This window comes from Populus alba, chromosome 1, assembly GCF_005239225.2.
Source record: "Populus alba chromosome 1, ASM523922v2, whole genome shotgun sequence".
NCBI classification, from domain to species: Eukaryota; Viridiplantae; Streptophyta; class Magnoliopsida; order Malpighiales; family Salicaceae; genus Populus; species Populus alba.
The window spans coordinates 32,760,027-32,831,409 of record NC_133284.1 but is presented as its reverse complement, the minus strand read 5'-3'; the positions used below and the strand labels follow the sequence as shown (position 1 = coordinate 32,831,409).

Sequence of the window (71,383 nt, the reverse complement as noted above, 5' to 3'; positions counted from 1 at the left end):
GGATAAAAAAAATAAACTCAAATCAAACCGGGTCATTAGACCGAGATTATCCTATTGAAAGGTATATTTGAAAAAATAACAAGTTAGAAATTTTATTTTCAAAAAAATTTAAAATCTAAACAATACGGATCAAACCTGAAATAAAAATTAAATGAAATAAAATAATTAAGAACTAGATTGAAAAAAATAAAATAAAATAAGAAAATAATAATAAAATAGTAATTAAAAGAATAAATATCTATATTAGATTAAAAAACTAAATAAAATAAGAAATTAAGAGAAAACAAATTGAAAAACATATATAAAAAAGAAAATAGCAATCAACACCAAAAATCCCCGCAGGTGTCTCCTGAATGACACAGGAATTGTCATGCGACAACACGCGTACACCAGCAATTTTTTAATAATATCTGATCTATTTAAAATGAATAATAAACTCTTGGAACAACCTAAAAAAACATAAGTAAAAACCAAAAACACCCTTGAAACCATGAGTATATTTTTTTGATTTTAATGGAAATATTGGAACTTCACTGCTAAAAAAAAATTACAAAAAAAGCCCTATTGTGCAAGTTTAATGGTTATTTTCTTAAAAGGTTATAACTGTAATTTTACCATGAAAATAATAATAAAAGACAAAAAAGATCATAGGTTGTGAAAAAATAAAAATGTAGTGACTAATTTGTTCCTAACCAATCTTATAAGACCCAATTGTTTCACAATTAAAAATAGCGTGTATTTTTAAAAAGTAACACAAAGCAAGTAACCTATCTAGTATATTTTTAAAACCCGACTTTAGTCTAGCGGGTTGATCTGGAATCTGAGGTTAGAACCAGGTCGGGTTTAAAAAAAAATAAAAAAAGTCAAAGACTTGAGTGGCCTGGTAAAACCCGATAAAAAACTTAGTTGCAATTAGTTAATTATTTATTATTTTAACTAAAAAATGTCATTATAATTTATAATTTTTTTTTAAATAAACCTGGATAACCTGATAAAAATCCAGTGAACAAGAAAAATTCCGTGACCTAGGTACTTAGCTGCGTCAACTATCAGACCGAGGTTAAATACTTTTCTATCTAATATAAATCTAGAAAGAATAGAATCACCCGAGTAGTAAAAATGTAAAAAGTACAAGGACGAAAATGCTAGTAATCCCATGCCAATAACTCATAGAGATATGGAGTATTTTGACTTCACAATTGGCCATCAAATCTAAGAGATAAACATGGGAACCCAATCTACAGGAGGCTGTACGACGCTACGTCTACGTCCTAGATGAAGAGGAGAATGGGCTAAAGCAAATTCTGCTACCTAGACGAGCGATCATGACTTGTTTACAAGCGCATCCATCACCTCGCAGGGGAAAAGAAGTACGGCCGTCATGTCAACGAGCTCCAAAACTCAGGATATGGCCATCATAGCGCCACTTGGGCGTCTCAGGTTTTTTCTTCAGCTATGGCCCTCCCCACCCCCCACATTTCCTGCCTCACCCAAAATAATACAATCCCACATAGAATCTCCCTTCTTACCTCAGTCTTTTTCCTTTTTCAACGATTATTATGAAGTACTTCGTTGAAGAGTTTCAGAGACCACGAATCATTGTAAACCTTTTCCCCCTTCTAATCTTCCTATTTCGATAGATCAGATCCGTTTTAATATATCAAAAATAAATCTTTTCTAATTACATTTTATATTCAAGGTGCCACGAGAAGACTACAGTAACACAAGAACAAAATCCATAAACAGGATAAATTTTGCATAATGATTGTTCTTTCTAGCAACATGATAGCATAATTTTCATTCTCTGGCCTGAAACTCCCACCCTGGATTGGAGGTGGTTGATGGGTCGTCCTGGCAGCGCCCTGTGAGCTCTGTGTGCTGTGTCAGCCTAACACCAACATGTTTAGCGTAAAAAAAATATTGTCTGGACAAATAATTGCTCCCACCTTATCACACCTGTCAGCAACCATTTGTTTATTTGCTTTCTGCGTTCAATCTCCAACTTTTTCCCCACACTAGGAGATAGGTAAAGCATGTTTTTCAAAATAGCAAAATTAAAATAATTCTCATTCCAGTATAGAAATAGTAATTGTGCTTGTGATATATACGAAATATAAAAGTCATATATGTGTTACATGCACAACCTTAATTATTTTAAAGATAGTTTTTTTTTTTCCTTGTTTCTTTATTTCCTTGTTTTTCTCAACATCGCTATCAACTAAAGCAAGTTGATTTCTCTCTCTTAAAAGTTGGTTCTTTCTTTTGCCATCCATCCACTACAACCACTAATTTCTCCATATCATTATTGTTGTTGACACCACCCACAATCACCCTATTTAACCAATTTAAGGTATATTTACCTTTCCCTCAGTTAATTTATTATTTTACTTTGTTAATTTGTGAAATTTTTTAGGATAAGAGTTTTAGGGTTTAAGTTATAGATTTTGTTGATTTTTTTTAATTGAACTATAATTTGAGATTAATTAGATATAAAATTAGTTAAGTAGGTGTTGAAATTTTTTAGGATAAGGGTTTTAGGGTTTATGTTATAGATTTTGTTGATTTTTTTTAATTGAACTATATTTTAAGATTAATTATATATAAAATTAGTTAAGTAGGTGTATGTATTGTCTTATTTAGTATAAAAAATTGATGAATTATGTTGTGTTGATTATGTTAGTGTTAAAATTTAGTTTATAAGTTTTGTTAATTTTGGATTTTTTTAATGTACTTGAATAATTTGCAATATTGACATATTAATATTGTGTTTTGTTGTAATTTTCATAGAACATATAGTGAGAATTTTATGTAATTATGGTGATAAAATCATGATAGTTGTTGTAACCCATTTTTGGGTCCCCACACAAAAATAAAAAAATAAAAAATAAATATAATAATAACAAATAATAATAATAATAAAATAAATAATAATAATAATAAATAAATAAATAGCCCGAAGAAATTAGAAAAATAATAGGAGGCGGGAGCGCTCAGGAAATGGTCAGAAGATTTGATTAAGGAGAATAATAAAAAAAAAATATGCAAAGATTAAAAATTTGACAGTATGATGAGAGCCATGTTGGAAAAGAAAATTCAATTTGAAGAGAAAAGTCCAAAATTGGATGTTTATGGACTAAATTGGATTTTATTGCGAGTTTAATTGAATTTATAGAGGGTTTGATTGCAAGAAACATTGATTTTTAAGTCAATTTGGGCTTTAATTAGAAGAAATTAAAGTTCTAGGGTCAAATTATATTTTTTAAGAGTTGATTTGGTCAAATCAAGGGCTTAATTGCATAAATATTGAAGTTTAATAGCCAATTAGGGACTTAATTGAGAATATCTGAAACTAGGGACCAAATTGGAGAAGGCGCGTAAGTATAGGGGCTACAATTAATAAAATTAGGGGCTAAATTGAAGAAATTAGAAGTTTATTAATCAATTGAGGGTCAAATTGCATAAATTATAGACCAAGGACTGAAGTGGAAAAGGCGGCCAACTATAAGGGTGGAGATTGAAGTTTTCGGGGATGCAATTGAAATAAATAGAAGATAATGGAGGGCTGATTTGAAAATTGGCGCGTTCTGGGCGCCTGGTTTTATTTAAATGAAACGACGCGTTTTTTAAAAAACAACGCCGTTTCATGTTTAAAAAAAAAAAAAAAAAGAGGACCGGAACGGTGTCGTTTTGAACGACACTGCTCCTCTTTCTTCTTCCCCTGGACGTGCATGCAAGGGTAGGCTATTTTTTCTTCTTTCTTCATTTAACTCCACACGCCACGCCCTGCCACCTCTCGAAACCCCAAGCATTCTCATGATGATGAACCGAGGGAGTCGCGCCTGCCAGCCACGCCCACTGCACAACCAACCCGGTGCTGTGGCAGACCAACAAAGTCCCGCTCCCCATACGCTGCCATAGGGTGGCAATAGGGACGACCCCGCTCCCTTGCCCCCTATAAATACCCCCCTCCAACGCCAGCACGCGAAGGGGAAAAAAAAGAGGAGAAAGAAAGAAAAAAAAGAAAAAAAAAAGAGAGAGAAACAGAGAGAGAGAGAGAGCAGAAAGACAAAAAAAAAAAAGGAAAAGGGAAAGGAAACCGGGGAAAACACACCGAGAGAGACAGTGAGAAGTAAAAGAAAGGGGACCGTGAGAATTAAGGAAAAACAAACATTGACACTGTAAGCATTCGGGTTTGAAAAGCCATACCTAAGCGGAACCGAAGGGAAAGGAAACGCAGCAGAAGAAGAGGAGGAAAACGCAGGGGAAGGGAAGAACAAAAGCCGTTACGCCCGAAGCAGTAACATCACCGTTTAGGAGCCGCCGACCGTGAGCCACAACACCGCCACCGGCCTCCACCGCAGCACCGCCAGCAACTCAGCAAGACCAGCAACGCACCACCTCCTCCACGCCAGGTGACCTTTCTCCCCCTTTAATTGTTTGTATTTTTTGCTGCTGTTTCCCTGCATGCAGAACGAACAGCGTTATGCATGTAGGAGGGGAGGGGGGAAATAATTCCCCCCCGGTCAGTTAGGTGCTGGGCTGGCCCAGTGTTATGGTTTTTTCCTTTCTCTGGGCCAGACAGGTTCTGGCCTAGAAAATTTGTGTTTGGGCCAGAATGGTTCTGGCCCAGCCCTGTTGTCTGGGCTGGGTCTGGCCCGGACTAAAAAGGAAGGTTTGTTGGGCCAAGACCGGCCCAACTCTTTTGGGGGTGAACCCGGCCCAGTTAGTTGGGCCGGCCCAGCCCACCTAATATTTTATTATTTATATATATATATTCTGAAAAATCCTTGAAAAATATTGTTGATTTTCCTGCATATTTTTATCAAAATTGCCTAATATTGGTTTGTATTTTTATACTATAAAGATACAAATCCAGTATCAAAATACCTGGTTTTCGTCAAAAACATCAAAAAATTTTAAAAATAAAAAATGTTTTGCTTTCAAAAAATTCTGAAAAAAATCCTTGAAAAGTATTGTTGATTTTCCTGCATATTTTTATCACAATGACTTAATATTGGTTTGTATTTTTACACTGTAAAGATACAAATCCAGTATTAAAATACCCGGTTTTCGTCAAGACATCAAAAAAATGTTTTTGTTTTAATGCATACGGCCCAGTCTCTCTAAAATAAAGAAAAATCATTGCATCATATTTTCATACAACAAAGGAAATTTTGAAAAAATTATATGTACTAGCATGCATTTTGGCTTTAACAACCAGTTTGTTAGAACCACGAGAACTAGGCCAATATTTCAAAAATTCTAAAAAATCTTTTAGTTTTCTTTTAGTATTTGGGATTACGAATTTATACGTAAAACGTATTCCTAATATTAAAAATAAAGTTTTTGTAAAGATGTTAGAACGGTTAGGATTTTACCCGAAAAGATGAAGACCTCCTTACCGAGGAGGATTTTTCTTGAACCATGGACAGACCAACAACTAGAAATACGATAACACCTTAGCTTTTTTTATCAGACAATCAAACAATGCAGCTTACCTTAGGTAAGGCATATTTGGGGTGCTAATACCTTCCCTTTATGCAACCAGTCCCCGTACCCAATCTCTGAGACCAGTTAGGGTTCCTAGTGACCAAAATACTAGGTGGCGACTCCCATTCCATTTTTCACTAATAAAAGACAATAATTTATTGTCTCCCCATATTTGCCAAATAGATGTGGAATATTACATCTTAGATTTTAAAGTGGGACATATATAGAATTTTTGCCGCGACACCGCACACGTGCGACAGAATGGCGACTCCACTGGGGACCTTGTAGACTAAGCTTTGTTTTTGTCTGATCTGTTTGTGTTTTCGTGTGTTTATTGTTAATATGTCTTTCCTTTTGTTATTCACGTATCTGCTTTTTATTTATATTTTACACATATTATTCATGCATTGTATAAAACAGTCTCATGCATCACCTACTTTGATTTTGAAAGCACACACAAGCTTTCAGTTAAGTGGGGAATTAGCGATTTGCCCTAAGACTATTGGTCAGGGTTCAGATGCGTGAAACACCCAACTCATATCTGAGTGCCTGCTTGGCAATAGTGGGCATATGTGCCTTAACTGTTCCTTGCAACGCCCCCATATTGTCTTTACGAAGAACGTCACTGGGCAGATATGAGACCCTTCAAGACCAGATAGAAAACCTACCCACTCTCACTTAATGAATAGAGCTTGTCCTTAGGCTATGTATCTTACTTTCATTTGCATCATGATTAATAATGTTAAATTCATCAATCCAGGTTTTGAGCTGAAATCATGACTAAGTACCTTTCTTTCCAAGAATTTAGGCAAGAATCTGAGTTGGCTCAGATAGCTGAAGAAAAATGTCCAAGAATCGATGCTAGTGGGTTACCTTGCATTACCAAGATAAATCACATGGTAAATGACTTGGGGAAGTTATTGTTTATCATGGAATATGTTGATGAGACTCTTTTTGAAAGGAGATATGGGAGAATTGCACAATTAATGAGGTTTCCCGTACAAGCAACATCGATTAAAGCCTTTCTGAATTTTTAGGATCCTAGTTATCGGTGTTTTACCTTCGGGAACATCGATATGACACCGACCTTGGAGGAATATGAGAGGATTCTAGATTTTCCAAGCAACAGCCACAGAATCTACCACAGGCGAAGATTTGAGGACACAGCTTCGGGGGTAGTCAGTTTATTAGGCCTAGGAAAGATCAGCCAATGTAGAGTCGCCGATGGGGGTTTTAAATGGAAGGTCATTGAACCCCGAATGAAGAAAAATGCTGAAGAAGGCAAGTTGGGAGATGAACGATATAAGTTGGTGGCCTTCACCATCTTTGGACTAGTATTATTCCCTTCTGAAATCGGTGTCATCAATTTAGAAGCAGCAAGTGTTTTCATAGAATACGAGCATGACCATATCAATCCCTCTTCAGCTATTTTGGGAGAAACCATGTTATCACTCAATCACTACAGAACGCATGGAAAAGGAGCTATGAGATGTTGCATCTCTATGTTGTACTTATGGATAATCAGTCATATCGAAACACCAAGGGACATTTTTAACAACTTTTGGTGGTTTGACCTGCGACCGTTAAAGGTTACCATTGATGAGACTTGGAAGAACTGGGATGAAAAAGCATGGATAAATAAATATGCAGCATTGCCAAGGAGCAACTTCAAGTGGAAAGCGTCGTGGATGAACAACGCCATCTGCACAATGAGCTGTGGAAGCAAGATATGGGTTCCTTTGATTGGTGTAACCGGTTACATTAGTTATGCACCCGCCCTTGTAACAAGGCAGTTAGGCGGAATGCAGCACACACCCAGAACCCTGGGTTTAGCTGACTTCATCGGTTTATTTAAGCACCAACCATTCCTCGAAGAGATGGAGCTTATCTGACAAGATTGGGAAAGACCCCTGAAGGTGAAAAGGGAAGAAGGGAGCAATTTTGAAACATCTTTCAGCCAGAATTATGCAGTTTGGAGGAATGAAGAGCTTTCTGAAGTGAGGGGTTTCTAAACACAAAAACGGTCAGAATCAGCGATAGAGCAACAAAAAAGAAAAAGGATGGATGATGAGGAAGATTTAAGAAAGCAGCTAGAGCAATGTAGAATTGATCTCAATAAAAGTAAGGGGCAGCAACAACTATTAGAAAATCAGTTAGAGGAAGAAAATACAATGAGGGTTTACTTGAACCAGCGGTTGGAAAAACAGGATAAGCAGTTAATGTCTTTAAAGGAATGGCAGAAAAGGGTCGAGGTAGCTGAAGAAATAACAACGGGGGTCCAGGCTGAGTTAAGGAATCAGATAACCGAATATGATGAGCTGGTTAAGAAGAATGGGCTCACAGAAAAGGAGTTGGCTAAGGCTAAGAGATCAACAAAAGGCAAGATGAATGTTGATAAGGAGGTGATGGATTCTTTGAAGAAAGGAAGGAACATTCTTTTAAAGAAAGTAGAAGTTGAAAAAGAGAAGAATCGGCTAGCCCAACTCGACATAGAAGAAGGAAGGAGGGTCAGAGCTCAATATATGGTGCAACTGGAGGAAGAGAGAAGTGCAAGAAAGGCCGTTGAGTCTGATACGAGGGATTACCAGAAAAGAGCTGAGTCTTCGAAAGGAAGGATGATGGCTTTACAATCGGAGATCGAGATACGAGAAGAAGAGTTGAGGGAGTTGAGAAGCCATTACTTCGAGATGGAAGAGGAGCTGAGTAAGGCTAAGCAAGAGCGTCAGGAATGCCAAGACTATATGGACAGGTTTGCAGTTCAAATTAACTCTAAAATAGCCGAGCTGAATATCGAAAATGAAGAACTGCAGAGGATAAAAGATAAGCTAGCACGGTTAGAGGATATGGTTCGAGTGTTGGAAAGAAGTAATGAAGCCTTAGGAGCTAGTAACGAAGCGATAATCACAGATAACACCGTATTCCATGACAGGATAAGACATATGACAAAACAGGTTGAGCAAGTAGCCCGTTATGCGAAAAGGTTGCAACAGCAAGCCACCCAAGTTGGAAATGATGCTTCAAAGTATCGAGAATACATGGGGGCCATGGCCTCTTTTATTGGGGATTTAGCTAATAGGGGAAATGCTTTTTAGGGGTAGCAATGTATTAGACCCTCTTTTCCATTATCATTTTGTATGAGCAACTTTTTATTTATAAGAAGGCTACGACCTATTTCTCTTCTTAAGGTGTTTTGGTAAGCTACTATGATAAGAACTTGGTAAACCCTCCTTTACAGTAATTGGGTCGACTCAGAAATCTTGCCTAAAGGATTACGAAAGTCATGAATCAGCTCTAAAAAATACACATTACATGTGCATCGCATATTCATCATGCATTTAGTTTTTAATTTATCATATGCATGCTAGATCGTGAAACATAGGTCCCACATCCATAGTCCACCAAACCCGGTCCAGATCAAGGATGGAGAACGAAGAAAGAGCTCACTTAAAGTCACACTACCAGACCGAGTTAGAATCCGTAAAAAATGAAGTTGCTCGGCTGACCGACCTACTCGAGCAACTTCTAAGAGCTAAGAACGGGGAGGGAACGTCAACACAACCACCTGAAGGAGCGCCAACAGCTCACATCCCTCAAACATCTCAAAACCAGGGGGCAAACTCGGTCAATGAACAACATTTTGTGCCTATTACCCCTATCCAACCAACTCATGCTCCTATCACTATTGACTTAACAGCGGAGGGAATCCCGGATAATAGGTCTCCCAATTTGATGGACCAGGACAAGCTGTTTGCCTTGGAAGAAAGATTAAGGGCAGTTGAGGGTAATGACTGGTTTGACCCTATGTGAGCGGCTGAAGTATGTCTGGTACCAAACATCGTGGTGCCAAAAGATTTTAGGATACCGGAGTTCATTAAGTAAACTGGTTTGGAATGCCCAAACACTCACCTTCGATCCTACTGTAATAAAATGGCGGAAGTAATCCGCGATGATAAATTGCTAACCTATTTCTTTCAGGATAGCCTCGTAGGGTCCGCTTTGAGCTGGTATATGAGGTTAGATAGTGCCAGGATCAGGAGCTGGAGAGACTTGGTGGAGGCTTTCCTTAAGCAGTACAAGTTTAACATGGAAATCGCTCCTGATCGAACAAGTCTAATGTCGATGGAGAAAAGGAGCCAAGAGTCAGTAAGGGCTTATGCGCAAAGGTGGAGGGATGAGGCAATGCATGTCCAACCCCCTTTGATAGTAACAGAGATGGTGAGCTTGTTTGCCAATACCTTTAAGGCACCTTATTATGAGCATCTAATGGGTAGCTCCTCTCAGCATTTCTACGATGCGGTACGCATAGCTGAAAGGATAGAGCAAGGGATTAAAGCTGGGCGTTTAGCGAAGCCGTTGGAGAAGAAGGGTTTTATTGGAAGAAAGAGAGAAGGTGGTATTAACAACTTGGAAGGTGGATATAAGAGCAAGAGAGTAGATTCCCATAATCCACAAGTACCTACCCCCTAATTCTCCCACATGAACTTTAGCCAACCTTTTCCCCCTAATTGAACAAATAACCAGTCGAACAACCAAAGCCACCACCAAAGACCCCATACAAGATACACTTCAGAACAACTGCCGTCGTTACCCATGCCTTTGAAGGACATGTATGCCAAACTGTTGAGCATTGGACACATAGCTCCTATCCCTGCACTACCACTACAACCACCATTCCCAATTTGGTACAAGCCCGAGTTGACTTGTGAGTACCATGCTGGTAATCCCGGGCACGAGATTGAAACCTGTTACGCTTTCAAGAAGAGGTTGTTGGAGCTTATTAAGATAGGATGGGTATCCTTTGAAGACAAGCCCAATGTTAATTCAAACCCGTTGCCTAAACATGCCCCAAGTAGTAGTGGGGTAGGCATGATAGAAGTTGGAAATCAATGCAAGGCGTTGAAGGTGTCTATGAAAAAGTTGTACGACATGTTAGTACGATCAGGATTTCTAGAGGCAAATGTGGAAAGCCATTTGGAGGGATGTAACTACCGTGAGTTCCATGGAAGAGATGGACACCATATTGAGGATTGCATCGAGTTTTGTGAAAAGATTGCAAAAATGCTGAGAATGGGAGAATTGAGGATTGAACCCATGGAGAGTAGGGTTGAGGTGGGTATGATGGAAGGTCAAGATGAGATGACAGGAGTATGTAGGGTCCAAAAATCAGTTAATGGGCCACCAAGGCTAATCCTGGTTAAACCTTCCTTCACAAAAGGGAATCACATTGCCATGCCTTATAATTATGGTTACGCCTCCAACGTTCAAGCTCCTCTTCCCTGGTTCCAGACCGAGATAAGTGGTTTGACCAGGAGTGGTCGTTGCTTTACGCCTGAGGAGTTGAGAAAGGCAAAGGGCAAAGAAGTGGTAGATCTGGACAAAGCACTCGAAGTTAATAAGCCGGTAACGGAAGAAGAGTCAAATGAATTCTTGAAGTTGATCAAGCATAGTGAATATTGCATAGTAGATCAACTAAAAAGGACTCCAGCTAGGATCTCCCTCATGTCCTTGAAACTCAGCTCTGAGCCGCATCGAAATGCCTTGCAAAAGGTATTGAATGAGGCGTATGTACCCCAAGACATTGAACATAAAACCATGAAGCATCTGGTGGGGAGGATCCACGCAACTAATTATCTGTACTTCACGGCTGATGAGCTTGATGCTGAAGGTACCGGACATAACAAGCCGTTGTACATTACAGTTAGGTGCAAGGACTGCCTCATAGGAAAGGTACTCATCGATAATGGCTCGGCCCTTAACGTGTTGCCAAAGCACATTCTGAAGGAAATGCCGATTGTTGAATCCCATATGAAGCCGAGTATTATGATGGCCAGAGCATATGATGGCTCACCTAGACCAATAATTGGGACTTTAGAAGTAGAGTTATATGTGGGACCACAAATGTTCCTAGTGACACTTCAGGTTATGGATATCAACCCTTCCTATAGTATGTTGTTGGGAAGGCCTTGGATTCATGCAGCGAGGCAGTAGCTTCGTCATTGCACCAATGCCTGAAGTATATCATGAATGGGATGTTGGTAACTGTCAAGGCCAAGGAGACAGTATCCATGATAAAGAATGTGGTTGTACCTTTTATTGAAGCAGATGATTGCAAGGATAACAATATCCATGCTTTTGAGATTGTGAACACTAACTGGGTGCCGGAAAACACGGTACTAAGAAGGCCAAGGATCTCAGAAGCAGCAAGGATGGCAACTCAATGCTTCTTGGAGCACGGGATCCCGTTTCAGTATAACCCTATCACCGGGATACCAGAAGGGGTTAATCTGGCAAAGATGAAAAGTGTTGATCAAAGATTTGGGCTAGGGTATAAACCTAACAAAGAGGATCATCGGTGGGCTGCTAGTCAGAGAAGGGAAAGAAGAATAGCCAGAATTAAAGGAAGAGAGTCTGAAGAAGAAAAGCTAGAAATCCCTCCCTTTAGCGTGTCATTCCCAAAAGCTGCCTACGTAATGCAACATGATAAAGGAGCTGAAAGCCTGGGTCAAGAGATGGAAAATATGAGCATAAACACCTTGGAGGAAAACAAGGTGGACGGAAATGACATGAAGACAGTAGTGGGAAAGGAAGGTAAAGCACTGCCACAACTGACGATCCACACACTAGAAGAAATCTTCGCCAAGACCTTTGTGCGCAAATTGGCTAAGGATGAAAAGTTTCAGAACTGGGTGACCCAAGAAGTGCCAGTAGTTTTCAAAATGTAAACCTTCTTTGTTTGCCTCAACATGCTTTTGTCATTGCTTAGGTTTGCTTTTATTTCCTTTAGTTGATAATCAAGGCTCATGATGTCAGCTAGATTTTGTGTTTGTCTTTGAGCCCACCTTTTCTTTAAATAAATGATGAGATCATGCACTTTTCAAAAATTGTCGTTTTTATGCATTTACACCAAACACTTCCCGCTTTCAGGAATCCTGAAAGCGGATCTCCTACAACATCACATACATTTAGCATCAAGAATAAATGGCCAAACTTGAACGAGCATGTGATAGCTATGGAAGAAGAAGAATGGGATGAAAGCAATATCAGTGAATTCACCAGGCTAGTAGAACAACAGGAACAGACTTGGAAGCCTGCCGCCGAGGAACTCGAAACCATCATTGTGGGCAGTGATCAGCTCAAGAAGGAGTTGAAAATAGGTACCTTAATTACTTCTGAACAAAGGACAAAAATGATCGCTCTATTACAATAATATTCAAATGTCTTTGCTTGGTCCTATGAAGATATGCCCGGTTTGGATATGAATATTGTGGTACACAAGATATCATTGGAAGAAGGTTGTAAGCCAGTTAAGCAAAAGCTAAGGAGGGCCCACCCGGATGTCTAGATCATGGTCAAGGCAGAACTCGAGAAGCAATGGGATGCTGGCTTTTTAGAAGTCGTTAGATATCCACAATGGGTATCTAACATTGTTGTGGTGCCTAAGAAGGAGGGGAAGATTAGAGTTTGTGTGGATTTTCGGAATTTGAATAGAGCTAGCCCTAAGGATGACTTTCCTCTACCACACATAGATGTTTTAGTGGACAACGCTGCTCGAAGTTCCATTTATTTCTTTATGGATGGTTTTTCAGGATACAACTAGATAAAAATAGCTCTAGAAGATAAGGCGAAAACAACTTTTGTCACACCTTGGGGGACCTACTGCTATAAGGTCATGCCATTTGGTTTGAAGAATGCAGGAGCAACATATCAAAGAGCAATGGTGACGCTATTCCACGACATGATGCACAAGGAAATTGAGGTGTATGTAGATGATATGATTGTCAAGTCTAAAAAGGGACAAGATCATGTTGAAGTTTTGAGGAAGTTATTTGAGAGGTTGAGGAAGTATGAACTAAGGCTTAATCCTGCAAAATGTTCATTCAGAGTTAAATCGGGCAAGCTGTTAGGATTTGTGGTAAATGATAGAGGAATAGAGGTGGATCCAGATAAAATAAGGGTCATTCAAGCTATGTCATCCCCTAAGACGAAGAAAGAAGTAAGAGGATTCTTGGGAAGGTTAAACTACATTGCTCGGTTTATAGCTCAGCTAACAATAACATGTGGACCTATATTCCGACTATTAAGGAAAAAGAATCCTGGAACTTGGAATGAGGAGTGTGAGGAGGCATTCAATAAAATCAAACATTATTTGCAAAATCCACCATTACTGGTTCCTCCGGTATCAGGAAAACCTCTAGTACTATATCTAACAGTAACTGAATCAACCATGGGATGTGTATTAGGTCAGCATGATGAAACCGGAAGGAAGGAAAGAGCTATTTATTACTTAAGTAAGAAATTCACAGAATGTGAGTCTAGATACACTAAGATAGAAAGGCTCTGTTGTGCTCTGGTGTGGGCGGCAAAGAGGTTGCGACATTATATGTTATACTATACGACTTGGTTGATTTCAAAAGTGGATCCTCTGAGGTATATTTGTAACAAGCCCTTTCTCTCAAGTCGAATTGCAAGGTGGTAGGTTTTACTGGCAGAATATGACATAGTGTATATGACGAGGAAAGCCGTAAAAGGGAGTGCAATCGCGGACCATCTGGCCGATAATGCTGTTGAAGATTACGAACCTTTGGATTTTGATTTCCCCGATGAAGATATATTGTCAATAGAAAAAGAAGAAGAGAAGACAGATTGGTGGACCATGTTTTTTGACAGGGCAGTAAATGTATATGGTAACGGGGCCGGTGCGATAATAATCTCTCCTAATAAGAAACAGTATCCAGTTTCGGTTAAACTGCATTTCGAATGCACCAACAATACAGCTGAGTATGAAGCTTGTATCCTCGGTTTAGAAGCGGCATTAGAGCTGAGGATAAAGAAGATAGCTGTATATGGAGATTCAATGTTGATTATCTGCCAGGTTAAAGGGGAATGGCAGACCAAAGAGGAAAATTTGAGGCCATACCAAGAATACATATCCACGTTAGCAAAGGAATTTGAAGAAATTAGATTCACCCATCTAGGAAGAGAGGGGAACCATTTTGCGGATGCTTTGGCCACGTTAGCTACTATGACTACCAATGATCTCAAGTGTAAGGTACAACCGATACACATTGACATTAGAAATGAACCAGCTCATTGTTGCTTAGTTGAAGGAGAGATAGACGGACAACCTTGGTATTATGATATCAAGAATCTTGTGCAAAATCATGAATATCCGTTGGGAGCTTCTAAAACGGATAAGAAAACCTTGAGAAGGTTGGCTATAGACTTCTATTTAGATGGAGAGATTTTATATAAAAGGTCATTTGATGGAACCCTGCTAAGGTGTTTGAATGAGGCAGATGCTAGAAAGGCATTACGAGAGGTCCATGAGGGGATTTGCTCGACCCATGCTAGCGGGCATATGATAGCAAGGAAAATTCAAAGGGCTGGTTATTTTTGGATGACACTGGAGAAAGACTGTATCGATTATGTTAGGAAGTGTCACAAGTGTCAAGTTTACAGTGATAAGGTCAATACACCTCCAGCTCCTCTGTTTAATCTAATATCTCCATGGCCATTTGCAATGTGGGGAATTGACGTGATCGGTCCTGTTAACCCAAAAGCTAGCAATGGTCATAGATTCATCCTCATAGCTATTGATTACTTCACAATATGGGTGGAAGCTAATTCATATGCCCACGTAACACAGAAGGTAGTGAAGAAGTTTGTAGAAAAGGATTTGATTTGCTGATATGGTCCTCTGGAAAAGATAGTGACAGATAATGCACAGAATTTCTTTATCTCATCACTCACTAAAAGATTTATCATCGGTGGAATGAATTTCTTTATATAAAACCCAGACTAGGATCGCAGGATGTTTCATGAAATTTTTTACGTGGTTGAAATTGGACGGAAGCCCACAGTTTTGAAAACCAAGCTAAAGCATTTGACAAAAGCATGACAAAGAAGGCAATAACAAGTCTTGCATTTAAAAAAAAAAAAAATAGCTACTCGTAAAAAGTCAAAGACTTCTTCTTAAAGATATGATAGGTAAAAAAAAAAAAAGAGGCAACACGAGAAATGAATATAGCATACGACTTCAAAAGCAAGTTCATGGCAAGAGGGAGCTTCATGAAATAGAAGAAGATGATGGGACCTATGTTTCAAAACCAGGTACAAATGCATGCATGGCATCTAATAGTAAATTATTGCATGTATGTTTTTTTTGGATCGTTATAGGAGGAGTCCTTAGGGTAATCCAACAAGATTGTGGACAAAGAGAAAATCATTGAATTGATGATAGCAAAGAATCACGGTTTTGATTCTGGAACAACGAGAAGAACCTATTAGGAAATTATGAAAACAAAAAAAAAAAAAAAAAAGAAGAAGAAGAAGAAGAAGAAGAGGAGGAGGAGGAGGAGAAAATGAAGGTTTCAGACCCTGCCATCAATTAGAACGACATCGATATCAGCTTTGGTAATAAGGAATTGCCAGATGGGATTCCAGGTTGATCGATTTACAAAATAGATTTTTTGGTTTTTGATCAAAGGAGGTCGCCAGAAGGGACCTCATTTTGTAGCTTTGGTTGAAAGAAATCGCCAGATGGGATTCCAAGTTGATTGAGCTATAATTATAGGTTTTTGGTTAAAGGAGATCGCCAGAAGGGATCTCGTATTTCTATATTGAGGAGGTCGCCAGAAGGGACCTCATATTTTATTTTGGTTAAAGGGAATCACCAGATGGGATTCCAAGTTGAGTAAGCTACAATTATAGATTTTGGTTTAAGGAAGTCGCCAGAAGGGATCTTAGGTTAACCCAACCGTAATACCGATGTTAGATTTGGCTAAGAGAAATCGCCAGATGGGATTTCAAATTGGTCAAACTACAAATACAGATTTGTAGAGATCGCCAGTAGGGATCTCGGATGGTATTCCATGTTAATTAAACCGAAGTTAGATGACTAAGTTTTTATCATAGTTTTTGGGCTGAGGAGGATTGTTGTAAAGATAAAGTTTCAGATCGATCAAGCTTCGACAAGATCAGTTTCGGAAGTTCAGTTTTGGTTTATCTTTATAAAACTTACTGCGCAAAACCCCTGCTCCGTAAGTATTATAAAGAGGGGGCATCTGTTGTAACTTATTTTTGGGTCCCCACACAAAAATAAAAAAATAAAAAAATATAATAATAACAAAAAATAATAATAATAAATAAAATAATCATAATAATAATAAATAAATAAATAAATAGCCAGACGAAATTAGAAAAATAATAGGAGGCGAGAGCGCTCAGGAAATGGTCAGAAGATTTGATTCAGGAGAATAAAAAAAAAAAATACAAAGATTAAAAATTTGACAGTATGATGAGAGCCCTGTTGGAAAAGAAAATTCAATTTGAAGAGAAAAGTCCAAAATTGGATGTTTATGGACTTAATTGGATTTTATTGCGAGTTTAATTGAATTTATAGAGCGTTTGATTGCAAGAAAAATTGATTTTTAAGTCAATTTGGGCTTTAATTGGAAGAAATTAAAGTTCTAGGGTCAAATTATATTTTTTAAGAGTTGATTTGGTCAAATCAACGGCTTAATTGCATAAATATTGAAGTTTAATGGCCAATTAGGGACTTAATTGAGAATATCTGAAACCAGGGACCAAATTGGAGAAGGCGCGTAAGTATAGGGGTTGCAATTAATAAAATTTGGGGCTAAATTGAAGAAATTAGAAGTTTATTGATCAATTGAGGGTCAAATTGCATAAATCATAGACCAAGGACTGAAGTGGAAAAGGCGGCCAACTATAAGGGTGGAGATTGAAGTTTTCGAGGATGCAATTGAAATAAATAGAAGATAATGGAGAGCTGATTTGAAAATTGGCGCGTTCTGGGCGCCTGGTTTTATTTAAATGAAACGGCGTGTTTTTTCAAAAACGACGCCGTTTCATGTTTTTTTTTTTTTAAAAAAAAGAGGACCGGAACGGTGTTGTTTTGAACGACACTGGTCCTCTTTCTTCTTCCCCTGGACGTGCATGCAGGGGAAGGCTATTTTTTCTTCTTTCTTCATTTAACTCCACACGCCACGCCCTGCCACCTCCCGAAACCCCACGCATTCTCATGATGATGAACCGAGGGAGTCGCGCCTCCAGTCGCGCCCACTCCCCAACCAACCCGGTGCTGTGGCAGGCCAGCAAAGTCCCGCTCCCCATACGCTGCCATAGGGTGGCAATAGGGACGCCCCCGCTCCCTTGCCCCCTATAAATACCCCCTCTAACGCTAGCACGCGAAGGGGGAAAAAAAAGAGGAGAAAGAAAGAAAAAAAAAGAGAGAAACAGAGAGAGAGAGAGCAGAAAGACAAAAAAAAAAAGGAAAAGGAAAAGGGAAAGGAAACCGGGGAAAACACACCGAGAGAGACAGTGAGAAGTAAAGGAAAGGGGACCGTGAGAATTAAGGAAAAACAAACATTGACACTGTAAGCATTCGGGTTTGAAAAGCCATACCTAAGCGGAATCGAAGGGAAAGGAAACGCAACAGAAGAAAAGGAGGAAAAGGCAGGGGAAGGGAAGAACAACAGCCGTTTCGCCCAAAGCAGTAACATCACCGTTTGGGAGCCGCCGACCTTGAGCCACAACACCGCCACCGGCCTCCACCGCAGCACCGCCAGCAACGCAGCAAGACCAGCAACGCACCACCTCCTCCGCGCCAGGTGACCTTTCTCCCCCCTTTAATTGTTTGTATTTTTTGATGTTGTTTCCTTGCATGCAGAACGAACAACGTTATGCATGTAGGAGGGGAGGGGGGAAATAATTCCCCCCCCGGTCAGTTAGGTGCTAGGCCAGCCTGATGTTGGCCCAGCGTTATGGTTTTTTCCTTTCTCTGGGCCAGACAGGTTCTGGCCTAGAAAATTTGTGTTTGGGCCAGAATGGTTCTGGCCCAGCCCTGCTGTCTGGGCCGGGTCTGGCCCGGACTAAAAAGGAAGGTTTGTTGGGCCAAGACCGGCCCAACTCTTTTGGGGGTGAACCCGGCCCAGCCCACCTAATATTTTATTATTTATTATATTGTTTTATATATATATATATATATATATATATATATATATATATATATATATATATATTCTAAAAAATCCTTGAAAAATATTGTTGATTTTCCTGCATATTTTTATCAAAATTGCCTAATATTGGTTTGTATTTTTATACTGTAAAGATACAAATACAGTATTAAAATACCCGGTTTTTCATCAAAAACATCAAAAATTTTAAAAAATAAAAAATGTTTTGCTTTCAAAAAATTCTGAAAAAAATTCTTGAAAAGTATTGTTGATTTTCCTGCATATTTTTATCAAAATGACTTAATATTGGTTTGTATTTTTATATCGTAAAGATACAAATCCAGTATTAAAATACCCGATTTTCGTCAAGACATCAAAAAAATATTTTTGTTTTAATGCATACGGCTCAGTCTCTCTAAAATAAAGAAAAATCATTGCATCATATTTTCATACAACAAAGGAAATTTAAAAAAAATTATATGTACTAGCATGTATTTTGGCTTTAACAACCAGTTTGTTAGAACCACGAGAACTAGGCCAATATTTCAAAAATTCTAAAAAATCTTTTAGTTTTCTTTTAGTATTTGGGATTACGAATTTATACGTAAAACGTATTCCTAATATTAAAAATAAAGTTTTTGTAAAGATGTTAGAACGATTAGGATTTTATCCAATAAGATAAAGACCTCCTTACCGGGGAGGATTTTTCTTGAACCATGGACATACCAACAACTAGAAATACGATAACACCTTAGCTTTTTTATCAGACAATCAAACAATGCAGCTTACCTTAGGTAAGGCGTATTTGAGGTGCTAATACCTTCCCTTTACTTAACCAGTCCCCGTATCCAATCTCTGAGACCAGTTAGGGTTCCTAGTGACCAAAATACTAGGTGGCGACTCCCATTCCATTTTTCACTAATAAAAGACAATAATTTATTGTCTCCCTATATTTGCCAAATAGATGTGGAATATTACATTTTAGATTTTAAAGTGGGACATATATAGAATTTTCACCGCGATACCGCACACGTGCGATAATAGTGATAATATTTACCATAGAGAAAGTATCGAGTTATGTAACTTGAGATTAGACAATTCATTTGCTAAATTTAAAAATCTAGTGTGCTGAGAAATTAAATGGAATTTGGCTGAATTTGATGGTGATATTATTTGGAGGATGTTGGACGAGGTCATCCGAATTGTTATGTCGGTGTGACCATTACTGATGACATGAGTTTTAATAGAATGGTTGGGTTAATCACCACAAATAAGTTGCAATGTTAAAGCTCTACTTGATTATAACATCTAAAGTAGAAAACTCTTTGAGTTTATAGTTAACACAAATTTTAGTCAAAAGACCTCAAAATCATCACATGCAACAGGTTCATTTAGGACAATTGATGATGTAATGAACCTAACATCGGGTTAAGAAATGATGCATATAGAATCTTGATTGAGTATTGTAACAATTCTATATTGTTATGATGAACTTGAATCGAATGATGAGAAACATGATTGTCATGTCGATGATGTAGTTTAAGAAGATGAGCAAGGTGAACTAATAAATCAAACAATGAGACCCTTTGTTCCTGAATTTGAAGATGCTGGTGGGTCTGCTCATACGATGAGCTTTGATTGGGCTTTGAGTTGTAAGAATTCAAGCTTAAATATCGAGTTGGAGGCTGGACAAACATTTACTAGTTTTTATTGTGAATATGAAGTTATGTTCATGGGAGCATCTTCACATCGGTCATCTTGATATTTGGAGAAACCAGATGCTCAACATGGTTACAGGAAGATGACTCTCAATTGGAGTTAGATAATAATAATAAAAATGAACACATTATTAAATTTAAGATTTCTATATAAAAATTTTTTGCCTAACTCAACTATTTAACATATTAGTTGGGTTGGGGAGACGTCTGGCATTTTACATAAAATCCTGTCCATGTTCAAGAGTTCTATTTGTGACATGCCAGATGATTTTGACACACTTGATGACCTACATGTTGTTAACCATCAACATATAGAGAAAGATGATTGATCGATGATTCATTTATAATATGTCAATCTATAACATGTGGAGAGAGATAACATATTTACAAAATGGTATTCACCTATTGAGTTGGATCTCTACATGTCTTGGTGTATGAACATAACAAAATGATTCACAACACCATTATAGGAGCATGCTACAAGACATCCATGTGACACTCTATGCTAGCCAACATATAATCCAGATAATTATGGGTCTTGTGCATTAAGACATAATAAATTGGTATGCGTGTATTAATTATTTTTTAACATGGAATAAAATTCTTATTTATATCTTATAAATGATAATATAATCTTTTCTAATGTATTAGGTGAATTTTTTAATATGCGAGGGTCAAAGCACTACGATCACAAATTGTGATGCTATCAACGATGCTATGCGCGATGCTTTCAATACCTGCTTCTCATCATGTTGTTTTTCACTTGAAGAGGTTGAAGAGGCTCAGTGTTTGGACAATGCAATGGAAGAGGATGAAATTGTTTATCATGCATAATAAAAACATGCTCGTGGCTTTGATGGTGCAGGCCCATTGACTGGTTAATTTGTTAAATATTTAACTATGTAATTTAATTAATTTGATATTATTTATTGTAATTATAAATTCATCAGCTATGAAAATGAGGTGATAATGCTGGCTTGGGCTATATGTGTTGTTTTTGTGATTCTCTGAAATTGTGTTTTTGCTGGGGCAAGAAGCTGAAATGATTGAGACTGGCAGTCGTGTAGTATTTTAATGGGTCATGCATTAATTATATTAGTGACTAGTTGTGACGAATACATACATGTGCGACCTACATGTTATGCATTTAGTACACGGGGCAATTTCCGCTACTAATTTTATATTTTCACATTACATTCTTCTTTGCAGCAAAATCACCCCTTCAACAAAACCATGTCATTTCTTTGAGAATTGAGGTCACTTTTATGGTATCAGTACACCTAGATCTCGCTGAAATTTGCATCCATATCAGTATTTGGACACTATAAAGCGTGTATTAATACTATCTTTTGTGCTTATATATATATATATTATATATATATATATATATATATATATAGAGAGAGAGAGAGAGAGAGAGAGAGAGAGAGAGTAGAAATTCCTAGCTTAAAAAAGGAACTTTAAGCCAAGCTTGATTCCATACTGGCTGTCCAGTAAAGGTGACATGATGGTAATGGTGTGATTATAGCATATAATAATTCTCTTTCCGAAGATGTGATAGTAAATGACAATTAAAGGGGAGTTAGGTAGGGAGGCCAATCCCAAGAGATAGAATTAAGAAAGGAGAAATCTAGAGAAGGTGGGTGAGAGCTCCCCAAGGGTCAAAGTGAAGGTGGATGAGCATTGGTCAAATCACGTATCTCCGCATGAAAAACATAAAATAATATATATATATTCTATGAAATAGAGAAGAATAAGATTTCTTGGTAAAGGGGTCCACAACCCGACAATTTCTTCCCATTTGCTTCCCACTTGTCCTAACGCCAGAGTCGGACCAGGTTTCTCTTGGCCCCAATTTCCCTGCTTCATTTTTTTTTCCCTTTTTGGTACAACGCTGCCTGACTTCTTATTTTTGGTGGGTGATTTACACATCTTGGACCTTAGGTCCATCAAATTCAACACCACTTTATAATTACTACACGAAAACCATTCTCAAAAAGGCAAAAGAAAATCACAGATAGATCACCAAGGCTTGTAGCCCAACGATGATAAGGAGTTTTCTTATTTCTGCATCTTAGGTTCAAACCTCAGCGTGTATGCCTGTCATTTCCACGGTGTCTTATATGTTCACTGGGTTTGCAGGATATTTAGTGAGTCGTGAGATTAGTCGTGGTACACGTAAGTTGGCCCGGAAATCCATGTAAATAAATAAATAAAAAATCACAGATAGAGCATGAGCAGACCTGTTTTTCAGCTTCACATACTCTTGCAAACCTCTCATACGAAAATGACCTCTCTTCTCGTGCTTTCATTTTTACTCATCCTGTTAACTACATTAATATAATTAAGGTTTTACTCATAATGCAAGACTTTGGGGCTTCCTTATAAGAAAAAAAAATACTGTTTTTCTTTAGATATAGATCAAAAGAAACGAGTAAATCTGAGTAAAATTGCTTTGCTATCTTCATAAAAACCATCAACTCTTCTATAATATCCAGCAATGAAACTCTTCTCCAGTGACCGGACATATGATACCTGGACTATTCAGTACGTGAAGCTGAGAACGACTAGACATAGCCAGTTATGGTATTTACATTTTACTCCCGTATGAAGCCACAAATACATTTATAAGTAAGATCCAAATGTGGAAAAGAGGGAGCCCTCTTTAAAGCCACATGCTTCCTCCATGATACATTGCAATCCATGTTGGGCAACATAGTTGAATCGTGATGTTACATTTCTTACCATGTTTATGTCTGTAGTAGATTTCACAGGTTTTTTCCCACATTAGCACAATAGACAAATTTATTTCACAAACTAGAATTGTTAGGAAAATAAATTCTTAATCTAGCACAGAAAATAATAGTCATGCATATAACACATGTGTTGCATATAGGTAGCGCGTGTAGCAAATGCATGTTTTTACGCATGTACTACATATCTATACTTAGACTAGGAATTATTTTCTGAAATGTACTTGTTTGAAAAATATGTTTGCACTAGAGTGGAAAAAAATCTAGGAAAAACTCTAGATTTCACTCCATATTTGATGGGGTGGCACGTGGCAGCTAGCTGCATCTCCTTATATCAGCAGCCTCGATCGAATAAAAGAATACTTTTATGTTAACTTTCTTTGTTGTCCATCTGACCATCTTTTCAATTTAGGCATCATCTTTGTTAGGTGCTACCCTTCCTATGAGTTGCTATCCTTCCTAGCTATAGCGCTTGATAATGACAACTATATATCGTACGTCTAGCCATATTTATCTTCACATGCAAGGTCATGTGAAAAGAGCCAGCTTTGTTTTAAGGAGACACTGCGATATTGGCTCTTCTTTTTATCCATTAACGTTGGATGATATTCTGGACTTTTCAGTAGTGACACGTCCTCAGGGGTTAACAATTGAATGTGCTCGCCCACTTGCCAATCTTTGTAACATTTTCTTTTCAGATTGTATTATAAAAATACTAAAAAAAAAAACTCTTTCATTGTTTCTTAGCAGATTTAGCTGCACTACAAATCCCCAGGGATTAACACTGGATGTGCAAGCCCACTTGCACACCTTTGCCACATTTTGTTTTCAGATTCTATTTACTTCTGTCAGAAAAGAGTTTAGAAAAAAGTGATCAAACAAACTCCGTTGAAGAAGTTGAAAGAGAAGTTCAACAGCAGATTATTGAGACCCTACAGTTGGGTATATACGTTGAATGCTTGATTTGATACGGCTATCATTGAGCTCGAACATCTAATGATATCCTTCTTCAACGATATCTTGTTCTACTTCGGGTATTTAACGATCATAACTTAATCAGTTCTTGCTCTTTTAGGGACACTGATTCACGAAATATTGCAATTACAAGAGTTGTTTCCATCAGGGAAAAGGAAGATGACAAGAGAAGGGGTTCAAGTTTTAATTTATCTGGGTGTGAGAGGGTGGTGGGTTGTGCTATTAAAGCAATGAGAAAATTTGCTCAACTTCTGCAGATGGGTCATTGGCTTGTTTGGTCTGGGCTACCATTTGTATATATCTTAGTTTCATGAGCTTCTGCTGCCATCTAAGGCTTTTATGGATACATGGACCGAGCCTATGACCGGAGGTGAGAATGATCGGTAAAGTTGGGTTAGGCTTGATAAAGCTGGTCAAATGGCTAAACTTGGCGTTCTAACCTCCAAAACGCTCAAAGTTGAAAAATGTTATTCCAAGGGCTCCGCTGATTTTCATCCATGTTCACTGGATTGTTGTTTTTGGACCATGCTGTGCTACAGTTTGCCCATACCTCATCGTGCACTTCAAACAGTGGTCTCTTATTCTTATATATACACAGGAGAGGGACCGATCCGAGTTCTGACACAGTCTTGTTATTAATATTTGTAGGAGAAAAGTAAAAATGATAACATGGTAAGCATGGTTAAAAATAAATTTTATTCATGTTACATTACTTTTTAAAAGAGAAAGTTACTATAGACCCGTACGTATGTAGATTTATAATACTCCGAACATATATTTATACTAGTATAGAATAATTTAAAAATTTTTTAAAAATAAATATATTTTTAATAGTTATATGCATATAAGTATCTAGAAAAATTAAAAGTTACTTTGAATTAAAACTTTAAAATAAAAAATTAAACTTTGATATCAAAATTGAATCTATAAAAACTAAAGAGATCTATAAAGCGATAGAGATGAGGGGTCAAAACAAATTTTCAAATGAAATTCAAAGCCATCACTTATTTTACTTGATATTTTTAATTTAATCCTCTTATTTTGAATCCAACCTTTTATTAAAAAAAAATATATGTAATTGGGTTCTAATTTGAATACAAAAAGCTCAATTGTGAAAAAAGTGTCAAAACTAAAATGAAAATATAAAAAAAATCATTCTTTCAATTTATTCAAAAAATACCAACGTGGTTTTTCCACACTGCATAGTTTCTTTTAATTTAATGTTTAACTTAATTGGGGTTTTCCCACCACGGCATTCATGGTGCCAGTTTACTCGACTGTTATGTCTTTGTCAATAAATCAGTGGTAGAAGAAGATTTCGTTACATGCAGTGTGCGTTCTAAACTTAAAAGCCCATTCTGCTCAAATTGAGCTCATAGCAAGAGATGGAGGGCGTCTATTGCTTTTCGGAGCCAAAATGGGCTAAAATGAAGTTGTTTTCAAGTACATCTCTCCCACACACGTGTGAACTGGGCCGGATTTAACGAATGCAGATGGTGCGAGTCAATTATTTGAGTTTGTTAGAGAATATATAAATAATTCTTTGAGATCTTGACAAGCAAGATGTGCACTTGAGATCGCTGGCAATGATCTACCATTAATCATGCCGTAAAGAGACAAGCTCACCTGATGCGACATGTATGGTTGAAGAGACTACTTTTTTGAAAGATATCAATGTCTTCTTTTTAATTAGCAGCTTCTATGTGATTGGTTTACTAAATCACCAGTTTGGTTGGCCCCTTGATTTTATTTTTTAATCTGGGATAATCACTATGCCACTGATTTACATCATTCTCTATTTTCCTCTATTTTGATGTTTTAATATTCCTTTATAGTTTGTCTTATGGAAGCCACTTCTTTCAACTTTCTTCTAAATAGCTACATTAATTTTTGGTGAAATTGATGCTTAGCCTCCATGCATCAGGTGTGGTGTTGTTATTGCATGAGATTTCCAAGTGATGGTTAATTGTGAGCATCTGATTTTGTCATTACAGCCTGTTATTTATGTCACAAGTCTAGCTGCAGTTGAAGTGCTCCGAGCTCGTGATGGAGGCCAGCAGATAATTGACTATGTTGATGTCATATATGGTCTCAACTTGGGAGAATATACTGCTTTGAGCCTTCAGGTGAGCATTTAACTCAAGAAAACAATTGTTGTATTTGAAAACTGAAGCAACACCATGTAATTTTCTCGCAATTGAATTGAACTGATATTGTGTTGATCAGCTTGCACAAATTAATGTCTGAGCTCCTTACCCCCTCGCTCAGGCTCATATTCTTATTTATTCCTCGGTGAGCCAAGCATGGCTATTATGGAGAGATGCAAACCAAAACAGTGTTTCTTCTAAGATCTTGTTGACTACCTCATTCGGTGGGTTAAATGTGCTGAACAACTTGCAAATTGGAATAATCCAGTTGCATTCAATTCTGATTGATGACTACCACAGTTGGGTGTTTATTTGCTTGTTGTCATGCTCCCATCATATTTAATGTTTTAGTTGGTGTATGCTTTTGTGTTTTTAGAATTATAAATTTTAATCCCTGAAGACAGATGATTCCTATCTTTCTTTTGTGTTACTTTTCTTTGTATTCATGTCCTTTTTCTCTAGATTCAATCTTATTATAGCTTTGAAGATGGACTCAAGCTGGTCAAACTAAAGGGTGAAGCCATGAGGTGAACATTCATAGCTGGCCATGAGATGGCTTTGCTCTATGCACCTCAAATTGAGTGCTTCATGACATCTTCTAGTAATAATGTTTTCAATGAAACTGCCTCCAGGAAGCTGCCGATACTACTAAAAGTGCCATGGTCAGTGTCATAGGACTGGACTCTGACAAAGTTCAACAGTTGTGTGATGCAGCCAATCAAGATGTTGACGAGGATAATAAAGTTCAGATTGCGAATTACCTGTGTCCTATAAGGTTCCTTCAGATCTGTGTCTTTTAATATTGTTGCAATACTTTGTGTATTTATTCATTTAATGTGTACTAACTTCGATGCTGATGCATTTTGGTAGGGTAATTATGTTGTATATGGAGGTGTTATGGGAGTGGAAGCAGTAGAGGCTAAAGCAAAGTCATTCAAAGCTCGAATGACAGTAATTTATTTCCTTATTTTATTTTTTCATATGGCCATCTTGCTTCTGCCAATGACCATAGCTCCCACTTTTCTCAGGTGCGTCTAGTAGTTGTTGGTGCTTTCCATACAAGTTTCATGGAACCAGCTGTTTCAAGATTGGAATCTGCATTGGCAGCCATTGAAATTAGACAACCAAGAATACCAGTTATATCCAATATTGATGCACAATCACATGCAGATCCTGCCACAATTAAGAAGATCTTGGCACGCCAAGTAAGCTACACGCAATTTGCTTCTCTATGATAAAGCAAGGGAAACCATAATTTGATCCTATAAATTCGAACTTGCAGGTGACTTCTCATGTTCAATGGGAAACAACAGTGAAGACTCTCCTAGCCAAAGGGCTGAAGAAGAGTTACGAATTAGGACCTGGAAAGGTACAAATTTATCATTGCCTCATAAATTACAGAACCAGAGCCATATAGCAGCAGTAACTCATTATAATCATACTCTTGGAGCTTCTTATCTTGCTGAGTTTATTCGAGTCATTTTATCAGGTTATTGCTGGCATTGTCAAGAGAATGGACAAGAAAGCAGAAATGGAGAATATAGGCGCCTGAGGCACTGAGAAGGAAGCCAGAGGTGTCCCTCTAGGGGTTCTGATCAACACATGATAAACCATCAAGAAGGTCACTGCGTGTTCCTATCAAGAATCCATGTTTTAGGACATGAATCATGCAGGAGACATACCTCATGCAGGGGAAGGACGTGCCATAAGCAAAGAAGAATGTGCCATATACAGGGGAAGTAGAGAAAACACCAGTTGCTTGGGGATTTGCTGGCATAGTTTCATTAGAAGGCTTGGTCCATGGTTGTTAGCTATTATTTTGTTAACTGTAGCCATTTGAATTCCTTGTTTTAAGTAGTTGAGGTCGTAAGTTTAGGAGAAGTTGTTTCTTCTTTATTAAACCTTTTCATTATGCAATAAAAAGATTATTCAGAGAGTCAATTATCGTGGTTCATCTTCACCCTGAGAGGAACTTTATCTATTTAGCAATTGTAATAGCTTTGACTGGGACCTATCATTGGAATCAGAGCTCTATCTTACACTGGCAACCAACAAAGAAATAATTGAAAATTTAAAAGTTGGGCTTAGAGGACTTTAAGATAGTATGAGTTAGATGGAACTCGGTCTTAATGACAAGTTACATCATATGGAGGAAGTCATCAATAAGCTTTTTATGGCCTTGCTCTCAACTAAAGACTCTAACAGTAACACCAAGACTGTAGTGGTCCTTCTCGCCATAATAGGGAAGAGTTTACAGAGTTTGCAGAAGGAGGAAGACAAATGTTCTCATCCAAGTTAATAAAGCTTGAATTTCCAAGATACTCTGGTGATGATCCAACTGAATGGTTCAACTGAGTGGAACAATTTTTCGAATACCAAGGCACCATAGCAGCACAAAAAGTGTCCTTGGCATCATTTCACCTCGCAGGTGAAGCTAATCAATGGTGGCAATGGCTACGTCGTGCTTACATCGAGGAAGGGAGAGAAGTGACATGGGAGGTTTTCGAGGAAGAACTTTGGGCTCATTTCGGACCTGTTGATTGTGAAGATTTTGATGAAGCATTATCAAGGGTTACAAGGTTGGTTCTTTACGAGATCACCAAAAAGAGTTTGACAAGTTGGGAAATCGGGTGCAAGGTTGGACACAGAAGGCACTGCTGGGAACTTTTAAGGGAGGCCTTAAATTAGAAATTGCTGAAGGAATCTGGTTGTTCAAACCACAGTCCTTAAAGGAAGCTTTTAGCCTTGCATGAATGCGTGATGACAAGATCACTTGACAACGAAAATTCACACAGACACCACAATTCATTCGTTCGCAACTTGACTTTACAGCATAAACAAAAGCCACACCAACCTCATGAATGAAAAGACTCACTTAGGAAGAAATGCAATGGAGGCAAGCTCAAGACCTTTTCTTTCATTGTGATGAAAAATTCACCATAGGCCATAAATGTTGAGGCCCTCAGCTCTTATTGTTAGAAGGGAGATGTAATTTTAATGATGAAGAAGAGATAAATAAGGAGACCATAATAGAGCCAGAGATATCAATTCATGCTTTAACAGGATGGACAACGTCCAAAACAATGCGAGTATTGGCTAGGATTGGACCCTATGAGGTGGTGATGCGAAACAATAAATAAAAAAAGAGTTAAAGCAAGAAAAAAAAAGAAGCTTTAGAGACAGAAAGAAGCTAAAGAAGAGGAAGAGAGGGGATTGGAGAGATGCAAAATCTGTAAATTTTCATTAATCATCAAAAGTTCCTTAACATTTAGAAAAGTAGGGTATTAATACTAAAACTCTAATTAGAATAAGCAATTGGGCTTATGGCCCACTAAATAAAATACTCAACAATAATTAAATCAAGTCCAATAAATAAAGTCAAAATAATAAAACTCATCTAAAAGTTCATATAAATTAAACCCAAAACATAAGTTAAAGCCCAATCACTTAATTGTTTGGGCTATCCTCTATCGTCTATGATCATTCGCATGCATAAATAATATTTCAGGTTCGGTGTCCCCATTAATTCTCCCGGGGTTGGAAGAACTCGACCCCGTCAAGTATAGGCCAAAGCGACTCCGATAACGCTCTCAAAGATAAAGATCAAGCTTTTGTGATGTCTCTCTGATAATCCAAGTATAGTCTGAATCTGGTCGTCGAGCCCATATACTGGGATTTGCTGAAGTTCACCATCCCTGGTAAAAACAACTTGTGCATTCAAAGTAGCATTAATATGTTCCTTTTATGCCAAAGATATGGATAATGAGGTAGGGGTATCGAAAGGAGAATCAGGGATAAGTTGTATTTTATAAATACTGAGGTCTTTCATGTTCAAAGTAGAGCAAATATCAAAGTTTAATGGCAATTTAATAACATAATTATTTGATTCAATCACTTGCAACACTTTGAATGGTCTAGCACTACTTACTTGCAATTTATGCTCGGTTTTCGAAGGACACCGTTCAGGTCTAATCTGTATCATGAAATAATCTCCAACATTAAGTGCATCATGATACTTAAGTAAATCAGCTTGAAATTTGTATTGTTCATTACTTGCTTGAATTTGTTTCATGATCTCAATATGCAAATTATGAACCCTACATGGTAACGACTCAGCTGACTTAGACATCCAATCGTGAGGAGATATGGGAAAGTGTTCTATAGGCATCTCATGTTTGTAACTATGAACACTAAATGATTGAGGGTGTGGAATGAGACAAACATTATTTGAAACCTGTATAGATATGGTATGGACACAATCAAGTAAACTAGGATTATCTTTATCTTTCTTATCATGTGCATGAGGTAAGGGGTCAAGAAGTTCAATATGTTGCTCTAAACTTATGATGTGCTGGACACCAAGCATGTGAGGTGAGGAATCAAGTGATTTAGGAGAACTAATATCATAAGACTCTTTTAAGACCATACCTATCTCTATAGGCGATTCCACTGAAGAGTTTCCTAAAACTTCCTCTACCATTAAAGCAGACATATCAGACTCTTTCTTAACCTCATTCTCAAGCTCATTGGGACTCATTGTGTTGGGTCCCTCTTCTTACACATCCTCGTCATCTAGGTAACTAAAATCCTCAAGATTAGGCTCATACACTTCAACACTACAATATTCCTCTTTACCTATATCCTTATGTTTTTGGACGACTAAGGGTTTCGAGGTGCAGTCTAAAGAGATATGACCAAAACCTAAACAATTAATACACTTAACCTTTGAACTCACCTTGGACACTTCATTGACAACTTGTTTGCCTCTATCTTTCTTACAAAGTTGGGCGTTACTAGGATTAGGTCTGTAGGGTGGAGCACCTAATAAAGAATCACTACTTCTGAATTGGGACCTAGTAGGGATACTATAAGAGCCCTGATGATTCATCCTCTGATTCTTCGTGACCAACTTGTAATCTTGAACTAAGGTATAAGCTTGGTTAAGGGTAGATACACCTTGAAATACAACTTCTCTTCTAACGTCATCATTTAAGCATTTACAAAATCTATGCAAAGTCATGGTTTCATTCTCTCTTATGACACATCTAATCATGTAATCGTTAAATTGTGTTATATACTCATTGATAGACTTATTCCCTTGTCTTATATTGTTCCATTGGTCTAAGAGTTTATTCCTATAAGACTGGGGTAGGTACTACTCCGGAAGTTTTTGTTTCATTTTGATCCAATTAGTTATAGGAGGTTTACCTCTCATCTCTAAACAATCCTCAACATCTATCCAATAAATTTTGGCTTCATCAATGAGTTTCATCTTAGCAAATCTAACTTTTCTATTATCAGACAAGTTATGCCATTCAAAGAATCTATTCATATCACGAATCCACATATCAAATATCTAAGGGTCATAACGACCGTCAAAAGTGGGGGCTTCTATTTTGTTAGGACTCAAGAGTCGCTCATCAAAGTCATCATGTTTAGAGTAACCTAAATGATGGTCATATTGGTGTCGCTCAGAGTGATCTTGTCCATAATGATTTTTCTTGTGATATTTATTGGTCTTTGAGTGCCTAATTCGAAAAATCTCTTGGGGCTTAATTCTTTTAAACATGTTGATCACCTAAGTTTACAGTTCCCTATAAATGGTCATTAGAGTATTACTAAAGATTGAGTCTACAGTAAGTGTAAACCTAAGCTTGGACACTAGATGATCATACACAAAAGCATGCAACACTCACTTAGGAATGAAATTGAGATCACGAATGGTTTTTGTAAGTGAAGTCACAATACAAAAATAAAGCTAATCCTATCTTTTTTTTTTTAATGTGGAGATTAATCAAGAACAAATTACACTAATAAAATTATAAGCATGTAATACTAGATTCTTAAGTGTAAATGATTAATCAAACACGATGTCATAAGCAAAAACTCATAATTATCAAATAGAATAAGATATTGGCTATCACTGATGAAAGAGGTTGATGAACAAAAATTAACAATTAAAAATGTCAGGTGAGATTTTTTTTTTTTTTTAGAATTTTTTTAGGCACAAAAGTAATATTAATAATAACCTTGAATGACAAGTGAAAAACCAAGAAAAGTAAACTTCAACAAATATGGGAGAGTGATTCACTTACTAGAGTGCTGAGAGGAAGCTGAAATTTGCTGGAGTTGACGTGGCAAACTGGATGAAGTGATTGCTGACACAACAGATGACGTGGCTAGTTTGCTTACGTGGTGGGTGACGTGGGTGATCATGCCTGACGTGGCAGCGGTGGCATGGCTGATGACGTGGCAGGGTTAATTAATCTTGCAGCGAGAGTTTTCTTTGGTTTCCTGTTTCCTTCATCTGGTTGCCATCTTCACACAAACCTGCTCTTGGAAATCAGTCAATAAATTAATTCTCGTAACCCGATACAGGTGAAAGGATTAAGATGCTGGTCTGTCATGGCGAGTCTCTGGGTTGAGTTGATCTGCTGCTGTGAGAGGCAGTTGCTGAAGGTGAATTGATTTGGCTGTTGTGAGAACTGTTGTAGATCTTGGTGGCTGTTGAGAGAAGGTGTGGCTCGTGTTGCTGCTGGAGGGTGCAAGTCAGTGGTGGCTGAGGCTCAATCGCTGGCGCTGAAGAGGATGACACTGGCTGATGGCGCTGCCTTTGTTGCTGATGCTGCTACTAGGGGTAGCTGATGGCCCTGCCTTTGCTGCTATTTTAAACCCAAATCGTTGCTGTCTGTGATGGGTGTTGTGGGTGGCTGTTGCTGGTGGTTTTGTGTTGCTAAAGCCAGAGATCCACTGAGTCTCTTGCGGTGTTGATCTGGTGGTGCGAAATGGTGACTGGATGGCAGATCTATTGTTGCGTGGATCTTGGTGTGACCGGCGTTGATGTAGATCTGGAGAAGATGAACAGTAAGGATTTTTTTTTTCAGATTAATCTAGGGTTAAACATAAACACATAGATCGTCTAATTGTAAGAACAATTAAAAGCTGTGCTCTGATACCAAATTTGATGCGGAACAATAAATAAAAAAAGAGTTAAAGCAAGAAAAGAAAGAAGCTTTAGAGAAAGAAAGAAGCTAAAGAAGAGGAAGAGAGGGGATTGGAGAGATGCAAAATCTGCAAATTTTCATTAATCATCAAAAGTCCCTTAACATTTAGAAAAGTAGGGTATTAATACTAAAACTCTAATTAGAATAAGCGATTGGGTTTATGGCCCACTAAATAAAATACCCAACAATAATTAAATCAAGTCCAACAAATAAAGTCAAAATAATAAAACTCATCTAAAACTTCATATAAATTAAACCCAAAACATAAGTTAAAGCCCAATTACTTAATTGTTTGGGCTATCCTCCATCGTCTATGATCATTCGCATGCATAAATAATATTTCGGGTTCGGTGTCCCCATCAGGTGACTGTCCTTATTAATAGTGGTTCTACCCATAATTTTATTAGCGAGAAGATTGCTAATTTGTTATAATTACCAGTGGTTCCAACCAGGCCATTCAACATAAAAGTTGCCAATGGGAATCAATTAAAATGCCAAGGGAGGTTTGAGATTGTGTCAGTCTTGCTTCAAGGTATCCTATTTTCTCTACTCTTTATTCCTTGCCATTAATTGGGTTAGACTTGGTGCTAGGAATTTGGTGACTGGAGTATTTGGGAACAATGATTTGCATCTAGAAAGAATTGACAATGCAGTTCCAGTGAAAAAACCGAACTCACAAGTTACAAGGGATTGATGCACATACCATTCAATCTGCATCTTTGGAGGTGATTTCCAAAGAGTTAAGGCAAGAACATTCTATGTTTGCTATTTTCTTACAGCTTTCAACGGAGGAACCACAACATGATGCACACCTAGATATGCAACACTTGATAACAACTTTTGAGGAAATTTTTCAAGAGCCTAAGCAATTACCTTCAACAAGAGAAATTGACCACCGCATCCCTCTAAAGGAAGGAACTGAACTCGTCAATGTGAGACCTTATATGCATGCCTATTTTCAAAAAGCTGAGATTGAAAAACAAGTTCATGATATGTTAACATTTAGGCTTATAAGATCCAACACTAGTCCCTTTTCCTCTCTTGTTTTATTGGTTAAAAAAAAAAAGACGGTACATGGTGTTTTTGTACTGACTATGAAGTCTTTAATGCTGCAACCATTAAAGATCGATTTCCAATACCAACAGTTGATAATATACTAGATGAACTTCATGGAGCTTCCTACTTTACTAAACTAGACCTTTGAGTTGGCTACCATCAAGTACGGGTACACTCTCCAGACATTCATAAAATTGCTTTTCGTACTCATAATGATCGTTATAAATATTTAATCATGCCTTTTGATCTTTGTAATGCGACATCCATTGTTCAGTACATTATAAACTCCATATTTCATTCTTATCTTTGTAAATTTATGGTACTTTTTTTTTATGACATTTTAATTTATAGCTCCAATTGAACCATACATCTTCAACATATTAAACAAACTTTTGAAATTTTAAAGCAACACCAATTTTTCATTAGATTCAGCAAATATGGGTTTGGCAAACAAGAGTTGGAATACTTGGGTCATATTGTTACTTCTCAAGGAGTCAAAGTTGATCAAGGAGAAATTGAAGCTATGCTAAATTGGCCTAGGCCTATTAATATTTCTGAATTGCATGATTTTTTAAGTCTTACATGTTACTTCCGCAAGTTTGTTCGTGACTACAGCATCTTGACTTGACCACTAACAAACCTATTAAAAAAAGGGCAATTAAATTGGTAAAAAATGACAGAATCTACCTTCCAAGCTCTTAAACAAGCCATAACTTCAACTTCTACACTTGTTATGCCTAACTTTAATGAGCCTTTTGTTATTGAATTTGATGCTTCAGGAGATGGAATTGGTGCTGTTCTCACTCAACAAGGTAAGCTAATTGCCTTCATAAGCCGTGCTTTGGGGGAATCCAAACGATCGTGGTCTACATATGCACGTGAGATGTTAGCCATTGTTCAAGCCATTAGAACTTGGTGCCATTATTTGTTGGGCTGCAAGTTTTATATCCAGACAGATCAACGCAACCTCAAATATTTATTGGAGCAACGCATTGGAGTGCCTGAACAACAAAAATGGGTTGCAAAGCTACTGGGTTATCACTATGAAATCACTTACAAACTAGGACGGGAGATTTCTGTAGCTGATACACTGTCAAGAGTGGTAAGCAGCCCCAGTTGTGATGTTTTCAATTAAAAGAGTAGGAAAACGCAACCAAGCCCTTGGTGGTTTAGATGTAGGTATAAATGAATGAGGGGTAGTGTGGTAATTAGATAAACATAATAAATATAAATAAAAAAAACAAAACAAAAGAGAGATCTAAAAATTTGAGAAAGAATCGGCAGGAGAGAAAAGGGAGAAAGAAGAAGAAGAGAAAAGAGGGGAAAATAAGGGAAAAAGGAGAGTTGGAGGAAATAAGTAAAAAGGGGTAAGATTATGCTTTCATGTGTATAATATGTTTTCTTTATCTTTAATTTCGGTTTTGATGAATGTTAGGGTTGTGAAATTTATGTTTTGAGTTTAATTGATGAATTAAATTGAATGTTACGGGTTGATTGTTGTGGTTAATTGATGATTTAGTTGATTATGGAAGATTGTGATGATTTTGAGTTAAAAATCAGGGGAGAACAGTAGGTTTCTGTTAAAATTCTGGATTGGAGGTTGAAGATGACAAAAATTCAATTTGGTCCCTTAATTTATGAAAATTACAGTTTAATAAATTGGAAAATTCAAAAATTTTCCGAACTTTGGAAAATTACAAATTGGTCCCTAGAGCATATTCCAAGATTCTGAACAGAATAAAATATGAATTATAGGCAAAATTACTGTATAGATAAGAGAATTTAACACTTTCAATTTGATCCTCCAATTTGACAAAAAATATAATTAGACCCTAAAAATATGGAAAAATTCCAGACTAGTCCCTAGCTATAATATTATCTTTTGCAGATTAGTTTGATGAATAATTAAGGGTTATTTTGTGAATTATTTCCAATTTTATTAGTTGTTTTATTATGGATTAGATTTCGGAAAAACCGTTAAGTTTTGAGTATTTTGAGAAAATTGACTAGTTAGCTCAAAAACATATAGGGTTACAGTATACACCCTTAGTTAAGTGTATTAAATAGGTTAAATGTTCTTTCGAGTCATTTTTGAATATGTCTTCTTTGTATTCAGATAATCCTGATATTCTACCGGCAGGACGTTAGTAGGATTTTCTTCGATGTCTACTTTTGGCTTCTGTTTTCTTTTGAGTCAGGTGAGTGGATAATTTTTCATATACATGAGAAATATTATAAATATTTAATTTGTTAATATGAATAGGATCATGCTTCTTGATAATATATATGTTGATTATTATCCTTGTTATGATAAAGCATGATCAATTACTGAATCTGAATTCTTGATATGAACCAGTATATATTTTGAATTGACTTCTGAATTGATAGCTCCTCATTTGATTGATGTCATGAGTTGAGCTTTGAGATATAAATATGTTTGTTTGATTATGATTATGAACCTATAGTATGTCAGTCAGAATACCCATGCTAACAGGGTACTGTTAGTCTTTGTGCACATCGTATCTGAACCCTAGTTGGTCGGGGGAGTCACCAACCTGTGTGGACTGATCATCCTACAGTAAGGAGCCTCATGCTCATTGCATTTTGATTTTCTGACGAGCTTCACCATTTGATCTTCTTGTTATGGCCTATTTGAGAAACCTTCATCATATAAGAACCTAGAGCCATAATTGTATATAATTCTCATAGTTGTATTACCTCGTGTGTGTATATTGAATATTATCTACTCACTGAGTTGTTAAACTCACTCTCTCATTATTATCCTTTTCAGGCTTATAGCTTGATAGCAGGTCACTTTTGTCGAATCTTCCGAACCTGCTTTTTGGTTGTAATTTGTACCTTCCTTTTATGTCAAGTTAGTGCTTCAAAACTATGAACTATATTAACTCTTGTATTAAGACAATTACATTACATTATGAAGTTAGTTTGTTGTTAATACTGCGTTAAACTCTGATTGAGTTTTGAAGGATAAGTTTGTATGTAAGTTTGGGTTCGCATAGGTATGGAACCTTAGAGGGGAACCTTACCTATGTGCCGGTCACGGATCCGGGATTCATGTCGTGACACTAGTCTTGATGCTTTGTTTATTCCATGAGCTCATATCTAGGATGAGATTAAAACAACAGCAGTTGGTAATTTGTACATGAAAAAAATAGCCCAGTCAGCCACTGTGAAACCCGATGTTCCTTACACATGGCGAAATGGACTGGTGTACTTTAAAAATCGAGTAGTGGTCCCTTCAGGTTCTCCAATTATCTAGCGACTCTTACATGAATTCCATGATTCTCCAATCGGTGGACACTCTGGTGTATTACAAACATACAAACACCTCGCTTAACAATTCTATTGGCCATCTATGTATCAGACAATGCATGCCCACATCTCTTCTTGTGATACATGTCAATGAGTTAAGATGGAAACCTTATCACCTGCTGGACTCCTACAACCATTGACCATTCCCTGTCAAGTTTGGGATAACATCACAATGGATTTCATCGAAGGACTATCATCCTCCAATGGCAAGAACACAATTCTTGTGGTTGTCGATCGACTTAGCTAATTAGTTCATTTTCTACCCTTGGCTCATCCCTTTACTGCAAAAATGGTGGCAAAAAAATTCATCAAGGGCGTCATCAAGTTGCTGGTATGCCCAAGTCCGTCATCAGCGATCGGGATCCACTCTTTATTAGAAATTTCTAGCGTGAGTTTTTTAAGATATCTGGTACACAACTGAAAATGAGTTTTTTTACCACCCACAAATAGATGGACAATTTGAAGTTGTCAATAGATGTGTCGAACAATATCTTCGATGCTTTGTCCATCAACAACCACGAAAATGGAGCACTTTTCTTTCATGGGCTGAATTTTGGTATAATACTGGTTTATCATATGTTCACATGTATGACACCTTTTCAAGCTTTATATGAGCATCTTCCACCAAGCATTTCACAATATCAGTTGGGCACATTTTTAGTCAATGAAGTTGATCAACACCTTGCTTCTCGGGGCGAATTTACATATTGTTAACAATTACATGAAACAGGTAGCTAACTTCAAATGGCATGACGTTGAGTTTTAAGTGGGAGATTTGGTTTTTCTTAAGCTACACCCTTATCAGCAACACTCATTATTTTGACGTCCATCTCATAAATTGACTAATAGATTTTATGGTCCTTTTCCGATTGAGCAGCGGATTGGTAAAGTGGCATATAAATTATAGCTTCCTTCGAGCTCTCGCATTCACCCAGTCTTCCATGTTTCGTTGCTAAAAAAGAAATATGGTGATTTCCCTGTGGCTATTACGAACTTACCTGTCGTTGATGATTCTGGTACACTTATCATCAAACCTAAAGTAATCTTAGATACCCGTTGGGTAAAGAAAGGATCACGTTTTGTTGAAGAATGCTTTGTTAAGTGGAAATGGTTGTCTGAGGATGACGCCACTTGGGAAAATACTCAAGATATGCGCGAAAAGTTTGGTAACATAAACCTTGAGGACAAGGTTCTAATAATAGAAGAAGGTATTGATAAACCACCAAGAAAGTCACTACGTGTTCTTATCAAGAATCCACATTTTATGACATGAATCATGCAGGAGACGTGCCTTAGGCAAGGGAAGGACGTGCCATAAATAGAGGATAATGTACCATATACAAGGGATGTGGAGAAAACACCAGTTGCTTGAGGATTTGCTGGAATCATTCCATTGGAAGGCTTGGTCCATGGTTGTTAGCTATTATTTTGTTAACTGTAGCCATTTGAATTCCTTGTTTTAATTAGTTGAGGTCTTAAGTCGATAAATTATTTCTTCTTCATGTATTTAAACCTTTTCATTATGCAATAAGGAAATTATTCAGAGAGTTAGGAAGATATATTAAAAATAATATTTTTTTATTTTTTAAAATTTACTTTGATATTAACATATTAAATAATAATACTAAAAAATAATTTAAAATAAAAAAATTAATTTTTATAAAAGCATTTTTCAAATGCAAAAAAATTAGAATAAAAAGCACAAAAAGCAAAATCCCAAACATAGTAATTAAGTAACACGTGTCTAATTTTGCCTCAACCTCCTAGGCTGACCAATCTACTGCTCCACTAACTCGACCCGCCCAATCCCAAATCTCGTATCCGGGTATGGAGAACGAAAAGTCGAAAAATTCTAATAAGGCAAAGATGGATTTATTTACAAGCTATAACCATTACGCAGGCATGTCAAATGCCCAATCCTCTCTCTGAACTCATTATGTAAACAATTTGAAACAGAAAAAATAAAAATAAAAAACATTTTGCACCAGCCGGGAATCTCCTAAGCTGACCAATCTACTGCTCCACTAACCCGACCCGCACAATCCCAAACCTCATGTCCGGGTATGGAGAACGAAAAGTCGAAAATTTCTAATAAGGCAAAGATGGATTTATGTACAAGTTATAACCATTACGCAGGCATGTCAAATGCCTAATCCTCTCTCTGAACTCATTATGTAAACAATTTGAAACAGAAAAAATAAAAATAAAAAACAATTTGCACCAGCCGGGAATCGAACCCGGGTCTGTACCGTGGCAGGGTACTATTCTACCACTAGACCACTGGTGCCTGATGTTATAATTCTGCAAGAGAAAGTAATTATTAACAATTGACTTCTTGCTATTGGTGGCTTCGAATAAAGTGCTAAGAACCACACACATTTGATTTGAACTCGCTCTGTAAATAAGGGTGTTGCATAGTTACTTGAGAGAGAGAGTTGAAGCGGGAAATGGCGATGGTTACCGTTTTCAGGGCTTCGATTTCTCGGTCTCTCCCAACCTCTTTTCCTAATCTATTATCATCGTCATCGAACAGAAACTCAATTCCTAAGAAACACAGGTTACTGTGTCATGCAGCTTCATCACAAACCAAACTAAATCGGTAAGCTGTTTCTCCCATGTTATCTTTTCCTTTGTTTGCCAACTGAACTCCCTTTCATAAATTATCAAACAAAAACAAAATTGCAAATGAAAACACAACATTGTAGTCAGTGAAGAAAGTTAGATAGGTCCTTTAAAGAAAAGTGCTAAATTTTGCCTGGAAAAGTTGGGATTCTGGTTTCTTTCTGCAGTCCATGTAAATTAAATGGAAAATAGCTTATAATTACTGCCATTTTATTTAATGATTTTAGTCGTTTTGTTCATTTCTTTGATATTGGTAAAGAGATTTCCTGTACTTTTGGTTTTTTGCTCCCAAAAATTATTTTTCTTATACAGTGATTATTTAGAAAAAGAAGTTCACGCTGATGACGGATTCAGTACCATATAAAAGTAAGCCTTGATATTTAGTTTTAATTGAACAAGTTTATTGATTTATTTATTTATTTTCAAAATATTTCTAGGTCAGAGGTATCCTTTTGCATTGGAACTCACTTGATTCCACATCCTAAAAAGGTATGCCGATATTATCCATCTTTATGCTTTCAAATGATTGGATGTTAGTACCATTTATTTATTTTGAACTTTGAAATCTTGGTCTTTCAAAATAGGTCGAAAGAGGTGGGGAAGATGCATTCTTTGTCAGCGACTACAATGGGGGCGTTATTGCTGTTGCTGACGGTGTCTCTGGGTATGAAACTTTACATAAGTATATATGTTGTTCCCTTTTACCATGCATTTTTGGAAGTGTGAAAACCATTGGCTTCCTTGTCACGTATGTGTGTGACTGATTTTGAGTTGCATCACATTGACAATCATAAAATAAGCCATGACTCAAACACTTGCAAATATTTTGGCTCTGCTCTCGAGAAACTTAAGAGATTTTTTTTGTTTGGCATGCAAGCCTATAAGCATGTGTGAAGTTTGTATGAAAAGTTTTGTGACACAAGATATTTCTTGACGGTGTTTATGAACTATGACTCTTTTCATGCTGTTTAAATGCTCTTTTCAGTTGGGCTGAACAGAATGTCGATCCTTCGTTATTCCCACGGGAATTGATGGTCAATGCTTCATGTCTCGTGGGGGATGAGGAGGTAGTGCCATAGTAATACCCGTTAAAGACTATATATATATATATATATATATATATATTTCATTGTTATGTTCTGGTTAATTAGTTTTTCTTCAAACAATCTCTACAAGGACTGTATGCCACTGTAGTCTTTACATGCCAATTGAATGTTTTTGGTTGCTTACTTTGCTTTCAGCTAATACATCTAGTGATCTTTGCTATTTGGCAGGTTAACTATGATCCCCAAATTCTCATAAGGAAAGCACATGCTGCCACTTCTGCTGTCGGTTCAGCTACTGTGTAAGTTGATCCACTCCATATTTCCCAAGAGCATCATCCTTAGACCATATGTTTAGGGACCTCATTGTATCGTCTTTAAGCTCTACTTCCCTCTTGGTTGAGTAGAATTGTTGCCATGTTGGAGACGAATGGAACACTAAAGATTGCTAATGTTGGGGATTGTGGACTGAGAGCTATCCGTGGAGGTGCTGTGGCCTACTTTTCATTTGTTCTTGTTGCCGATCTATTTTTATGCTTTTTTTCTTTTAAAATTGAGGGAACTTTGATTATTTATTCAACTTTCAGACCGAATAATTTTTTCCACATCTCCACAAGAACATTATTTTGATTGTCCCTACCAGCTGAGCTCGGAAATGGTTGGCCAAACATACCTTGATGCGGTGGTATGGTGATTTTTATACCTCACATCTCAATACTAGAACGTGGGATTTTTTTATTTTTAATGTCTACTGGGTACTTTCAGCTGAGTATCTTATGCTGATAGTACAATGAATTCATGTCAGAAATGGTAATGTTTTCTTAAATTCTCATGATCCATTGAGCTATTCATGTGTAAGATAATTAAATGCTTATCAACCTTAAGGCTCAGTTGATAACCATGCACCCCCCCTTGTTTCATCCTCCTCTGTAAAGATTAGCTAAATGATTGTGCAGACAAAAATTATGTCTCGTGGTCAGGAAAGAATTCATGCACTCTTACCACTTCGCTGTTTTTTATTTTGAATGAAAAATGGTCTGTGTAGTCTAGCAAGCTTCGTATCATCTGAATTGCTTGTATCATCATCTCTTTAAAAAGGTCAGCAGGGTGGAAGTAATGGAAGGAGACACCATTGTGATGGGCTCAGATGGGCTTTTTGACAACGTTTTTGATCATGAGATTGTTTCGACAGTTGCTGGACATAGTGATGTTGCTGCGGCTGGTATGTCTTCAAAGATCAAAAGAACTTGTATTTGGCAATCAACTTCATATTTTTCTAATTGAGATTTGATTTCAATGCTAGCAAAGGCATTAGCTAACCTAGCGAGCATTCATTCTACGAATTCAGAATTTGAATCCCCCTATTCATTGGAAGCCAGATCAAAGGTAACATTATTTGGAATGATAACTGTACTGCTGAATACTAAATCATATTTCCAATAAGTCTGACGGTTATTTTCTTTGTGAATGCTCCTGATAGGGCTTTGATGTTCCTTTCTGGAAGAAAGTTCTTGGCATGAAGCTTACTGGTAAAACTTACAAAGATGGGTTCTTTTTCCTCAATACCACAAGTGACCAAGTTCTTTGTTTGGCAGGTGGGAAACTTGATGATGTCACTGTGATTGTTGGTCAGGTTGTGAGGTCACAACATATCTCCCTGTTGGCTGAGGATCAGGCAGTTGAAGCTCATACAGAACAAGAAAATAAACTCGAATCATAGTTATAAAACTCTCTGTTTGTTTCTTGATTGTCTTGTAAAGTTCAGGATGCTGTAATGACTGCCAAGCAAGTTGAAACTGTCCACATTTTATTACAATTTTAGAATGACTCAGACATGATAGCAGAATTCCATCAACTCAATAGCTGCAAGCTATCACAAGGACAACTAACTCTTGAATATTCAGATTACAGGTCAAAAATTTTGTTGTAATAAAAGAATCTTGTACGGTCATGAAAACTAAGATTACGAGGGGGAAAATTGCAAGGACAGTAGGATTATTAAAGGAGCAGCTACATGTACAACAGCACATTCTATCTGAATATTCCATTTGACTCGTAATACCGATTAAATAGACAGCTAGCAACAAGGCCTGAGAAATGGTACAAGTGCATGCTTGTGATCCTTCGTGTGATGCATCCCATTACTTGTACATGCTGATGCAACTGCAGAATAATGAATGCCTATTGCTCCTTGGTTATTCAAGTGACATTGTCACTGTTACTGTTACTATTGAGTTTATGGAAGAAAGATTTTGAGGCTTCGTAGGTAGACCAAGAGATTGCTGCAGCTGGTGAATGGAAAAGCATCCTTGGGATCCAACCTCTCATGAGGCCTCTGTAGCCATCCTTTTGAAGTATTGCTCTAATCACATCTCCAATCGAACCACTTTTAAATCTGTCACACCCACAAACACCCTGCAAATCCAATCAGAGTTAGCTGTTATCAAATTATAAAGAGAAATTTAACGCCTGTAATAGATGATACACAAATTTATACATACTGCAGTCTTTATGTGACAATGAGGGAAAGTGAACTTGAGGTCCCACCCCATCTCCCCTAGCATGCAATGGTGAGTCCATCGTACCACACACCAATAAGTTACATGATGCATCTAGTAGTAACTAGTAGCCTTGGTAGGTTCTCATAAACTATGCTTTTTTATCCAACATTTCATTTCATTTTTTTTTGGGGGGGTTGAATAATATATACAAATTGGAGTAGAACAATGAAATTCTTCGAGAGATCAACACAAAGATCACTGACTAGACATCACAAAACACACACAGAAAGGCATGGTAAGTAAAATTGACAAGTGTCCAAATTAGTTCAGGAGTAGGTGATTACATATCTTCAGTTCTAATCTTATTGTTCTTCTTAAGCATTTAGATGGTTTAATTTAATACTTTCTAAAATTGATTAGGTAGTTCAATTGATCAGGACTCATTGGATGAACCAACAGCCTTCTGATGGACGAGCTGTATGAAATTCAATGACAAACAAAACACACAGGCTGACGCATGATATCAACTGCAGGAGAACACCGATTTAACATTCAACCAACTCTTGTAAAATTGATTTCATGCGAGACTGATATGAAATAGTCAGATGTCGAAAGTTATCGAAAGTTAAACCAAAACCCATTAAAGTATAAACAATGAATAGATGGCAAATTCCTTCCTTTACAGCCATAATACTTATAAAACACCAAATCTTCAGGTTGTGTGATTGCTACAAGTTTATATTGGGTTCGACCAGAAAATGAATACTGTTGTTATGGTATGTGAGAAATTTAGAATATATTGGTCAGAGTGGGGCAGTACAAAAAATAAAGAGATTGTATAAATATTGGATCTGATGCTGGAAGAGTGTGATTATTAATTCATCATGAAGCATTTAGCAACCCATCCTTGTAAATCTTCAATAAATGAAGCATTTAGTAAGGGAATTCCTAATGACGATTCAGTTTTCCTTGTAAAAACATCTTCGTATTGTGTGTGCCTATACACCAAGATCAGAGATAGTATGATTCTACCATCTGGAGGTCTACCAAACATTAGCTTAGCTTGGTCACTCAAAATCAGCCCTTTAGATCATTAAAACCTCTTCTAAAATTTGATTTCAATTGCATTACAACTTTTAAAAGCTAGGCATTTTCTCTCTATTAGCCTAATATTTTCTTCAAATTGGCAAAGTAGTTCATTGTGAATTAAAAACAGAGTAAGAAGAACAATACCTGACACTGCAATTGAGTTTTAACAACATCAAGTGGTGTGGTAACCGCAGCGGCCAAAGCTCCAGCAGCAGCACCAGCAGTAGCATGAACAACCCACCTCTCATCATTCACACTATCCGGCGAAATCTCCATCAAACCCTTCTTCGCAGCTTCATAAATCGTAAAATAAACCGCAGTAAATGGTGCATTCATCAAAACAGTAGTCCTATACGAAGCATAAAATGCACCAAACCCCTCTTCTCTCACCACCCTCTTAACACAATCCCAAACACCCTTATAGACACTATCACTCCCTAATTGCAATCTCTGCTTTACCATGTCCATCGGTGTGAAAACCGCATCGCTAGCAACCGTTGCACAAACACCAGAAACCGCATGCGCAATTGAACTATTTGGGTTATCTCGCGACAAATGTTTCTTACAGACTTCATAAAATGAAAAATGGACAGCATGGGCGGGACCAGCACCGAGAGCCATCGCGGCAATGCCACGGTAAAGGGCAGCAGGGCCCTCGGATTTAAGAAGGGAATTGAGGACATGAGTTACGCTTACGGATTTAATCGGGCAAGACCCAATTGCTTGCATATGAGTCTTGACTGTGTCAACAGGGAACATAGCCATGTGTTCTACAAGACCGGCTATTGAACCGGAAATCATGTATTGCCAAAAATGGAGGCCATCGTAGGAGGTTGTGGAAGATATTTTCTCCGGGTGGAAATCGGGGCGGAAATCGGCGGGGTTTTGGAATTTGGTGGCGGCGGCGTCGGTGGCCATGGTGGTGGAGAATTGTTCAGGGTTTTACGGAGTGAATTGGTGGTGTGAAAAAAAGTGAGATTTTGATGGTTACTGTTTAGGGATAGATTTTGGTGTTGAGTGGTAAGGGTTATAGCCATACACACTGACTTACATGTGTTGAGCTTTCTGTTTGGAGTTTTCAGAGAGAAAGAAAGAAAGAAAAGATTTGTCCTTTATGGTTTTGCAAGTTTTGGCCGACAATTGAACAGGTTAGGGTTTCCAAGATTTTGGGTCCTCTTTTTTTTTTTTTTCCCCCTCAGTCTTTACAAAAATGCGTGTCATGTAAAAAAGTCTAGTAGGTGGTGAGATTGAGAGAATGGAGTTTAGGTGCCAAGGAGTGAATAGTAATACAAGCTAGTCCCTGAATGCTTAACTAATTTGTATTTAGGTCCCTAAAAGAATTCTTGATGTGATTTGATGCACACATTATAAATCACACACAAGAGCCAAGAAAAACTACATTGTGAGATTTATCGTACAAGCAAGCAAACTTAGAAAATACTAATAATAATAATAATAATAGGTAAATTTAAAAAGTGTGGGAAATTCAATGTATAAAATACACTATAAATCCCCTCGCAAAACATTGTGGATGCAATGTTTATAGTGTTTTATTTATTTATTTTTTAAATTTAGCTTTTATTGGATCAGTTAAGAAAAACTATATTATAAGATTTATTCTACAAGCAAGCAAACTTAGATAATTATTGTTATTATTATTATAAGTAAATTTAAAAGGTGTGGAAATTTACTATATAAAACATATTATGAATTCCTTCTCAAAAACATTATGAACACAATACTCATAGTGTTTTTTATTTATTATTTTAATTTAGTTTTTATTGGATCAGACCAATTTAGGCTAATTAATGAGGGGAGAGTGAGTTTGAAATATAGGAGGTCAAAGTAAAATACCTATTTTGCCCTTTAAAAACCAAAAAAAATCATTTTATTAAGATTAATTTAGTAATTTCACAATGTTCATAATGACATTCCAAAATTTAAAAATGGCAATTACATCATTTTTTTTTTTTACAATGCATAGTGAAGACCCTTGTACCTTTAGATTCAATTTTTTAAAAGCTTATGTATAGAACCGAACTTTCACGTTGGTAATCTAACCATCTTAGATAGTTGAGTTCATTGTTATTGTTACTTGCAGAAGAATGGTCTCCACGTCTCAGGTCAGGCATGGCAGGGCCACTGGTATATTGGGATTTAGGAATCCAAGCTATCTAAATTGACTCGATGGCTATCTGATTTCAAAGACTCGATGGCTTGAGATTCAAGCTCGTAAATTGACGAAAGCAAGAGGTATTGGGATTTAGGAATCCAAGAAATATGATCTAAGATTCGGTGAAATATGCAGTGGTTGCTTGCAAAAATGAATGACGGGAGATCCAGTAGCCGTAACGGAGAAACTCCAGGGATGTAATCCACTATTTCATTACCCTTTTCTGTACCCAAACAGAAAAGTAGGCAAAGAGAAAGCAAGTTATCAGTATTTTGCATTTCTTCTGCACATACTTTTACATATACAAATCTTTGAACAAAAAATGAAGCCACCGGAATGCTCCTTCGATTCGCAACACAATCACCCAAAACAAGAAAGGATCGGTCAATATAAGAGTAGGCCTCAAGGACTGATCAAACCCATCAAGCAGCTTCTCAAATGGAGCCTCCATCTTTAGTCAAGGTAGCTTCAATGAACCCAATTGGATCAGCGTTGCGGACCAGCTCTGATGGAATGACGTTAGGTATGGAACCAAATTCCTGCATTATCCCTGCAATTTCCTGAAGCTCTCTTGCTTTTCTCCTCAGTTTCTTTCTCTGCATTGCTTTCCAAATTTATAAATTCCTGCATTTTCCCTGCAATTTTCTGTCTTGTAACCAAACTTTCTGCTCCCTGTTTTTCCAGCACCTTTTAACCAGTCTTCCAGTCCTGTACAATTAGCTTCTTGCTACATTATAATTTTGATACACAACAATAAGGAGAGTAAGAAAAGGAGCTCAAACACAAATGCTTTCTAGAACAGAATTCCACCCACACTATGACCAATCCTTCTATAGAATGATGGCACAAAACCCTCAAGAGCTAAGTTGCAGACGACACACATTTACCGCAGCACCATAAGCATTTTGACCTCTACCCTTTCCTGAACAATCTTCTCACTGTGATGTTAACAGAGTAGGTAAAGCAACCGAAATGCAAGCATACAATTGCTCAGAAATTACATAAAAAGCAAACGACTGTACAAGAACAGACATTGTGTTCCCGTTGAACAAAACGATCAAAATGCTGCAACACTGGAAACATCGCTGCGGACTTGAGAAAAAAGGACGCCCCTAGAATGCTCCTTCGATTCCCCAACAAAGAGCACAAAAGAGAGAGTTATTTCCAAATGTTTTGAAATTTTTATTTGTTATTTTCGGATTACTTTTATAGGTTTGTAATATTTATATAATTCAGATTTTATTAGTTAGGTGATATAGCTTATTTTTTAAAATAATTGTGTACACTATTCACATTCAATTATTGACAAATAGAATTTCTTTCTACAGTTTAACTGTAATTTCGTTATATTCTGCGAATGCATGGCAATCAAATTGCCAATATTCATAAACATATTTCGGAATCGAATACATGTAAGTACCTCGTTTGTCTCAAAAGATCACTGTTTGAAGGAAAAGGAATTGAAATTAGACTTGGATGATCCCTTCTATGAAACTGCATCTTGACATGTCTCCTGAAGCTCTTTCTCTCTTTTCCACGTTTTTTTTCCTTTATTGCTCTCAGAATAAACAAACTTCTGACAAAATCCAGCAATTTCCTCTCTTATCACCATTTTTTTCACTCTAGACTCTGCCTCTCCAGTTCTCCACATTCAAAGTTTTTAAAATTGATTTTATCACATGTTTGAGGTGCTTATTCATGGTTCTAGGAAAACGACAAATTTCCAGAGCAGAGGCTATTGACGAAGGTTTTGATGTTGGTTTCAGATTATACACCTTTTGAGATTGCTTATTCACGTATCTCCTAAAATTCTTTCACTCTGCTCCTTGATTCTCTTCCTTCACTGCTATCCAAACCCATAAACTTCTGCACAAGACCCCTAGTTTCCTCTCTTGTCACCAAACTTTCCATCCTAAACTCCTTCTCCAATCTCCAGCCAACCTTCCACTATTAACTTGCTGTTTGGGCGTTGATCTGCAGCTATTGGGAGGGCAAGGAAAGGCACACCTGCTAAAACACCTTCTTGAATGGAATTCCACCCGCTCTGGGCCACAATCCTCCTAATGATGGGTGGCACAATACTCACTGCAAAAACATGTTCTAATCAAACAGCGTCTTTTGTTATTTTATGTTATTATATTTTTTTAAGTATATTAAATTTTATATAATTATACATCAATCACATAGACTATTACATAAATTAAATTATCTACTCATATTAGTAATCTGCATTTGGACGATGATTAGAACGAGCATTTACTATGAGCATAAAAAGCATATATTCATGTAGAGCATGAGTATGAACATATTCCATATAAGTCATAGTACAAGCCTATCAGGTCTGCTAATACTTTTGTTCCACGGTTGCAGATTAACATCGATCAGATGATATATTTGCTGGTATTGTAAAAATAAGTAATTTTTAATAAATTTTTAATTTATGTTTAATTATAATTAAATGTTATATTTTCAATAATTATAGTTTAAATTATTATGCAGGATTATACCACTATTTATTATTATACACATAGACAAATGTGACTACATGAGTGAGTTCAGCCATTTGTATGTTAGTTTTCTTGACCACATCAAGTTTGATCACAACTTAATCTATGTATGGTTGAGAGATGGAGACGTGCGACAAACATGTTCCATATTAATTTTGGTGACATGATACCAACACTACATAACGTGTTGGTTTTGCTTGGATTGTCTATTGATGAACAAGTAGTCACATATACTGATGTTTGTAATAAGATTGTGTTATGTAAGCAGTCATTTAGATTATCACCCTCTCCTTCTAAATTAAAAGGGTAGAATACATTTTAAGTGGATTGGGAAGATATTTTTGACATCACCAGACGATGGTGATGAAGAGGTCTTGTAGGGGTACAAAATCAATTATGATTTAAATGTTATAATCGCATTAATTATTATGATGATTTTAATTTATTTATTGGTATGCCAGAGCATATATATTTCATATGTTTGGCAGTGTATTAGTCATTGACCTCTCAGGGAGATATGTTCCTTTGCATTATTTGATGCTCCTGGAAAATTTTGATGATATTCCCATGTATAATTGTAGATCTACTATATTGGCATCCTTGTATAAATATTTATGTCTTGCATGCATAAATAAGGTCATACAAGTATGGGGATGTTTGCTACTTTTACAAGTATAAATAAAAATATATATAAATAACTATTTAGATTTGAATGCTTCACATTTCCATATGGGAAGGGCTCAAATACCAAGATTGCCAAATATAACAATTCAAACTATAAAGGTTACATTTCATCTCCTACTAGGATGTAGGTATTGCGATGTTATTTTTTTAATTATATACATTTATATTGTGTTTTTGAAACTTTGAAAAATGCAATTAAACTCACATGTTTTTAACTCGAGGTGGTGCGTTGAATGAGTTTTTTGAAAACAATTTAGCATATATGCTATCATTTTATTAGAGCAAGCTCGATAAACAATATGTTATTCAAATATATTTTTTAAATTATTTGTCAAATAAAATAATTAACTGCACTAAATTATTATTGTTTGATATTTATTTAACTTATAATCTACAGATCATGTGGATGTCTTACTCGAAAGAAAGATTGGTCATTAGTCTAATTGTCTGCACTAGCAAGATGGATACATGAACAACAGTAGTCTAGCTAATATGTTTTGAGATGGTTGAGTTATATTGCCCGGATAAGGTAATATGACAATTCAGCTACAGATAACACATTCTAGTCGATATCAATACAAATATAATCCAAAATCTTATAATAGCTAAAATAGTCCGACCGTTTTGGCTAATGTCTCCAATTGTTTTATTAAATATCCAATTATTTCATAAAATGATCTTTTTGATAATATCGTGGTTCTGAACCATGATACTGAATCAAATATTGCGGTTCAAAAACATGATATTTTAATAATATTATGTTTTAATAACGTGAAATTTGATTAAATATCGCGTTTGTGAATTGTGACAATGGATATTGCAGTTCATAATTACAACATCCTTAGATTGTGCTACTTTATTAAAGAAAAAATTTCATCTTGTGTTATTTTATATTTTGGGTGTTTATCGCCAGTTTATTAGAGAGAGAGAGAGAGAGAGAGAGAGAGAGAGAGAGAGCGAAGGTTACAATCTCCTTAGAATTCACCATCGCTGTTCTCATTGTCCATTCATATCACGCCACATCAATTCCAAGCTACTCCTTGCAGATCGCACGTTTTTTCTTTGGTCTCCGCTCACCGCCCTCTATTTTTCAAATTTCAAGTGGAGCTTTTAAAATTCCCCAAGATATCTCCAATGGAATAACAAAAATAAAAAAGCAATTTAGTTTTTCTCTCGTAATTTTACAGCTTCAATAAAATAATAAAATGAAAAACTAAAATCTTTTTTTTTTTCAATGAAAAGTAATTATTTTGTACATATTAAAAGAGCAAAAAACATTAAAATAAATTATTAATTTTTTTCATCTCTATCATTTAATATATATATATATATATATATATATATATATATATAAAACTCTATCTTCATTAATTTTCACCTTATCCTATTAATATATTCGTTTGAAGAAGTAGTGTAGTTGAAACTATATTTTACTCTAAATTTACGAAGGAAAGTTCAAGCGGTTTAAATGTTAATTATCATTTAATTTCCTTGATCTAAAATTAAGCACAGCCTTATCTTCGTGATAGTGCTAATGAAACAAAAACATTCATGAGAGAATACTAATAGTTTTTATTTTTACTTTTCACCAAAGTAGAAGGCACAGCTTCTTCTTCTTTTTCCTCATTTGAACTCATCAGTTAATTGAATGCTACAAACAAGTAGTTAACACTTGATTCCTTACCTTAATCATGTTTCAGAGAACATAACTCCATTGAACTCTGACAACATGACAAGCACTTTTTTCCTGTAGTGAATAAACTCGATCACTGGAAAATGATTACAGCATTGATCAAAAACTGTTCAGTGCCTGATGCCCAGTGAAATATCCCTAATAAATGCATCAAGGTTGGTCGTAGATGATCCGCCTTCAGCAATACCTTGTTGACAAATATTTCCAAGTTCTCTTGCTCTTCTCCTCATTTCTTTCCCTTCATTGCTTTCCAAATCCATAAACTTCTGCACAAGTTCTGCAATTTCCTCTCTGGTTAAGAATTTTTCTTCTTTCACACCTCGCTTAACCTTCCAACCAATCCCCCAACCTTCTAAAATTTGCTTACTATTTGGTTCTTGGTCCAAAAATAGAGGGAAAGTAAGCATTGGAACACCAGCAAAAACTGCTTCTAGAGTAGAGTTCCATCCACAATGTGTCCAAAAACCCCCAATGGAAGAATGGCACAGCACTTTCAACTGGTCACACCAAGGCAGCACTAGCCCCATATCATCACTACATATGTCCTTTAACCGAGAAGCTTCTCCGCGTGCCACCCACAAGTATCGGACACCACTATCTTGAAGCCCGGCAATAATTTCATCCATTTGGGTGCTTGAAACAGAAAGAAAACTTCCCAAAGAGATGTATAAGACAGAGTCTTTAGGTTGAGAATCTAGCCATTGTAAGTAGTCTGGGGCCATATGACTGTAATTAGTTCCTGACAAATTACCTTCAAGCTCTAAGTAAGGTATGGCAGGTCCAATAGGATAGACAGGAAATTGAAAAGTGTCTTTCATTGTGTCCATGACTTGGGGCTCAAGCTCATAGATAGATGTGAACAGAAGATATTGTGCTTGCGGCACTTTTGAAATGCATTCCAGGGCTAGCTGCAATACTCTTTGATCATTCTTCTGGAAGACCTTTTGGAGTTCTGCTAAATGTGATGAAGAAATTCCAGGGATGTAATCCACTTGTCCTGTTATATGCAAGAAAAATACCCAGTTGCTACTATCACTTTCTGTTTAGAAATATCAACTAGCATGGGAATTCAGAAAGCGTCAATCAGGAAGACAAGAACCATTTATTTGTGATCTCTACGAATTCTTCAAGTTTTTGGCTTAAATGTCCAAGCAGCTAATATCTGATCTCATCCAAGATCATGCATTCTGCCATTTGTTTAAATCTTTTTACATTAGCTTAATCTATTTATCACACAAAGGACAACGCAAAAAGTTCCTTTCTGAATGTTATTACCGTAATAAAAAACCTAGCTTCACCATTTTCTGTAAGGAAAATACCAGTTCAAAACCCTAGCCTCACCGTACTCTGTGCTGAAAATTCCACTTCAATCTTCCAAGTTCCTCTTTCACATTGAACAGTAAAAAAACTAAACATTTTTTATTTTACAATATTTTCTTGTTCTCTTTTTTCATCTTGTCAGAGTGCTTAATTGATTTCAAGCTCGGACAGAACCTACTAAGCCTATACCAAACACTAATATATACAATCACGCATGATGCTAATAAGCATTGAAATTAAGTTCAAAGTAAGATAATAAGGATAGCTGCAGTTACATACCTGACAAATTAGGTGGTGATTTCTGGTTCTGTTTGAAGAGATCAAAATGATACAACATTGAAAGAAATGTTGCCGACATCGTCCAAAAAGCAGCCACTGGAATATTCCTTCTGTTTCCCAAGCTGATAGCCCACCGTACCTCAATATCCCCAATTATAGCAGTCACAGGAATCTCAAACTGATCAAGCAGCTGCTCAAAGGGAGCTTCCATCTTGGTCATAACAGCTTCATAAAATCCAGGAAAATCTACTGCTTTTAGACGCTCTGGTGGGATGACATTAGGTATCGTGACCAAGCGTACAGATTCTGGCCTTGGCTCAGAGCTGATGTAGCCAAGCCACTCTTCTGTGACAACAAAAGTAATCAAAATATCATGTTTTCTTGAAGCTAATAGCTTGCAGAAATTCATCATGGGGTTGATGTGGCCTCTGCCGGGAAAAGGCATCGCCACCACATGGCATACTGCTGTTGATTCCAGGCCAACATAATTCATGTCTGATGAAAGTAGAAAGATTGTTAAGTTATTGTGCTCCTGATGCACTTTTTAGTTTTCTGGAGAAAAGTTGCAAGGTCAACAAGAACTTACTTCAAAAAATTGCTGAGATAAGATTTTAAGAATTAAAAAGTTATTACTCGTAGAAAATATAGCTACTTGTGTGGAAATCTGGAATCATGAGTTGGAAAATTTTGTTCTTATCCTTCTTTTGCTGGCTGCTAGGTTAAAAAAATGGTACCTAATCTTTAAGCACAACCTGCCCCCGTCTTCATTCTTCTCTTATTTTTTTTCCTTTCTTTTTAACTTCTTGCTACTTTTTCAAAAGATGCCCACAATCGGGAAAAGTGCTTCTCTCAGATGTTATCGTGTCAGTTTCTTGGGTCTTCGAGGTCTTCACCATATTTGTTTTGGCAGTTTACAGGCCACAATACAGAGAGATTTTGCAAGCATTGATTTTAAATTAACACAAGAATTTGGTCTGAAGTTTTGCTTATACGTGAGAAACCAAGATTGCTGTAATTTTCTCTCCTTTAACCAAATGTTTAGACCACTCATCTTTCTTCATTTGCCAACGAATTATCCAGTTTTCAACTATCTGCATACTATTGGGATCCTGATTGAAAAATAAAGGGAAAGCAACCATTGGTGTCGCTGAAAAAACAGCCTCAAGAATCGAATTCCACCCACAATGTGTCCAAAATCCCCCTACAGAAGAATGGCACAAGACCTTCAATTGGTTACACCATGACACTACTATCTCCTTTTCACCGCAACTCCCTTTTAGCCGTAAGCTTCTCTACGAGCTACCCGTATTGATGTACCTGCTGGGACTGAACCAGAATATTCTTTGGCTAACAGCTGGTCGACACGACTTCCGGCTTCACCTAGACGGCTTTGCGTTACTTAAATATGATGCGTGTGTGGCTCAGTCATTTTCTTTCGCGCGTCATATGCACGTGGGCTACAATACAAGACTTTCAGGCTGCGCGTGTGGGCAACCTCTTGCTCCGATCAGGCTGATTTTTGCACCATTGAGTTCGTATTGATGAACTCTACACTGTGGAATAGTCAAAAAGTGTTGTTAACAACACTGAAAATTCAAATATATCCCAAAAACTCTTCTATTTTTTTGATGAACAAAGCTCTGATACTAAGTGTTGGTGGGAGAGGCTACTGGTGGTGGCTTTAAAACACTCAAAGGGGATAAAACACATTGTTTTATTTCATAAGCAAAAAGCTTATATCTACTATTAAGCTCTTAAACACCCTTTCTTTCTTTCTAGTATTTCTCTCTTATATTTCTCGCTTACAATAGCATAAACTTAGCTACCTATTTATGTACAAATTGAAAGTATAAAAAATCATATTTCAAGTGTGAACACAAATGGTTAGTGGTAGTGTGAAGGCAATTGAAGGTTACGATTGGTGATTGCCTTCCTTGACCTTCTAGATTAAGTTTACTACAACAAATCTCTCCTTTAAACTCAATCGAGAGATTTCATGCCAAGCTAGCATGAACTTCAATATGATAAATGCCTCTATCTATAATGGCTTTGTAAAGATATATGTAATTTGATCATTTGTTTTAGAAAATATCAGTTCAATTTCTTTGTTCTTCACATGCTCTTGGATAAAGTGATGACGTGTATTGATGTGTTTACTTCTTTCTTGATACACTGGGTTCTTTGTTAATACAATCAGTGATCGATTATCAACATAAATCTCTGTAGGATTTTCTTGAGGAAATCCCAAATGCTTCAACATATTCCTTAACCATATTAAATGGCGCACAACTGAGTTAGTAGCAACATACACAGCTTCACAACTTGATAATGTTACTATCGATTGCTTCTTGGATGACCATGTGATAATGTTACTATCAATTGCTTTTCATTTCATCGAGATCTCTACCCTAATCACTATCTGAGTAGCCAACAAGATTGAAGTTTTTACTTGAAGTATAGAACATATCTTCATTTATCATTCCTTTGATGTAGCGGAGTATTCTCTTAGTTGCATTCAAGTGAGACTGATCTGATGTCTCCATATATCTGTTAATAAGTCCTACTCTATAGAATATATTTGGTCTAGTACATGTCAAGTACCTCAAGCTTCCTACTAAGTTTTAAAATAGTTGGATCAACATTTTCTACTTTAATGTTAGGGTAGAGATCTCAATGAAATGAAAAGCACAACAAGGTTTTTATTTTTATTTTTTATAGGAGATACATCTTTCACATGGTCATCCAAAAAGCAATCGATAATAATATTATTTGAAGCAATTGGGTTTTCCTCAAGAAAATCCTGGTGAGATTTATGTCGATAATCGATTAGTGATTATATTAGCAAAGAACACAGTATATCATGAAAGAAGTAAACACATCAATACACGTTATCACTTTATCCAAGAACATGTGAAGAACAAAGAAATTAAACTGATATCTTCCAACATAAATGATCAAGTTGCAGATATCTTTACAAAGCTATTAAAGATAAAGACATTTATCATATTGAAGTGCATGCTAGCTTGGCATGAAATCTCTCGATTGAATTTAAAGAAGAGATTTGTTGTGGTAAACTCAATCCAGAAGGTCAATAAAGGCAACCACCAGCCATAGCAGCCAACCTCCTTCACACTACCACTAACATTTTGTGTTCATACTTGAAATATGTTTTTTTATACTTTTAATTTATGTATAAATAGGTAGCTAAATTTATGCTATTATAAGTGGAAAAAATAAGAGAAAAACAATAGAAGAAAAAAGAAGAAGAAGAAAGGATGTGTTTGAGAGCTTAACAAGATATATAAACTTCATAATTATTTATAAAATAAAACAGTGTATTTTATCCTATCTATCTAGTGTTTCAAAGCCATCATTATTTGCCTCTCCTACCAACACCTTTTAGCCGTAAGCTTCTCTACGAGCTACCCACAAATATCAAACACCACCATTTCTCAACCCAGCTGCAATTTCATCCATTTGCTTGCTGGAAATTGAAAGGAAACGTCTTAATAACTCATAGAAAACAGTGTGTGTGTGTAGGTTGGGAATCTAGCCATTGGAAATAGTATAGGTGATATCAGAACCTGTAGTGACGGGATAGTTGTCCTTAAGTTCAAACAAGGTATGGCAGGACCAACAGAATAGATTGGTAAATCTAATTTTTCTTTTAGTGTGTCGAAGACTTGGGATTCAAGCCCATAGACAGAGTTGATTAGAAGAAACTGTGCTCTTGACACCCATGAAATGCTTTCCAACGCGAGCTGCATATATAACTCTTGCCTCATCTCCACGGAAGATTGTTCGAAGGTCAGCTACATGCTTTGAAGAAATTCCCTGGATGTGGTAAACAATCTATTCTCCATCATCAAAACATAGGCAAGCATATAAAACATATACTAATTGCCATCCGTTATTTCTATTCGTCCAGTCCCAAAGGAATAAAAAATCAAATGACAGAGTCAGAAAGAATATATGGATGCCATTCATTTCAGCCTAATGAGAGAAAAATCAGTACGAGAAGAGGCAACAAGGAAGCAATTTATGCTATGAAACCAGATTAATAATACCTAAAAATTTGGCTAGTGTCGGCAGGTTTTTTATGCGAGCAAACTGTTGGAGCATTGAAAATACAGTTGCTGATCAGGTAGCTGTTCCAACGGACCTTCCATCTTCTTCATCACAGCCTCGTAGAATCCGCACCTCGGACTAGTTCAGATGGGATAACATCCGTTATCGAGGCTAGGGTACAGCCATCACATGACAGCTGGTTGTTGATCGCTGGTCGACGGCGTCCATGTTGGAGTCCTACTGTGTATCTCGAATGATTTGTACGAAACGTGTCAAATCAAGCAAGACCAGGACTTGCATATGGTGTGCTTTTTAAAGAGATTTAGAAGACGAAAGCATCACGACGCTAGTTGATTATGACAATTCTGTTTTATCTGTATGTTCCCAGCATAGTTGAGGAGATGGGACCCGTGAATGCTGCCAGCCTTTGCATCCATGCTCTTTCCAGATAAAAATACGCGAATTACTTGCACTAGTCTTTGATAGGGTTACTGTGAGGCTAGAACAAAGCTGTTGCATACTCTTGTCCTTGTCTTTTGGATACATGCACCAAGAAACGAGCATCTCCAGATTCATGCTATGGATTTATGTACAAAGAGAGAAGAGATTTGGATTATGAAAAATGTAACCAGTCACCACTTGGCACTTTCGTAAATACAAGTGGTCACAAATTCAACTTGAATTTGTGAATATATTGTCATCGTCCATCAATGATGTTGCAAAGGACGGGGCTAATTTTGTATTTATCAACAACCACTCTAGAAATCACTGTATATACTGATAAAAAAAATGATTAGTAAAATTATGATTTAAAATAAGTTTGAAGTTTATTGCGGTCTTTTAATTTTCATTGGTCATTAGTCATTATTTTATTTTATTTTATTTTATTTTATTTTAAAGAATAAAACAACTAAAGTACCTCCAAGTTAAAAAAAAAATAATAGAATTGCTAATCAAATGTATTTTTATATTTTTATTTAAAAAATAATAATAAAAAGTTTTTTTTTCCCTATAAATTTAAGAAAAAATAAGTCACGTGTCCAAGGATTTTTTCATCTTTTCACATTTTTCTTTGTTAATCCCATACCAATGGAGGGCATTTTGATCTTTTTTACTTTGATTAATTAATAAAAATATTCAAAAAAGCTATTGGTGCATGCTCTCCAGGTATCAACATGTGAGAGCTGTCCGTATCTTTTGTTTTATATGTTTGGCACCTCCAGGTGACCAAACATTTCATTCCACAATGTCGTTAAAAGCGTTGTTACATTTTCTTTCTTATAGTGTGGCGTGTGTTGGTGGAGCTGGGGCGGTTTATAACTAGTAAGTTTTTTTTCCTCTTTTTTCTCTCTCTTTTTCTAAAAAGTAAACTTAGTCCTCTATGTTTTTTGTGTTTTAATTTCAGTAATTATTTTTTTAATTTCTATTTTTTTTCTTGATCTTTTTATAAATTTTTTATTGTTTTTTATTTAATTCTTCAATTTGAATTTATCTTGTATTATATTTTTCAATTCAGTCATTTTCTTTTGATTTCTAACCTTTTTCCTTTGTCTTTTTGTAAAAATTTTATTGGTTTTCAGTTTTTATCATTTAATCTAAGTTTATGGTCTATTTTTTTTTCAATTTAGTCTTCATTTTTTGTTTTTTTTTTTTGTTGAATTTTTTTCTTTTCAATTTAAATCTCCAATAAAAAAAATCTTAGGTTGCCTTCTAATTTATTTTTTATTTTAATTTCCACTCTTATTCTTTTAACTATTGTTTTTTTATTTTAAATTCTTTTATGTAATTGATTTTTTTCTCAATTTTATCCTTCATCATTTGATTTGTTAGGGGTTTTGTTATTCTTTTATTTAGGGGTGTTTAAAATAACTGATTAACCAAGAAAATCGAAGAAAAATTAACTGAAAAAACCGAACCAAAATAAAAAAATCGATTAAACCAATTTTTAAAACCATGACTTTTAATAGGTCCGATTCGATTTTGATTTTGAACCAGAAATCGGACCAAACCGAACCGGGCCCATTAAACAATTAACAAAAAATTATGGTATTAAGTTAACCTAATCAGCTAACCCTTCCTCCCTGTGCATCTCATCTCACAAAAAACCACCTCCTTCCTAGATACATTCCCAATCTTCCTCTCAATTAATTAACAATCTTCCTTTCACAGCTTCTGCACTTTCCCAATTTCTGCATTGTCATCTACATTTAAGCATTTAACAAGCAAAGCTTTGGCCTCCTCTACTTGGTTCAACTTGATAGTGGATGTATCAGATATGTATATAGAGAGAGGTTTGGTTTAGATGTTTTCTTGGCTTTAGGGGTCGCAAATATTTGAATTGTGCTTCTGGTTCAAGTAACCTCAATGGTACGTGTTCATGTTCATAGGTGAAAATCCAACCAGGTTTCCCCAAACGAGCCCATCACCCTTTAATATACTTCTGAGCGACGACAACGATGGCCTCGAAGGAAGCGAAGAGATCATGGATGGCGTGTGAAGTGACACCGCGGATAATGGCGGATTCATTTTTCAAGCCAGATCCAAATCCTTCCAAGTCTTTCTTGTAGATTTCGATGATGGATTCAAATTTGGTTGCTAAGGTTTGGATGAGCGAGCCAAACGACTAGGTGGAGTTTTGGGTTGGCGGGTCAAGGTTCGGGTTAAGGTTTCCTAGTTTTTTTCTAAGAAAACTGGATTTAACCGTAGCGGACCGATTCGGTTTGAATCGGTTTTCGGTCCGGTACAGTTAATATTTCACAAAATTAATGTAATGTGGTTCAGTTGGTTTTTTTAGTCTAAACCGAACCAAACCGTGAACACCCCTATTTTTATTGATGATTTTTTTGATCTAATAACCCAGGTCACGGGTTTGAAAAGTTAATGCAAGTTGACATCTTTTTTCTTATCCTATTTTTTTTTTTTTGGTTTCATCATTTTTATATTAGTTTTTTTTTTAAAAAAAAAAAAAGGTTGGCTTTATGGTTTTCTTCAAAAAACAATTATTAGATAATTTCAGTTTCATGACATAAGCCATGGGTTTTGCGGGATAACCCGAGTTGGCTTGCCTTTTATTACTCAAATTACATGTTTATTACGCTAACTCGAGTTGATTTGGACTGATTTATTTTTATTCAATTTTTATCTAATTTCATACTTTCAAGGGGTTTTTCTCAAGTTATCATAGTCTTTTTTATATATAAAAATTTTATATGTTTACTATCATTGTATATGTTTTTTATCATTTCTAACTAATTAAACTCAATCAAGGATCTAACTAAGTAGCTTGTTTTTCCTCTCTTCTTTTTTTAATGCACTTGCAGCACCTAAACTATCATTGCTTCTTCTTTTTCAATCCTAATTTTGGTTTGTATTTTAATTGATATCTTTTTTAATATATTTTTCTTAAAATCTTTTTATTTATGTTTTGATCATTATCCCTCTATGATTTTAATATGTCTTTAAATGGATGAACTTTTAAAAATAAATTAAATAATATTTATTTTTAAATAATATTTTGTAATATGTCAGTCTTGCATTATATTTTTTTTTGTTTTATTTTATTTAATAGATTTTATATGTATATCTATTTTTATTATAGTTTGATTGAATAAAAATTTGATTTTAACAAACAAATTCAATAACTGAATAAAAATTTTATGTTGTGAAATCAAATATTTTAATCTAATTTATATTTAAATATTTTTATTTTTATTTTTAGTTATCATTAATAATTTTATTTATTTATTTACACGGGTAATTATTAATTTATTTAATTAGATTCTTCTATAAATCTTTTGATTTATACTTATAATCTTTTTATATAAAAATATATCAGAAAAACATGTAGATTCAGTCACAGTGGAGCCAAGATAAATAAGTAGAAGAGTCTACTCAAAGACTGTTATTATGCAAATTTCGTTTAGAAAGCTACAAATTCACATCCATTTTCAAAAATGCATTTCACATTCATTTCCAAAAATGCATGGTCGTAGGCCTCGAATTAGCTAGAAATGTAATGCATTATTCAAGGATGAAGATTGAAGACTACTTCAATTCATAATCAACCAGCTCACTTGGCCTGGCCTTGTGAAATATCCCTTATGAAAGATTCAATATTAGTGTCAGATGATCCACCCTTCGCAATAGCTCCACGGCAAGTCTCTTGAAGTTCTTTAGCTCTCTTCCGCATTGCTTTCACCTCAATGTTCTCTGCATCCATAAAACTTTTCACAATCTTTGAAATTTCTTCTCGTGTCACCAAGATTTCACTACCCTCCTCCCTCTTCACTCTCCATCCTATCTGCCAGTCTTCCACAATTAATTTGCTGTCTGTAATTTGATCCCAAAATAAAGGATAAGTAAGCATTGGAACTCCAGCAAAAACAGCTTCAAGAGAGGAATTCCACCCGCAATGTGTCCAAAAACCTCCGACAGCAGAATGGCACAACACCCTTAATTGGTCGCACCATGGCACAACTAGCCCCATATCACCACCACCATCTTTAAAAGGAGTTGTTTCCCCTCGGGACACCCACAAGAATCGAACACCGCTATTATGAACCCCGGCAACAATTTCATCCAATTGAGAACTTGATACTGAAAGGAAACTTCCCATTGAAACATATAGCACGGAGCCTTCAGGTTGGGAATTTAGCCATTCAATGTAGCCAGGCACATTGTGATTATTACTGCCAAGAACTGAAGAGTGGTCTTTGATTTTGAAATAGGGTATGCTAGGGCCAATAGGGTATACAGGAAAAGGAAACTTGGGTTTTAAAGCGCTGATTACTTGGGCTTCAAGATCGTAGAAAGAAGTGAACAGAAGATACTGAGCTTTCGACACCAGTGAAACAGCCTCTCGAGTTCGGGGCAAGATTTGTCCACCATGTCCATGAAATATATTTGGAAAATCAACTAAACGCGTTGGAGGAATTCCAGGAATGTAGTCCACACGTTCTTCACCTCGTTCTGAAAAACACAAGAAGATTTGCAAATGAAGTGAATATGCAATGATGAATTTTGTGGATATTATAACCTTAGACTTTCTTTCTGCAGCAATATTATTTCCAAACTGTCAGATCAGAATAAGATGACATGCTCAACAACAAGAACCAGAGACGCAGACCACGTAATTCCGTGTATTGTTTATAACTTTGCTATTTCGTTTTTATGAATTTTGCCATGTACATTACTGCTTGCAGCCTAGTATCTTGTTTAACATTGCAGCATAATTATATTTTTTAAATAAAATAATATTTAAAAAAACAATTTTTATCACACTAAATAGCATTCCTGATAAAGCTAGGAATGATGCAAAGCAATATTAATGTATGGAAGCTACCTAATGCATCTCAAATTATGAATATTTTACGAAATGAAGGAGCTATCATATTTGAGGAAGGCTCAGCTGGAAGCGTGTCAAAAGACTTGACAGAGAGCAAAGGCATCTTTGCTGCAATGGACAAAACAAGAGGCTACAGCAGTTAAAACCATAGTTTTAAGACCCGGCCCGATGGTCGACCCGGTCCAAGGCCCGGGTTCCGGGTTTTGACCGGGTCACCGGGTCTCGGCCGGGTCACCGGGTCGGCTCGGTCAAAAAAAAATTTTAATTTTTTTTTAAAAAAATCAAAACGACGTCGTTTTAGCAAAAAAAAAAACAAAAAAAAAAAAAAGTCAACGGGTTTGGGGCTAGATGTTGACCGGGTCTTGCCGGGTCAACCGGGTCCCGGGTCGACCCACCGGGTCGACCGGGTCTGGCCGGGCCAATTCCCAAACGGGTTTTGGCCTTCACCCGGACCGGTCCCATGCCCGGGTCGGCCGGGTCCCGGGTCGACCCGCCGGGCCGGGCCGGGTTTTAAAACTATGGTTAAAACCCTCAGGCCTAACTTATCATTAGTCCTTTATGGCAGCCAGTATTCCTGTGCGCAACGTGAAAAGACGACCTTAAATTTGGCCCTTCTGCAGTCTAATGACTTTTTTCTTTTTCGTTCTAACCAAAATGCAGACATCGGCTGGTGGGCAGTGAAAGACAACAAGGTACCATGCGTGTGATTCTATCTCGATATTCCCGAAAGCATCAGCAACGTGTTTGTGAAAAAAATTGATTTTGGTCAAATATCGAGACAACACTGGAGTAAATTGTCTTTTGTCAATTGAGACTGTAATATATATAACACTTTAAAAAATAATTTATTTATATTCAAGCACTAAATAAGCATAGATATTCCTGAAAGCAATGAAGGCAAAGGCATTTAACTTAGCATGAATTTTATCCAAACAAATATTTGCATCAATTTCTTAAGCATTTTTTCTATTGTGAGCTTTCATTGAATTTTTTTTTATAAATAACATTAAATGTCCTATAAAATAACATCAATTTAAAAAAAAAAAAAAAACTGAGATGGTACATTTTAAATGTATAAAATTCTTGATTTAATAAGAATGAAAGATTTTATTGAGAAATTTTAAGACTTAATAAAAAGAAAAGCAAAAGAGAAAAGGAGTCAAAAGCTTCTCTCTTACATACCCGATAGCTCGACCGGAAAATGGCCATTTTGCTCGAGTAGCTCGACATGACGGGACAGTGAAAAAACATAGGCTGACATGGTCCAAAGAGAAGCAACAGGAATATTCCTCCGATTCCCAACATGCACCACCCAGTCCAGGTAAGTATCAGCTATAATAACATCCACCGGCAGCTCAAGCCGATCAAGGAGCTGCTCAAAAGGAGCTTCCATTTTTGTGGCAACAGCCGCCAAGAATCCCAGGAAGTCTTTGGCACGGCCTACCTCAGACGGTATGCAGTTGGGGATAGTGGCAAAGTGGATGTTGGCTGGCTTCTTCGCATCTGAGTGGATGAGGTCATACCATTCCTCTGTTACAACAAAGGTGAAGACGATGTCTGGTTTTCTGGAAGACATGAGTTCGCAAAGATTCATCATGGGATTTACGTGGCCTCTTCCGGGATATGGCATCGCCACCACGTGAAGGGTGGTGGTTGGTTCCGTTCTGAGGGTACCCATCTTTGGGCTGTGGTTGGTGCTTGTAATTGCGGAGGTAATTGATGTTGGATTTTATTTCTTCTTCATATAATGATGGACGGGGAAAGGTGCGGGGCTGCTTTTGGAATAATATTTTTAAATATATTTTATTTAAAATTAATTTTTATATTTTTAAATAACTTTAATATATTAATATTACAAATAATTTTAAAAAAATAAAAATATATATTATTTTAATCCATTTTAAAAAATAAATATAATCATAATTGTTTGGCGTCGGCCGAAAGTGGTCCCAACCATTTCCTCTGCATTAGGTTTGCTAGATCTGACGCTTGTATTGATACTTGGCACCCTAAGGGCAGCTCCAACGAAGCTGCCAAATGAAGAGGCATTTGTACTATGCCTTTTATTTCTTTACTTTCAACATTCCAACGACAGAAGCAAAGCAATAACCAAAATGGCTTTTTGCTTTGTTAAGATGTAGAAATGGCCAAAATGGCCAACGGCTATTTTTATAGCCGTTGGCCAACAACGCTTTTTTTTTTTTTTTAACATAGAAAATTTTGTCTATAAATACATGAAGAAAAAACTTGTAGTTTTAAATTTTTGTATTGTGCCTCACCCTTCTCTCAAATTTTAAAAAACAAGAATCGATTATTCTCCGATTAATTATTAACATCGGTTGTGTTAATTAGCTGAAATTAAAAGGTATGCTTGTTTAAAAGCTTTTCTATTTTCGTTTTAATATCTCTTGATTTTTTAGAACTTTTGTTGTTAATTTAATATTTGTGATGAGTTTTATTTCTTTATTATTTTATGTTTTTAATATGGGTTAAGGAAGACAATTTTTATTTATATTGTTATCTTTGATAAAATTGAGAGAAATTAATAATGGTAGTTGATATTGATAAAAAGATAGAGTTGCATATTTAAAATTTATTTTTGATTGTCTGTTTTAATTTGAGGTCAATTATATTTTTGTCTTCTTGAAAATACAATTTGAAATTTTAAAATTAAAAATGGTGGCGGTCATTTTTTTCAAAATTTTAAATTTTAAATGGTGGCGGTTATTTTTTCAAAGCATGAATTTGAATTTTACTTTTAAAAAATTAAATTTTAACAATAACATATAAAACTGAAAATTAAAATATTCATATAAATAAATTTTAAGTTTAATTTTAAATTATATCTTTTAACTTTCATATTATTTCATTAAATTTTATATTATTTTTATAAATTACTAATATTAATTATATAATTAATAACATCATAATTATATTATATATAAATATCTAAATTAGTTACATAATTATATAAAAATGAATTTAACATGAAATCTATTAAAATATAAATGAATTTTTTAAATAGTTTTTTTACTATTGAAATGCACATAATAAAAAAAAAATATTTCTACTATTCAAAAAGTTATTTTATCAATTTAGCTTTTTTAATTTGGCTTTTTGCATTGGAGATGCTAGGCTGGTCGAATGCCGAGTTTTGTCCCCTGCATGATGACTGATCTCGAAAACTGTTAAATTTTAGGCCCGTCTCCTTCATAATTCTGTGGAGATCAAAAGGCCATTAATTTGAGAACAAATGGTTCTTTAACCAGAACGATTTTTATTGATTGGTGATCATAGGCCTTAATCAACACCCTTGAATATTTCAAGGATGATTTCTCAAAAAAAAAAAAAATTACACCGCTCCAGCTTATTGACACAATCATGAAGGGAAGAACTGATACTAGTTTAGTCACAACAAAAAAAATATTTGCGTTCTCCTGAAACTCCTTGCAAACCAGATATTATAACTTACAAGCTTCAAGTAGCCTTAGGACTCGGAGAAATCTCAGTGATCTGCTTGTTTTTCTAATGGAAAGATCAAGTTTTTATTGTAATCACGAAACGTCAGATACAATAGCACTGAGTACAAAAGCTGGGGAATCAAGGAAAGAACATTGACAATAGCAGAAATATCATTGATCAGTTATCAGCTTAATTCTTGTGGTGTTGCACGATGTCATCAATAAAGGCATCGATACTGGTATCAGATGATCCACCTTTCCGAATGGCTCGTCGACAAATCTCACTAATTTCTCTCGCTCTTCTCCTCATTCCTTTCACCTCATCGCTTTCCGAATCCATAAACCTTTTTACGAGCCCTGCAATTTCATCTCTTTTTATCAACTTGTCCACGTCCAATCCACTCTTCACTCTCCAACCAATCTTCCAATCATCAACAATTATCTTACTATTCGGGGCTTGATCCCAGTATAAAGGGAAGGTAAGCAATGGAACACCAGCAAAAGCAGCTTCTGAGGTAGAACCCCATCCACAATGTGACCAGAACCCCCCGAGAGAAGGATGACACAATACTCTTAATTGGTCACACCATGGCACTACCAAACCCATGCCACCACAACCCTCTTTGTACAGAGAAGCTTCTGCCCTCGCCACCCACAAGTACCTAACGCCACTATCGCGCAAGCCAGCAGCAATCTCATCCAATTGGGCACTCGGAGCTGAATGGGTACTGCCCTGAGAAACATACAAGACAGATCCTCTCGGTTGCATGTCGAGCCACCGGAAATAGTTAGTCGTCTCACCTGGACCTGTAACAATCTCTTCTTGCTCTAGTTTGAAGTAAGGTATGGTAGGACCAATGTGGTAGATAGGTAATGACATGCTTGCTTTTAAAGCATCGATCGCCTGAGATTCAAGCTCGTAGACTGAGCAGAATAGAAGAAACTGTGCCTTGGACACACTTGCAATGGCTTCGAATCCTCGATGCAAGATATCTCGTCCATGCCCATTCACACACGTTGGAAGGTCCACGACACGCGTTGAAGAAATCCCTGGTATATATTCCACTAGTTCCTCTCCTCTTTCTGTGAAATGCCAAGGGCAGGCAAGAATTACTTAATTAGGCATTAATATACACTGTGGGTGTGCTAATTACTAGCTTGAGTGATAGATTTATTGGTCAGGACCGAAACCCCTCGAAGTGTGCGCGGAATTAACTAATTAATTAAATGAAGATTAAGCAATAACGTTGGTCACGGAAACACGCGAGTAAAATAATTAAACAAAATTTGAATAACGCAAGGTAGTAGCTAAATAAATTTTTAAAAATAGTAAAATGAAATGAATGGCGGAAACACGCGAGTAAAATAAGGGATTTTGCCTGGTATGGTTTTGAAATATCTGTTCTCCAAGGTGCAAAGTCTAGGCAGATATAAGCGATGACATGTACTCCACGACAGGGAATTTTTATCATTATTTTAATATATTGATATTAAAAATTAAAAAATATTTAATTTATTTAAAAATATATTAAAATAATATTTTAAAAATTTTAAAAATTACTTTTAATATTAAGGCTCCTCAGCCGCAGCAATTAGTCCATTCTCAAGAATTTCAGGTATTAAACTTGAGAACTAGAAAGAAAAATGCAGTTTTTTTTCGGTGAAGGGAAGTTGGAGAGGTATCTGGAGTATAATAACAATTATTTTATATTTGAAAATATATTAAAATAAAAAAATTTTATTTTTAAAAAATTATTTTTGATATTAACACATTAAAAAATTTTAAAAAATCAAAAATTAATAATTTAAAATAAAGAAAAAAATAAAATAAAAAATAATTTTTTTAAAAATACAAAAATAAACAGTAACGAATACTGGCTTCCTTCTAAAGCAGTACTGTTTAGATATCTTTTCCGCTAAGTCACATGCGTGTTAGAAATGTAATCAGAGATTATTAAATTGGAGATTCGCAGCTAGATCTTGAATAAAGTAGCGCATGCATGCATTATTACCTACTTTTATGAGAGGACCCCGACTCACGTTTTAGGTCAGTGAAAAGGTGGAGTTCCTGGCATATCAAGTTCAATGTATTGGAGCAATTTTGTACTGGAGCAATTTTAAATGATTAACTTAAAGTACGGAGCGAGGTGTCTTGCTCAAACACGTAATTGGGGAACTCTATTGGTTTTTAAAAGAAGAGAAAAAGGGCACCCAAGAATACCAAAACCAGAATTTACTTCACATACCTTTCAACTCAACTGGGAAATGTCCATTTTGGACAAGGAGATCGAAATGCTGAAACACGGAATATACCGGCACCGACATGGTCCACAGCGAGGCCACCGGAATATTGTTGCGATTCGCCATCTCAAAAGCCCACATCAAATACGTGTCCGCTACGATGGCGCTCACTGGTGGCTTAAGCTGACCAAGGAGCCTCTCAACCGGCGCTTCCATCTTGGTCAAAACTTCTTGTAAGAAGGCAGGAAATTTCCCAGCTCGAGCTCTCTCAGAAGTGAGCACGTTGGGAATGGTGCCAAAGCTTATGTTGTCAGGTTTCGGCTCCGAGCCTATCAAGCCCAGCCACTCTTCAGTGACCACAAATGTTATAAGAATATCAGGTCTTTTTGAAGCTAGTGACCTGCAAAGGTTCATCATGGGATTTATATGGCCACGACCTGGAAATGATAAGGCCATAACATGGCCAATGGTGGTTGGCTCAAGGTTTCCTGGATGATCCATCTCGAGCAAGCAAGAAATAGATTATATGAAGCCTTGAAGCTAAGAAAGAAAGGGGCTAGCTATATACTAAATGGAAAGAAAAAAACTGAAAAATATTTCTTCTTTGCAAGACGATATTGAGGAGAAATTGCCCTTTATAAAGGTTCTCAGGAGAGAGAGAGCTCCTCCTCCCCTGACTAGATAAAAATTGAATGAACTTTTGCAGCTCACTTGCTTTGCAGGTTCTCAGGAAAATCTAAGGCTTATGTTAGCAAGAAAGGGGCTATATACAGTTGATAATAGGTATATAAAGAACTGAATCTCCATGATAATTAAAAAAGCAAAATACAAAAAACTTGCAGAAAAAACAAAGAGCTGAATGTTTTTTTGTAAGTTACTATTATCTCTTAGTTTTTATTTATAAATAAAATTCATCACAATAAAATTAAAAAACATAACTAACATAAACTCTTTTATTTAAAGAATTATGTACCTTATTTTAAATAAGTTTCAAATCTAAAAAAATAAAAACTGACTAAACAATATCAAGATAATAATATTATTAATAGATAAATATTAATGAAAGATAACCTACTACACCGATACATTAATTTCAACTTTGGTACCATAACTTCAACATAAAATAAATGAAAAGAAAAAAATGAAAAATATCTCTTCTTTCCAAGACGATATTGAGGAGAAATTGCCCTTTGTAAAGCCTCTCAGGAGAGAGCTCCTCCTCCCCTGACTCGATAAAAATTAATTCAATCACAAAGAGGCACTAATGACTAAACTGAAGACGAGGATGTAAAGAGGCTGACAAGTGATGGGCCAATTTGCGGGCAGTCATGGCCCATGACTGTAATATTTTATGAATAATTAATTATATTACACGAGCACAATAATTTCTTAGCTTAATAGAAAAGGTTTTTAATTTTTTATATTGAATCGAAATCAACAGAGCCACATAACCTATTTATGTAATAATTATATTACTTTCTCATAAAAATTCATTTATCTCTTCATTCGCCTAGGAATACTACAACATTTGCTCAATAAATAATTTGACGTAAGGGTCAAAGCTTGGCCGTTAGTATTAACGTTCAAACTTGATGTTAGGCCTTAATTTATTTAACAAGTATTAATTTAGAATACAGTAGATTAAATTGTTAATTTGGGTCATTTTTTTTTCTTCTAAATCCCAATAATTTGGGAATAGAATATGCCATTAAATCACAATTAATCATGAAAAGAATAAATTTCTATTCGTAATTTTGTTGATAATAACATTTTATTAGATGCTAATTTCTTATTGTTTTTCTAGTCTAATATTAAATTTTTTATAAAGAGAAATATTTGTAACTAAATTCTCGCTTTTTAACTCATTTTTTTTCACTTTTTTACATATATAATTCTATTTTACAGGGGACGATCTTATAAATTTATGCACATATTTGTTACACATGTCATATGATTTAATGGAATTAAATAGAAGGGTGAAAATCCTTTTTTTTTTTTTTGATTAACGTTGGTGTTTGGGCTAACTTGTATGCACCCTGACTAATTTTACGGATTTTAAAGTTAATAACTATATAAATTTTTAGTGGTCATTATATTAACAACTATAAAACTCAAACATGAGATCAAATATAAAGTAAATTTTTTAATCCTAGATTCTTACTACTCAACAATTAAAGGTAGAATCTGTAAAACTTTTTGTACAGGGTAGAATTCATTAAAAAAAAAAAAAAAAGGGATCGATCCCGATACTGTTGAGTAGCGGTGTTCACAGTTCGGTTCGGTTCGGTTTAGACTCAAAAAACCAATCGAACCGAATTACAGTATTGTTGCAAAAAATGAACCGAACGGACCGAAAAACCAGTTCAAACCGAACCGGTCTGGTTCGGTTAAATTCGGTTTTTTAAGGAAAAAAATCGGGAAACCTAATCTCATGGGTTTTTTTGGTTTTTGATTTAAAATTGGCTTACGGTTTAGGAAGATTTAGCATGGCTAAGCTTTAAAATTGGCTTACAGTTTCGGTTAAATTAAGCTTCAAAATTTAAAGCAAGTTCAGCTTTTAAAATAAATGTTAAACTAATTCACATGGCTAAGATCAGACTGAATGTGTGAAGGATATGGTTCTAGTTCTCTTCTGTCCCGTTCCTTCAATCAAAGAAGATCATGACATGCCCAAGGCTAGTGCCAGTGCATAGTCAGAGTCTTCCCTGCGTAAGTGGCACTAAAGTCATCAAATGAAAGATCAAGATTAGCACGCTATGTGAATCACACGAGAATGAACACATTGATAAACAGTAAAAATTACCTTTGACTCTTTCTGTTGTAGGTGAAGAGAGACGCAAAGGGGTTTTGTTCGGGTCTTTTTCCACTGCAAGTCTACTAGATGGATGCGAAGATGTGGGTTATT

General features: G+C 36.2%; 6 protein-coding genes and 1 non-coding gene across 9 annotated transcripts; 2 read left to right on the top strand and 5 right to left on the bottom strand.

Moving 5' to 3' along the window:
• The first annotated feature begins 6,266 nt into the window (after positions 1-6,266).
• On the top strand, positions 6,267-7,382 carry LOC140955210 (uncharacterized). The gene is made up of 2 exons (XM_073407197.1): positions 6,267-6,389; positions 6,528-7,382. The coding sequence occupies exons 1-2, from the start codon at positions 6,267-6,269 to the stop codon at positions 7,380-7,382; spliced, it is 978 nt and encodes a 325-aa protein (XP_073263298.1).
• Positions 7,383-39,669: 32,287 nt separating this feature from the next.
• Positions 39,670-39,740, bottom strand: TRNAG-GCC (transfer RNA glycine (anticodon GCC)). Its single transcript has one exon. It is a non-coding gene; the product is annotated as a tRNA-Gly (tRNA).
• An 85-nt stretch (positions 39,741-39,825) lies between these two features.
• Positions 39,826-42,934, top strand: LOC118040259 (probable protein phosphatase 2C 26). 3 transcript variants are annotated; one of them, XM_035047150.2, is made up of 11 exons: positions 39,827-40,052; positions 40,513-40,564; positions 40,660-40,739; positions 41,061-41,142; positions 41,350-41,420; positions 41,526-41,605; positions 41,706-41,803; positions 42,217-42,340; positions 42,422-42,504; positions 42,599-42,647; positions 42,714-42,934. In XM_035047150.2, exons 1-11 carry the CDS (start codon positions 39,901-39,903, stop codon positions 42,836-42,838), a joined length of 996 nt encoding a protein of 331 aa, XP_034903041.1. In that variant the 5' UTR covers positions 39,827-39,900; the 3' UTR covers positions 42,839-42,934. The 3 variants fall into 3 exon arrangements, with proteins under 3 accessions (XP_073261565.1, XP_034903041.1, XP_073261561.1); XM_073405460.1 differs by having other exon boundaries at positions 42,599-42,934; XM_073405464.1 differs by lacking the exons at positions 41,526-41,605; positions 41,706-41,803 and having other exon boundaries at positions 39,826-40,052; positions 42,222-42,340; positions 42,599-42,934.
• LOC118040261 (uncharacterized) lies at positions 42,906-45,923 on the bottom strand. The gene is made up of 2 exons (XM_035047153.2): positions 44,853-45,923; positions 42,906-43,533 (listed from the first exon to the last, which is right to left on the bottom strand). The coding sequence occupies exons 1-2, from the start codon at positions 45,624-45,626 to the stop codon at positions 43,318-43,320; spliced, it is 990 nt and encodes a 329-aa protein (XP_034903044.1). The 5' UTR covers positions 45,627-45,923; the 3' UTR covers positions 42,906-43,317.
• A 5,701-nt stretch (positions 45,924-51,624) lies between these two features.
• LOC118040265 (UDP-glycosyltransferase 87A1) lies at positions 51,625-56,040 on the bottom strand. The gene is made up of 2 exons (XM_035047159.2): positions 53,365-56,040; positions 51,625-52,762 (listed from the first exon to the last, which is right to left on the bottom strand). Exons 1-2 carry the CDS (start codon positions 53,855-53,857, stop codon positions 51,876-51,878), a joined length of 1,380 nt encoding a protein of 459 aa, XP_034903050.1. The 5' UTR covers positions 53,858-56,040; the 3' UTR covers positions 51,625-51,875.
• A 5,262-nt stretch (positions 56,041-61,302) lies between these two features.
• LOC118040267 (UDP-glycosyltransferase 87A1) lies at positions 61,303-64,533 on the bottom strand. The gene is made up of 2 exons (XM_035047161.2): positions 63,959-64,533; positions 61,303-62,400 (listed from the first exon to the last, which is right to left on the bottom strand). Exons 1-2 carry the CDS (start codon positions 64,452-64,454, stop codon positions 61,502-61,504), a joined length of 1,395 nt encoding a protein of 464 aa, XP_034903052.1. The 5' UTR covers positions 64,455-64,533; the 3' UTR covers positions 61,303-61,501.
• A 1,610-nt stretch (positions 64,534-66,143) lies between these two features.
• Positions 66,144-69,347, bottom strand: LOC118040268 (UDP-glycosyltransferase 87A1). Its single transcript, XM_035047162.2, has 2 exons — positions 68,484-69,347; positions 66,144-67,320 (listed from the first exon to the last, which is right to left on the bottom strand). The coding sequence occupies exons 1-2, from the start codon at positions 68,977-68,979 to the stop codon at positions 66,428-66,430; spliced, it is 1,389 nt and encodes a 462-aa protein (XP_034903053.1). The 5' UTR covers positions 68,980-69,347; the 3' UTR covers positions 66,144-66,427.
• Positions 69,348-71,383: the final 2,036 nt, after the last annotated feature.

What these genes read in the sequence shown, in the direction of transcription:
- LOC140955210 (XM_073407197.1), top strand. Translation starts at nt 6,267, where the DNA reads ATGACTAAGTACCTTTCTTTCCAAGAATTTAGGCAAGAATCTGAGTTG. An exon ending in TTACCAAGATAAATCACATG is followed by an intron (nt 6,390 to 6,527) that starts GTAAATGACTTG and finishes CTGAATTTTTAG; the next exon opens with GATCCTAGTTATCGGTGTTT.
- LOC118040259 (XM_073405460.1), top strand. Translation starts at nt 39,901, where the DNA reads ATGGCGATGGTTACCGTTTTCAGGGCTTCGATTTCTCGGTCTCTCCCA. An exon ending in TGATTCCACATCCTAAAAAG is followed by an intron (nt 40,565 to 40,659) that starts GTATGCCGATAT and finishes CTTTCAAAATAG; the next exon opens with GTCGAAAGAGGTGGGGAAGA. An exon ending in GCTGTCGGTTCAGCTACTGT is followed by an intron (nt 41,421 to 41,525) that starts GTAAGTTGATCC and finishes TTGGTTGAGTAG; the next exon opens with AATTGTTGCCATGTTGGAGA.
- LOC118040261 (XM_035047153.2), bottom strand. Translation starts at nt 45,626, where the DNA reads ATGGCCACCGACGCCGCCGCCACCAAATTCCAAAACCCCGCCGATTTC. An exon ending in AAACTCAATTGCAGTGTCAG is followed by an intron (nt 43,534 to 44,852) that starts GTATTGTTCTTC and finishes TTGGATTTGCAG; the next exon opens with GGTGTTTGTGGGTGTGACAG.
- LOC118040265 (XM_035047159.2), bottom strand. Translation starts at nt 53,857, where the DNA reads ATGAATTATGTTGGCCTGGAATCAACAGCAGTATGCCATGTGGTGGCG. An exon ending in ATCACCACCTAATTTGTCAG is followed by an intron (nt 52,763 to 53,364) that starts GTATGTAACTGC and finishes TGCATATAACAG; the next exon opens with GACAAGTGGATTACATCCCT.
- LOC118040267 (XM_035047161.2), bottom strand. Translation starts at nt 64,454, where the DNA reads ATGGGTACCCTCAGAACGGAACCAACCACCACCCTTCACGTGGTGGCG. An exon ending in TTTTCCGGTCGAGCTATCGG is followed by an intron (nt 62,401 to 63,958) that starts GTATGTAAGAGA and finishes TGTGTTTTTCAG; the next exon opens with AACGAGGTGAAGAACGTGTG.
- LOC118040268 (XM_035047162.2), bottom strand. Translation starts at nt 68,979, where the DNA reads ATGGATCATCCAGGAAACCTTGAGCCAACCACCATTGGCCATGTTATG. An exon ending in TTTCCCAGTTGAGTTGAAAG is followed by an intron (nt 67,321 to 68,483) that starts GTATGTGAAGTA and finishes GGCATTTCACAG; the next exon opens with AAAGAGGAGAGGAACTAGTG.